The sequence below is a fragment of the Hypanus sabinus genome, chromosome 12 (assembly GCF_030144855.1).
Source record: "Hypanus sabinus isolate sHypSab1 chromosome 12, sHypSab1.hap1, whole genome shotgun sequence".
NCBI lineage: Eukaryota > Metazoa > Chordata > Chondrichthyes > Myliobatiformes > Dasyatidae > Hypanus > Hypanus sabinus.
In genome coordinates this window covers 19,107,429-19,179,517 of record NC_082717.1, presented here as the reverse complement: position 1 = coordinate 19,179,517, position 72,089 = coordinate 19,107,429, and positions in this window count along the sequence as shown.

Below are 72,089 nucleotides of genomic sequence, written 5' to 3'. Positions count from 1 at the left end.
GGTATGATCAAAAGATTAGGTTCTCAGGACTGATGCCTGGGGACAGTTTTAATAAGAAATCTGGAGTTACAAAGGAAGCATAAGTCTGCCGACCGCTGTGGTTCTATGCCATACGTAGTGGAGAGCCCAATGCCAAATTTTCCACCTTTTTGGTTGAAGTCAGGGGATGGAAATGGTCCTGTCAAAATTCTCCATCGGAAACACCTCCTACCCCTAGGGCAGGAAGCGCGTGTTGACCCAGAGCCCGACACGGAACCTACACCTCGCAGGAAAACCCTGCACGGAAGGAGGAGAACAGAAATGCAACAAGCTGACAATAGCATGATCTCAATGGAAAGACCTGAAGAGGAACCAACCACTGAATTCTGTACAGATACCGAGGGTGAGGAAATGGGAGTGTGGCTTTACCTAATCTCCCCAAGATTTGACGAAGAGATGTCTGAATCTCCCAGCCCTGACTCAGATTTAGGAGGGAGGACTACAGGGGGGCTCCAATATAGTTGGGGATGAAGCTGAGTTCAGTCGGGTGGCAGGGGGCCTGAGTTACTGGAAGGTACAAGAGACAGACAGGAATTGTCACAAGCGGTGGCTGAAGCTGAAGAATTTGAATATGGGGTGAGGAGGTCTCAGAGAATCAGGATACCCTCAGATAAGTTGGCATGTGATACACCAGGGGAGTAGATCTTGCATCCATCCCATAGTGGGATTTGTTACTGCCACTTACAAATGGATTTGGGCCTTGAAAATTCATTTGGATACTGTGTTATTGATAATGGTTTAATAACTTCCAAAGTCATGAGGACATGACAATTTTTGGTGGGGGACGGGGTGGGAGCAGATAATGTAATGCCCTCGGTAAAATTTCTACTGTTATGTTGTGAGGTATTTTTATTTTAGCAGATTTCTGTAAAAGCAGTGTGCCCTGCTAGTAAGAGTGCTTCGACTTCAGCTAAAGATAAGGAACCACACTGTGCAACTTAGCAATGTGGTGTCAGCCGCTCAGGGTTACCTTGGTATATGTCGTAACTTTCGGCCCACTGAGAGTGCTGGGCAGGACCAGATTTCTGAAGGACAGCAGACTGATTTGAAGTTTGTCCGGTGGGAGCTCTGGAGCGACCCACAAGAGAAGATTCTCACAGAATGCTGCCACAAGGAGAGACCCCGTTGTAAGAAACGCTTTGTGCAGCTGAATGGTTCCAGGAAGGAAGGGGCAGTACTCCTGAGTTATCCAGTTCATTCACAATGGTCTTCGACGGAAGTTCAAACTGTGGCTGTTATCTTTCACACAGAATGTGGGCTCTATGTGTGAGTACAGTGATACACACAACTACTTCAGAAGTAAGCACGTTGGACTGGTTTAACTGTGATGGGTTCTTTTCTTTTTCTGTTAGCTGTTTGATAAACTTGAAATTAACCTTCTGACCTTAGCTCTGTGATCCTATTTGGCAACCTCTCTTCTCCTTTACTGAACATCCTTTTCTTTATAATTTTATGTTGGTGTATGATCTGTCATTTCTTAATGATCAATAATTATGTATGGCGCAGTACTTACACAGCATTCGCTACAATCAATGTTCCTCCCCGGAACATCCCAACTTTCCTGTTTGGTTGAACCCCAAATCATACTGACCCTTGACAGATATTGCTTATGGAAAGGGGCCTTCTCACCGCTGAGTGAAGTGGTTGTTAGCAGAGTTAGCTGACGAGCCAAGTTTGTATAATAGCCCCAGTGAGAGGGCAAGTCCCACCAGATTCCATCAGTCACCCAATTTACAGTGGCTAATTAACCCACCTACAACCCTTACATTTTTGGTAGTGGAGCAAACTGGAACGCCTAGGGGAAATCCGCACATTTACAGGGAATATTGTGCAAACACCACATGGACAGCACCGGAGATCAGCGTTAAACCTAGCGCTATCTGTGCAGAGTTCATATATGCTCCCTGTGACCTTGTGAATTCCCAGATTCCTGCCCATCCCAACAAAGTGTGGATTAGGAGGTTAACTCACTCGAGTGTAAGTGGTAGAATATAGGGGAGAGCAGGCAGCCAGGTGGAGAGGAGGAGGAGTGGGGTATGTAGGGTAATGCAAATGTGTGTAAATAGAAGGTTGGCAAATAGCCTGAATAGCCTGCTTTTGTACTGTTAGCTCTGTGATCCTATACAGCAACCACTCTTCTTCTTTACTGAGCACCCGTTTCTAATTTTAAACTGTGACCATTGCAGGCATTCCCAACATCCTTGTCCATCCCTGATTGTCCTAAACCAAAGATGAGGTTAAAAGTGAATCGACTGGAAAAACTGCCAAACCTGGTTGAGTAAGGTGGGAATTCCTTCTGAAAGATGTTAATGAATCAGGTAAGTTTCTCTTTGAGGATTGTCATTATTGAGATTGGCTTTTATTTTATTCCAGACGTATTTAATTAGATTTAATGTAAATTACCCAGCTGCCATGTTGGAAATTAATCAGAATGCCTCGAACTTTGCCTGCTTGTTGAGTAATTAGAACTATACCACTGTCCCCTCAAATTATAGAAAACTGCTGCAAGTGTTTAGGAAATCTGTTGACAAGCGAAAAGGCAGAAAAAAAGCAGCTTTCAATTTGATGCATTTTGGATTTCCACCATGTGTTTACTTCGTCTGTTTGATTCTCCAATGCCATTCTCTATTCATCAACATGACACTGTTTTCATGAATGGTTATTTTTGGTTCCAGCTGTTCAGTAATTTGAACCAATGAATCCTTGAAAGCCCAGCTAAGTCTCAATCATTTCTGTTTCTATTTCACATTTAACAAAGGAAAAGTTTTCCTTTCTCAAGCACCTTCCACATTCTTCAGACATTCATAAACATTTGCCAATGAGGCTTGGTATAAGCCTTCAGCTCCCAAGCGAAGCACAGGCCATTGATGACCTTCCGTCTCTGTTGTCTTCAGAAGTCAATGGTCTGGTTGAAGTTCATCAATGTTTCTGTGATCTGTTGTATCCAGTGTACAGGGAATGGCCTATTCAGCTTCACCAGAGCCCTATTAGCTGGCCCTACGCATTTCCACCACTCACGATGGGGATATAGGGTTGAACTCTGAAAGGCGATTACCAATGAATAACTCTTTAAATCTAAGTCAGTTAACAGCCAATTTGTGCATGGTAGATTCCTTCCAAGAGCAAACTACTAATGAGCAGAAGTACTGTATGTTTTGGAACTATACTTACAACCAATTAAAAGTTCTCTAGAACATTTGGGATAACTTTCTTGCTCTTTGATATAGTATTGTGAAATCTGGAATATGGCAGCTCCAAAGGTATGCTGGACTATTAGGCTGGATTGTTGTGCTGTCATGAAGCTTATCTTGGGTGCATTTTTTCATACATTAGCCTAACTCTTGAACGGGCTATAATTATCAGTTATGTAAATAATAGAAACATAATCTTCAAGTTCACAAAATGCTTCGGGTACAACTGGCCCACAGGGAATGGAGACAGGAACAGTAGTATACTAGACTTCCATGTCAGCAGGACAAAATTTCACTTTAGTAAAATAATTGTGTCCCCCAGGTTCAATGTCCAGCTTTGAAAGCGAGCAAATTGATTCATACTTTTGTTCTGAGCATCGTGCAAAGTTATAGAATCCTCCTGAGAAAATCTGGTCCTAGTCTTTCCCTTGTAAATCTGCATTCTTTTGCACACATAAATATTAACTGTACTGACAAGCTCATAAGAGCTTGCTCTTCTGTCCAAAGGTCCAATGGCCTACTAAATTGATCTGGATATATTCTTCAGGATTGGATGTAAAATCAATGTTACACACATAATTACTAGAAGAGCCTGATGCAGCCAAGAACTATCCTTTCAAAGAAAGCACATTGGGAGATTACTACTTTGAGTAAAGGGGGAGAGTATAATGGTGGTAGGAGTGAGTAATCCTTATAGGCCGTGCCTACTGTGACAAATGTTCGTTGTAACATGTCAAGTGTGATAGTGCAGTGGGTAGTGTTTGTCGCTCTCATGTTCAGCGTCCAATGCAGTCTTGCGAAAAGGAGAGCTGAATGTCTAAGCCACTCCCTGTCAGTACGTAGCCTCTCCAGTAGCAAGCCTCATGTAGTGGCTCCTCGCTGGCGACACACAGAAACTGAACTCCTTTCGGACTCAGGCTGAACGACAGAGGACGGGGAGGAAGTCTGGCCCCTGCGCAAGTAGCATGCAGGCCACCAGTGTATGGACAACCCCTGGTTTGTGAACCAGATCCCCAGCGATGGGTAAATAACCCCACTGCCTGGTGGGCAGCCTCGGGATGGACAAAGGCTACGGGAGTAAACCCAGTCAGAAAATCCAGAGTGGAGCCCCTAAGGCGGCTGGACATCATTGAACATCCTCCCGGCAGCTCCTGCAGCCAAGCTGGTGTCAAACGTATTGCTTCACTTTCCTTTGGACGACACCAGTGAGGCCAAGAGGGGTCCTTGATGAATGAGCATCCCAGGATCTCCATAGATTCTGCCCAGCCTTGTGCCCTGGAGAGGTCATTCCAGTGCTGCTGTTCACAACAACAGAACTGACACGGGAGGCGGCAGTTATGGGTGATAAGCCCTCACTGATTGACGTAGATCATCGGCGCTATGGGCTGGCTTTGACGGCGGGAAGGATCTTTGTGTCCCGTTGGTCAGCAGCCACCCACCTTGGCAAATAGTTTGCTGACCCGGTACATCGACAACAACAGCAAGAACACCATCGCTGACCGCGAGCTCAGAAAGCTGAACAGTGACATTGCTGCCGCGTTGGAGACCAGGCCTTTCGCAGAGAATAGGACAACACTTTCTTTAGCAGGGGAAGAAACCAGAGGAACTGCTGCAGCGTGGCATTGGATTTATAGTGAGAATCTCCCTGCTTTCCTCTCTGGAACCGCCATCCAGAGGCACAGAGCATATTTCATCTCTCTGCCTTGCCATTTCCTCAGACACAGTGAACATTCTGAGCACCTACACACCAACCCTTTGTGCCTCTGCAGGAACAAAGGACCAGTTCTATGAGGTCCTTGATTTCACCAGCAAAAGGCTAACTGCCTCTGAACACCTGCACCTACTCAGAGACTTCAATGCCCAAGTGAGATCTGACCACGACTCCTGGCTTAGCTGCATCAGATGGTTTGGTAATGGCAAGCTCAATGATAATGGCCAGAAGCTACTAGAACTTTGATCCGACTAATGACCTGTGCATAACCGGGGCATTCTTCTCAACCAAACCACATCATAGTGTGTCCTGGATCTCATCACTAGCATCAGCATGAACAGAAAGGATGTCCACGCACCAACGCCACCAAATCCTCACTCCCCGACCTCTGAGCACGCTTTGCCGACAACATCGGGCGTGCTCTCCAGGACCATACTGCAGGGAGTGTCAAAGAGAGATGGATATTGCCATGACTACCTTTGGCATGAGAGAGGGGCAAAACCCAGACTAGCTCGAAGCTGGAATCACAGTGTTGGAGCCTGCCATAGAAGCGAACAAGCAGCCCTCATACAACACAAGAAGGACTCCCTCCAAGAAGTCCCTCGCTGCTCTCAGGATAGCCAGGGGTGATGCCCAGTGTATTAGTTGACACTGTGTCAACAATGACTGGCTGAACCTCTGTCTAAGCATCCAGTGCTCTTCTGACTCCAGCAACATCCATGGCATGTATAATGGCATAAGAAGGCCCTCGGACCAACCTTCTCAAAGACCACTTCACTCAAGTCTTCCACTGGCGATGTCATCACTGATGGGACAAATGCTACCAGGAGGTGTACTCAGGAGAGAACATCATCACTGTTGCCACACTCGAAAGCATCATGAGTCTGCCTGTCCTGGAAGAACTTGACCTCCGTTGATGAACTCAGCAAGGCAATTGATTGTCTAGCAAGCGGCAGTGTTCCTGGTAAAGATGGCAGCCCACCTGAGGTCATAAAGGCTGGTAAGAAGTCAGCTCTGTTACACCAGCATCAGGAACTTCTTTGCCAGTGTTGGGAGGAAGGGTGTTCAACCTTGCAGGTCTAAGAGCGAAAACCAAGGTGCAACTGGTACTAATCTGCAGACGATGCTGTCCTGACATCATACTCAGAGGAAGCTCTCCAGAGACTGATCTACTGCTTCACACTCACCTGCAGAGGCTTTGATTTGACTATCAGTCCCAAGAAGACAAACATCATGGGCCAAGATGTCAACAACAATCCAAACATCTGCATAAGCAGCTACACCCTCGTCATGTAGGATGTGTTGACCGACCTTGGCTCCCTCAAGCAACCTCACCCTCGACATTGAACTTAACAAGCTGATTGGCAGAACAGCAACAATGAGGCCTGGTAACAAGAGTCTGGGAGAACTCCATGATGACCAAGAGCATCAAGATGAAGGTCTGTGTACTCAGTACACTCCTGCCCCGCAGCGAATCATGGACAACCTACTCTCGCCAAGAACGCAGCCTTAACATGCTCCACCTTCACTGTCTCAGAAGTATCCTGGGACGATCCCAAACAAGGACGTTCTCAAACAAGAAGGCATTGGAAGCATGTCTACCCCCTTCACTCAGCATTGCCTTCAATGGCTTGGTTACATCAGCCGCATGGAAGACGGCCAGATGCCCAAAGACATACCTGCATCGGACCTACTGGAAGACCAGCTCTGCGTTATAGAGATGTCTGTAAGCAGGCGGCATTGACCAAACAACCTGGGAAGTGGTGGTAGCCGATCACAGCGGCTAGAAACAGACCATCAAGGCAGGAGTAAAGAGGAACGAGCAGAAGAGAGAAGTGATGTAGGAAGCGAGAGAAGAGAGTGCAGGTGGCTAAGGGAAGCATTAACATCAGCACCTCCACAGCCTGGTACACTTGCATTCCCCCCACTGATTCTTCCAGCAAGTACAGGCCCAGAGCCATCAAACACTTCTCATATGTGAATCCTTTCATTCCCAGGATCATTCTTAATGGAGCAGATGACAAACATGATTCCTTACTGTGAACAGTTGTTAGAGCAGGGATGATGGGTATGGTGTGACAGGCAGCCAGTTAGCCAAAGACATCACACCGTAGGGTAGTCAGTCGATAGAGTAGAGCTTATTTTATCATGCAGCATATAGAGATTGAGCTTTCCAGGAACAAATCAACCTGGTGAACATTTCTGGGTATTATTGTGATTTGCATAATTTTGTGATCCATACAGATGCACCTGACCTTCTTATGACCTGAGACCCAGTTGTGGTGATGGCACAAGTCCAGGAATGCACCTTTCGCCAAAGTTCAACTCCTGCACTAAGTGAACAACTGCTCCCTGAATCCTGCAAAAAAACAAGCAGCAAGATCTGCTGAAGATATCCAGTGGGGTATGATGTAAAGTGTCTCCCTTCTGATGCTCAGGTGTTTGTAAATTTATGACTGCTTTGTTTGATTACAGCCCTTTTAATAATGCCTTTCATTGTTACCAGGGTGCCACTTCTGCCTTACTGGTTATTCCACAGCTCTTGCAGCACCTAGCCTTCTTTTAAGCAGGAGATTGGATGGGGAGCAACAATATTCAGGGGTCACTATGTCCCATCATCATGCATTCCTGGGGTGTTTTGGGGCCAGTTGAGTGAGTTGCCGTTTTTCTGTCTCCAAGAAGATTCCAGGAGGCAAGTGACCTGGAGGCCAAGAAGTTTAGAGATTGTGTGCGAGTCCTTTTCTTGGTGTCAGGGAAGATTTAAACGTGGAGGCGAGTGTGAAAGCTGAGTGAGTGTTCAGCACCATCTACCAGCCTCTCACTCGTTGCTGCTGGAGGAGGGTATCTGCGTGTGATGTGTCTCTCTCCCTCGCACTCTCTACTCCTGAGGGAAGGTCCCTGCATTCAAACGGTCTTTCTCTTCCTCGATGCTATCAGAGAATGGCACCAAAGTTCTGGGTTTGCGGTTTCTGGACTAATAAACTCCGAGCTGAACTGAATATGGGCTCTTTTCTCTTTTGATTTTGTGTTTAATTTTCTGTGATTTTGTTCATTCTTTCTTGTTCTGTTTGTACGACTTGTTTTTTTTTTGCAAGGTGGGGGCTGATGTTATGCAATTTGTTGTTTTTGCATTGAGGGATCGATGTTTTTCTTTTAATGGGTACCATGGTTTTCTTTGTTTCATCACTATCTGTGGAGAAGCTAAATCTCAGGGTTGTATACTGCACACGTATTTCAATAATAAATGTACCTTCAATCTTTTGAATCCTCCACATTGCCATGGCAACCATTCGTGAAGCTTGTTCACAGTTGCAATGGACAGAGGCCATTTAAGTTCTGTCAGTCGTCATGCAACCTTCTTGGTAGCTTAACTCAACAGCAAGTGTCTTGTGCAGTTCCTGTCAGGAATCAGCAACTTGAGATGTACAGCATGTCTTCCTTCAAGGATGGAAATACAAAGAACTTCTGAACCATTCAGTCTAAACTCTTTAAGTTAATTCTGAAATTCACGCTTGTGGAACAATGCTTTAGCACACCAAAATGGCATCAGCCCAGTTTTGAGGAAACATCCACCACTCTCATTCTCAATAACCCTATAGCTTGAGGACAGTAACTTAATAACTCACATCCCTTCTTCCCAGACTGCCCACTCTGATGCCCTGTGCCATCTGGAAAAATGGCCAGTGAAAAGTACTCATTTTACTGCTTTTACAGACTCGAGCTGAAAGAGACAGCTATGGAAAGTACCGAGCAATCTGCTGGAAGAACGCAGAAGGTCGAGCAGCATCTGCAGGACGAGAGGAAATGTCAACATTTCTGGTTGACACCCGGCAACAGGAACAGGACTGATACAGAGCAACACACACAAACTGCTGGAGGAACTTAACCCATTAGGCAGCAACCATGAACAGGAATAAAGAGTTGACGTTTCATGCAGAGACCCTTAACAGGAGTAATGCTGGTACCAGTATCGGGTCCCTTTCATCTAATGCAAGGTCTGGCATCGCAGTCTCTGTTTCTCAACAATGTTTAAAAGTTTGAGGCAATAGATAAGTTGGACATACAGACTTTTCCATAGAGTAGGGGAGACAAAAACTAGAAGAACATAGAGTTAGTGTATGAGGGGAAAGAACTAAAAAGGACCTAAAGGGCAAGTTTCCACATAACAGGTGATGAATATATGGAACAAACTGCCAGAAAAAGTATTTGTGGCAGTTACATTTAAGAAACACATGAAGGGTAGGGGCCTGGAGGCGTATGGGCTGAACACAGGAAATTGGGACTGTGATTGCCAGGACTCGTTCAGCTGAAAGGTCTGTATTTGTGCTGTCTTGCTCTATAACTACAAAAAGCATGCTGGCCGAAGCTGATGCAAATGCACAGGCTACTGGTTTGCATACTAAGCAGTGGAAAGTATTTTCTTTACACTTCTCAGAACACAAGGCAGTGCTGTCTGATGGCAGGCTGAGTTTGCCTGGGTTATTGACAGCAGTTCGGTGCCCTAGACACAGTTTCTCACTCCTCAGCTGACAAGGCAAGCTATAGGCAATCATTCAGTTTCCAAGTCGTGTTTAGGAGAGATGTGTGGGAGGGCAGCAAGTGAAGGAGCCTGAAATTTACTGCTGCAACGGCATTGATGTGTGGAGATTAGTGTGTTTCAGAATCATGAGACTATTCATCCCATCATATCTGTACTACCCCATTCAATTATTTTCCCTGACTTGCTCTTAGCTCCATCTTCCTCTCTTCTTTATTTACCTTGTATGATCTGCACAGCTGTGAAAAGGACCACAGTGACTGTCCAACCATATCTGCCCTGTGGGGTTAGTGATGAGCCCCCCCCCCCCTTCTGAACCACCCTAGACACTCCTGTGAAGATAATCCTACTATGTTGCAAGGGGTGGGTGACCAAGATGTGACATTATATCTCCAGGCTGGGATGATGTGTGGCTTGGGGAGGAAGCTGAAGCTGAAGTGGCTCCATTCCTGGAGCTTTCAGCGCTTGCCCTTCCAGGTGGCAGGAGTCAGCGTGGTCAAGCTTATTGTCACTCTGCTATAGACGTGGATATCACGAAATGGAACAAGGTGAAAAACGCACACACCAGCACCTAAAGTAATATTACCACAAATAAATCTTAAAATAATAACATGTATTCCAGAAGATTAACAATTAACATAAGGTGTATTTATGACACCAAGTTAAAAAGCACTACTGGTACTTTGTAAGTGATGAAATCTGACTGGCAGTAGGGAGTTCAGTGGTCTTGCGATCTGGGAGATCAGGCTGCTTCCCATTCTCATAGTCCTTGGCCTGATGCTAAGGGGGTCAAAGAGATTATGGAATGGATGGGAGAGGGCTTTAGCAATGATAAGGGCCCTGTGTACACAGTGCTCATAATAAAATCTGGGGTGGGTGGAAGAAGAGATCAATATTCCTTTCAGCAGTCCTTGCTTCCTTTGTCAGGCCTTGTGTTCAGATGGCTTACAATTCCTGTACCAGATGGTAACGTAGCTGGTCAGGACACTCTGAATGATGCTCCAGTAAAATTTGGTTGGAATTGAGAGGGAGTAAGGGAGCCTTCTTGCCTCAATTTCCTCAGTAAGTGCAGACGCTGCTGTACTTTCTTGACTATAGAGCTGGAATTGAGGATCCAGGTGAGATTGTCCATTACGCACACTCCCAGAAACCTGGTGTCCTTAATTCATTCCACGGACGAGCTGTACATGTGCAGTGAGGAGTGGCAGCTGTTGTCAGTTAGGTGAGACAAATAAGTACAGAACATTTTGTTCAATTCCCCCTTGAAAGGGACAATTCAGCCATGATTTTAGTCTCCACAGAAAGATTACTTGCCTAATCTATCCTCGGTGTTTTAATTTACCAGATGAATGCATTTATACACAATAAATGAGTTCTAACAATTTTCAAATGTTAAAACAAATCTCCATCAACACATGCAAAATGCTGGAAGAACACAGCGGGTCAGGCAGCATCTATGGAAATGAATAAAGAGTGGCTGTTTCAGGCCAAGAGCCTACTTCAGGACTGTAAAGGAAGGGGGATGCATACAGAATAAGAAATATGGAAGGAGGATAGCTAGAAGTTGATAGGTGAAGCCAAGAAGATGAGAAAGGCTTGAGAAGAAGGAATCTGATAGGAGAGGAGAGTGGAGCATAGGAGAAAGGGAAGGAGGAAGGGCACCAGAGGGAGGTGATAAACAGGTGAGATGAGATAAGGACCCAGAGTGGGTAATAGAAGAAGAGGGGAAGAGGAGAGATTTATTTTACTGGAAGGGGAAATCGATATTCATGCCATCAGGTAGCCTGGATTAGAGGCTACCCAGACAGAATATAAGCCGCTCCTCCAACCTAAGGAGTCCATGGACCGACATGTCGCTGACTCAATCTTCAATGTTGACATTGTGGTTCAGGCAATCATTTTACGCTCATAGCCAGCGACTAGCTTCTGGAGGCAGTGGATGCGGGACTAGGGTCACATAGAGGCCCGACAGGAAAGTGAGGCAGGTTTAATTGCACATAATAACACGAGTGGATGCCCTGGATTCAAAACGTTATGCCCATTTCAGTTTCTCTGATACCGGCTTTCAACAGCCTGAGTAGGGTTGGAACTGACGTACAGTACTCTGGAAGTTATATTCAGTGAAAGAGCTGAAGTCCTTTGAAGTGAAGACAAAAACAGGAGTGTGTCATTTGTTCATTGGACGGTACGATAAGGTAAAGGCTAGTGTAATGCTTTAGAGAGTGCCTGCTGAAATATCGGGGTTCAATTCCCGCTGTTGTCTGTAGGAAGTTTGTATGTGACCGCATGCGTTTCCTCTGGGTGCTCCCACACTCCAAGATGATTTATGAGTAAAGTTTAGTAAGTTGTGGGTAAGGACCATTGGTGCCGGACGCATAGCAACACTTGCGGGCTGCAACCAAGTTTATCCCTGATGCAAGCGATGCATTCCACTGCGTTTCAATGTTTCGAGGTACATCTGCTAAATAGAACTCACCTTTCTTTAACTGCTCACACAGTTAACTGCAGCCCGTAGATTCATGAGATCAAATGCAGGTTCAGTAGCAATAGGTGTATGTGGAAAAGAGGGTCTGATATTTCATTAGGGTGGAGCCCCTAGTTGAGAACGGTCAGTTGCAGGATTTTCCTAACCTGGGATCATCGATGTGCTGCTTTGGTGGAGCGCAATAGTCTTGATGTAGTGTTGATACATGATGAAATCTCACATTTCCAAAAATGAGTTTAACAGGCTGAATATGTTTCCATGCAAACCAAATTGCCATTTCCATGCAAACTCTTAAAATGCCATTCCTGCCTTGTGTCCATATTTTCCTTTTTTTTGGCCTACAGAAGATTTCTTTTCTCGGGGCACGTTCCAACTATGATTTATGCTGGAACAGGGAAAAGGCAGATTGATTAAAAGACCCTGTTTCACTGTTTGCTTTAATCAGCTTTCCACCTCTCTAGCAGCAGAAAAAATATGCTAAAATGTTCAATTCAACCACAATATTGCTCCTCTTTAAAAAAAAATGACAAAGGACCAGCTCGTCAAAAATAAAGGAAAGCTGTGATTGAGAATTGTCCCATTGATGTATGGTGACAGCAGTTTGATTCTGTAGGCCTGAAGAGCTGGTCTGGCTGTGCTTACATCCAACCTGGCCCTTCACCAAACAAGCAAAACATGGACGCAGTCAACCAGAGGCAAAATGCCACAGAAGCTGCAACTCCAAAATCAAACTGATCACACCCTTTCATCGTAATGTCATCAAGCTGAAACAGTAACTTTCTCTCACTGCACGTTCCGCCTGAACTGCTTCTAGAGTTTCTGTCTTTTTACTAAAGCTTTAAAGTAGGCAACCCTTCACTATTTAACTTATTTTTTAGAATGCTGCAGGCATTATTTACATTCTGTGCATTTTTATTTATCCTTAATCACCTTCTAAGAGGATGTTTGTGTACCAGCTTCACTGATTAACCCTTACTGACTGCATTTTTCAATTGCTTGAATTTAAACTTTCAACTTTCTGAACAGAGCTTTGAACTTATAACTCTAGATCAGGGGTTCCCAACCTTATTTTAATGCCATGGACCTCATTAGCTGAGGGGGTCTATGGAACCCAGACTAGGATAAATAGTCAAGGCTTCTGGAGACTAGTCCAATAGCTTAACCACCATGCCATCTTCCCTGGCTAGAGTGAGCTATTCCTCTTCTCCAGAGCATCCAAACCTTTGCCATTCTGCTCTTGTGGGCCACCCAGCCAGACAGTACCCTTGTGGCATGAAAACACTAGTGCCCATGGACATAAAACCCTACAAAAAGTGATGGATACACTCCAATCTATTACAGGAAAATCTCTGCCTTCCATTCAGCACATCTACAAGGAATTCTGCCATGGGAAAGCAGCATCCAATATCAAGGACCCCAATCATCCAGGCTATGCTCTGTTCTTGTTGCTGCAATTTCGTGAGATGTATAGGAGCCTTAGGTCCCCAGCACTGACTTCTGGAAGGGTTATTGCTGTACAACAGTTAGGCTTTTGAACCAGTGTGGATAACTTCACTTACCTCAACACCCAACTGATCCCACAACCAGCAGAATCATCGTAAGGAATCTACAACTCACGTCTCCATAAAAGTGCAACACGCAGAAAATGTTGGAAAAACTCAGTAGATCAGGCAGCACCTATGGAAATGAATAAACATCAACATTTCAGACCGAGACGCTTCATCAGGACTGGAAAGGAAAGGGGAAGATGCCGGAATCAAAAGGTGGGGGAGGGGAGGGAGGACAGGCTAGAAGGTGATAGGTGAAGCCACGTAAGACCATAAGATTAGACCATTCAGTCCATTGAGTCTGCTTTGCCACTCCATCATGGCCAATCCCAGATCCAATCAAACCCATACACCTGCCTTCTCACCATTTCCATTGATGCCCTGCCCAATCAGGAAACTACCAACTTCCACCTTAACTATATCCAAGGACTTGGCCTCCGCCGCAGTCTGTGGCAAAACATTCCACAGATACACTTCTCTTTGGTTAAAAGAAATCCCTCCTTTTGTCTGTTCGAAGAGGCCACCTCTCAATTTTGAGGCTGTGCCCTCCAGTTCTGGATTCCCCCCACCATAGGAAACATCCTCTCCACATCCACCGTATCTAGTCCTTTCAACATCCGGTAGGTTTCAATGAGATCCCCCCACATTCTTCTAAATTCCAGTGAATACAGGCCCTAAGCTGCCAAGTGCTCCTCATATGTTAACCCTTTCATTCCCAGAATCAGCATCGTGAACATGTGTCGGAAAGGTGGAGGGTTGCAGAAGAAAGAATCTAATTGGAGAGGAGAATGGACCATGGGAGAAAGGTGGGGCACTGGGGGTTTGGGGGAGGGCATGACAGGCAGATGAAGAGAAGACATAAGAGGCCAAAATGGGAAATAGAAGAATAGGATATGGGAGGGGCAAAGAAAAATTTCCAGAAAGAATATCGATGTTCATGGCATCAGATTGGATGCAATATGAGGTGTTACTTCTCCAACCTGAGAGTGGTCTCATCATGGCAGAAGGGGAGGCCATGGGCTGACATGTTGGAACGCTAATGGGGACAGGAAATACAAAAGTTGGACACTGGGAATTTCCACTTTCTGTGGTTGGAGCAGAGGTGTTCATCAAAGTATTCCCCCAATTTACATTGGGTCTCACCTGTGCAGAGGAGGCTGCATTGGGAGCACTTCATACTGTAGACAACCCCAACATAAGAAATAGGAGCAAGAGTAGGCCATCTGGCCCATCGAGCCTGCTCCACCATTCAATAAGATCATGGCTGATCTGTCCATAAACTCAGCTCCATCTACCTGCCTTTCCCCATAACTCTTAATTCCCTTACTATGTAAAAACCTATTTAACTGTTTCTTAAATATATTTAGTGAAGAAGCCTCAACTGCTTCCCTGCACAGAGAATTCCACAGATTCACCACTCACTGGGAAAAACTGTTTCTCCTCATCTCCGTCCTAAATCTCCCCTAAATCTTCTAGTCTCACCTACCAGTGGAAACAACTTTCCTACTTCTATCTTATCTATCCCTTTCAAATTTTTGTATGCTTCTATAAGATCCCCTCTCTTTCTTCTGAATTCCAGAGAGTATAGTCCCTGGCGACTCAATCTCTCAGCATAGGTTAACCCCTTCATCTCTGGAATCAACCTGGTGAACTTCCTCTGCACTGCCTCCAAAGCCAGTATATCCTTCCTCAAGAATGGAGACCAGAACTGCACACAGTACTCCAGGTGCGGCCTCACCAGTACCCTGTATAGTTGCAGCATGACCTCCCTGTTCCTGAATTCAATCCCTCTAACAATGAAGACCAGCATTCCGTTTGCCTTCTTAATAACCTGTTGTACCTGCAAGCCAACTTTTTGCCACTCATGCACAACAGCATGCTGCAATCTTTCACCATTTAAATAATAATCTGCTCTTCTATTATTCCTTCCAAAGTGGATGACCCCACATTTACCAACATTGCATTCTATCTGCCAGACCTTGGCCCACTCACTAAACCTGTCTATATCCCTCTGTAGGCTCTCCACATCCTCTGTACAATTTGCTTTTCTACTCAGTTTAGTGCCATCAGCAAATTTTGTTACACTACACTCAGTCCCCTCTTCCAAATCATCAATGTAAATAGCTGCAGGCCCACCACTGACAGTCAACCGAAGAGACACCCACTTATACCAACTCTCTGCCTTCTATTGGTTAACCAATCTACTATCTACGCCAATACAATTCCTCCAACTTCATGCAGCCATATCTTATTTGTAAGTCTCTTGTGCAGCACCTTATCGAACGCCTTCTGGAAATCCAAGTATATGACATCCACTCGTTCCCCTCTATCCACTGCACTCATTATGTCCTCAAAGAACTCCAGTAAGTTTGTCAAACTGGACCTGCCCTTTCTGAATCCATGCTGCATCTGTCTAATGGAACCACTCCTTTCTAAATGTTTCACTATTTCTTCCTTAATGACAGCTTCAAGCATTTTCCTGACTACAGATGTTAAGCTAACTGGCCTATAGATGCCCAAGATGTTGGTGGACAGCTTATCTCCTATGATGGAGACAGATCAAGAAAAGGGTGGGAAGTGTATGAATTTAAGGACAGGGTGGAAATTGGAGGGAAAAGTTGATGAAATTGATGAGCTCAGCATTGGTGCATGAGGCAGCACCAACACAGCCATCAATGTAACACTGAAAGAGTTGGGAAGGCTTAGAACATGGACTGTTCAAGTAGTCAACAAAAAGGCAGCCATAGCTGGTGCCCATGCGGGTGCCAATGGCTACCCCTTTGGAGAAAGTGGGAGGAGCCAAGGGAGAAATTATTGCAAGTGAGGACTTGATCTGCGAGATGGGGGAGGGTGGTGGTAGTACAGGGGAACTGGTTGGGTCTTTTGTCGAGAAAGAAGCGGAGAGCTTTATGGTCTTTTTGATGGGGGATTAAAGGGTATAAGGAGTGGATATCCATGGTGAAAATGAGACAGTCAAGTCCAGGGATTTGAAAGTTGTTGAGGAGACTGGGAGCACATGAAGTGTCGTGGATGTAGCTGAGAAGGGAGTGAGCCAAAGGGGGAACAGTAAAGTGTTCAGGTCTACAGACATGAGTTCAGTGGGACAGGCATAGGCAGACGCAATGGGCTGATCCAGTCAGGTTTGCGGATCTCAGGTAGGAGGTAAAATATGCCTCAAAATTACTTATGACTTATCTCTTTATTATTTTTATTTATTTTTATATTTGCACAGTTGGACTTCTTTTGCACATTGGCTGTTCATCTTTGTGTTAGTTTTCATCGATTCTATTGTATTTTTTCTATCTACTGATGAATGCCCACAAGAAAATAAATTTCAGGATTGTATATGGTTACATATACATACTTTGAAAAAAATTTACTTTGCACGTTGAACTTGGAGTGCTATATGCGATTGAGGACTGTTTCTTAATGTCATGACAACAATGAGGCTACTTAGGATGAATACAGGTGAGATTGTAAGTATTCAATGCAGTGGTTTAAAAATAACCAATTAAGCTTTTAAGTGAAAAAAAAATACAACATAAATTATGTTACACTTTCCAAGGGTATTGTAACGTTAAAGGGAAAAAAAAACAGGATTTGATCCAATTGGAATGAACAGTAATGGCACTTACAGTGTGAAACAAGCCTAAAGCCATTACACAAAGGGGGTCTGTTGGTGTATCAGTTACTTTACTAGATTAGCAGCCAGAATTTTAGATTAGTGACCCAGTCATGTGGGCTCAAATCTCACCAGTGCAGCTGGAATTTAAATTCAAGTGCAGTAAATAGAATTGTTAGTCTTTAACCAACAACTCACAATGATCATTCAGGCCTGTGCAAGACCAGGGAATGTGAGGCCAGCATCAAACTAATCCAATCTGAAGCCTGCCAGAGAACAAGCTTTCGAATCTCACTGAATAAATCCATAATATAAAGTTAGAGCTAGTCTCAGTTATAATGACCACTAAACTACTGGACTACTACAAAACCCAATGGGGTTTGTGCATTTCCTTTGAGGAAGGAGATTTGCTGTTCTTCTCCAGTCTGGTCTATATCTAATTCTAGACCCACCATCGTAGTTGACAGCTAAAGGCCAACACTATTATTCAAGAGAAATTGAGAATAGACGAAACATGCGGGACGTCCAAACACTGGAGAAAAGTACAAGTCCACGTGTACAGAAAGCAGAGTGCAAGACGGCTGACTATTCTCCATCTCTGGAGCAACTAGGGCTAGATCCAATTCCAGCAAAAGGTTAATGGAATTTAGAAGATTAAAGAGCATGAAGCAATTATACTAAAGGTATGCACTCAGTGGCCGCTTTATTAGGTATACTTGTATACCTGCTTGTTAATGGAAATGTCTAATCGGCCAATCATGTGGCAGCAACTCAATGCATAAGCGCATACAGACATAGTCAAGAGGTTCAGATGTTGTTCAGATCAGACATCATAATGGGAAAGAAATGTAATCTTAGTGATGTTGACTGTGGAATGATTGTTGGTGCCAGACAGGGTGGCTTGTACTTCTCAGAAACTGCTGATCTCCTAGGGTTTTCATGCACTACAGTCTCCAGAGATGACAAAGAATGGTGCAAAAAATCCAATGAGCTCCAGTTCCATGTGAGAAAATACCTTGTTAATGAGAGAGATCAGAGAAGAATGGCCAGACTGGTTCTGGTGGAATGCATCCCAGGTCACTGAAAGAAATGGCAGAGGTTATAGTTGAGGTGACAATTCACCAAAATTCTCTGGCCTTGAGCAGGTCCCGATATAGTGGAAGGCGGTGAATGTCATGCCACTGTTCAAGAAAGGATGTAGGTAAAAGGCAGGTAGGTATAGGCCAGTTAGTTTAAGATCTGTAGTTGGGAAAATACTTGAAGATACCATTAAAGAAGAAATAGCGAGGCATCTGGAAAGAAATTGATCCATCAGGCAGATGTAGCATGGATTCAGCAAAGGCAGGTCCTGTTGGATTTCTTTGAGGATATAACACGCGCAGTGGATAGAAGGAAACAGATGGACGTTATATACTTAGTTTCCAGAAGGCCACATAAAAGTTTGAGAAAGTGCCAAATAAAAGATTTATCCATAGGAAAAGGATGCATAGAGCTGGGGGTGATGTATTAGTATGGATAGAGGATTGCTTAGCCAATAGAAAGCAACGAGTTCCGATACATGGGTGTTTCTCTGGTTGGCAATCACTGGTGAGCAGTGTGCTGCAGGGGTTGGTGCTGGGCCCACAACTGCCCAAGATATACATTGATGATCTGGAAGAGGGAACCAAGTTTGCTGATGATACTAAATTGAGTGGAAAAGAAAATTGTGCAGAAGATATGGAGAGTCAGTAGAGAGATATAGATAGGTTAAGTGAATGGGTAAGGGTCTGGCAGATGGAGTACAACGTTGGTAAATGCGAGGTCATCCACTTTGGAAGGGAAAAATGGAAGATCAGATTATTATTTAAATGGTAAAAGATTGCAGCATGCTGCTATGTAGAAGGACTTGGGAGTGCTCGTGCATGAATCACAAAAGGTTGATTTGAAGGTACAGTAGTTTATCAAGAAGGCAAACGGAATGTTGGCCTTCATTGTTAGAGGGACTGAATTCAAGAGCAGGGAGGTTATGCTGCAACTGTACAGGGTACTGGTGAAGCTGCATCTGGAGTACTGTGAGCAGTTCTGATCTCCTTATTTGAGGAAGGATATACTGGTTTTGGAAGCAGTGCAGAGGGTTTCACCAGGTTGATTCCAGAGATGAGGGGTTTAGACAAAGGAGAGATTGAGTCACCTGGGTCTGTACTCGCTGGATTTCAGAAGAATGAGAGGAAATCTTATAGGAACATATAAAATTATGAAAGGGATAGATAAGATAGAGTCAGGAAAGTTGTTTTCACTGATAGATGAGTTTAGAACTAGGAGACATAGTCTCAAGATTTGGGTGAGAAAATTTAGAATGGAGATGAGAAGGAACTCCTTTTGTCAGAGTGTGGTGATTCTGTGGAACTCTCTGCCAAGTGAAGCAGTGGAGGCTACCTCAGTAAATATATTTAAGACAAGGTTAGACACAGTTTTGTTTAGTAGGGTTATGGTTTCGCATTAAGGATTATGGGGAAAAGGCAGGTAGGTGGAGATGAGCCCATGGTCAGATCAGCCATGATCTCATTGAATGACAGAACAGGCTTGACGGGCCAAATGGCCTGCTCCTGCTCCTATTCCTTATGTTCTTATCTCCTGACAGGAAGGCGACAGTAACTCAAATAACCACACTTTACAGTAGTGTACAGAACAAAATCTCCGAATACGCAACGCATTGGCCCTATGGCAGAAGAAGATCACTTGTATGCGCTCAGCGGCTTCTTCACTAGGTACAGGAGGTAGCTAATGAGGAGGCACTGAGCGTAGATCAGTTGGAAATTTGAGTGGTGAAGTTTCAGATGAAGTTTAATTCAGACAAGGATAAAGTGTTGCAGCTTGGGAGATCACTGAGTGTAGTTGTTCAATGGTTACCTTACTGGATTGGTAGCCTGAACTCTCAATGAGTGGCCGAGGCACGAGTTCAAATCTCCCTATGATTGCTGTGCCATGCAGTTGCTGAAAGTTCACTGCATTCTCCCTGTGGGAATCCAGGCAGAGCAAGTTGAAAAGCTGTGTCAGTGGGAGGGATTTGTGGCACTGCATTCAAAGAGCAGCCAGTCGCTACCAGAACAACTGCAATAATTTAACATCTTGAACAAAGTGTAGCAAAAAGCATCACAGAAATGTCAGCAGCACAAGAAATTCTGGAGATACTGGAAATTTAAAGCAACACACACACCATGCTGGAGGAATTCAGCACATCAGGTAGCGTCTGGTGCGGTGTGGGTCTCTGTCAGTCCCTGTCAACCATGAATGTTGCATCCTAGTTGGCTAGGTATTCATAGAAACATAGAAAACCTACAGCACAATACAGGCCCTTTGGCCCACAAATCTGTGTTGAAAATGTCCTTACCTTAGAACTACCCAGATTTACCCATAGCCCTCTACTTTTCTAAGCTTCATGTACCTATCCAGGAGTTTATTAAAATACTCTATTGTATCCGCCTCCACCACTGTTGCTGGCAGCCTATTCCACGCACTCACCACTCTGAGTAAAAAACTTACCCCTGACATCTCCTCTGTACCTACTACCCAGCACCTTAAACCTGTGTTCTCTTGTGGCAACCATTTCAGCCCTCTGAAAAAGCCTGTGACTATCCACACAATCAATGCCTCTCATCATCTTGTATACCTCTATCAGGTCACCTCTCGTCCTCCGTTGCTCCAAGGAGAAAAGGCTGAGTTCACTCAACATATTCTCATAAGGCATGCTCCCCAAATCAGGCAACATCCTTGTAAATCTCCTCTGCCCCGTTTCTATGGTTTCCACATCCATCCTGTAGTGAGGTGACCAGAACTGAGCACAGTACTCCAAGTGGGGTCTGACCAGGGTCTTATATGGCTGCAACATTACCTCACGGCTCTTAAAACTCAATCCCACGATTGATGAAGGCCAATGCACTGTATGCCTTCTTCACCAGAGAGTCAATCTGTGTGGCACCTTTGAGTGTCCTATGGACTTGGACCTCAAGATCCCTCTGATCCTCCACACTGCCAAGACTCTTACCATTAATGCTATCCAAGCCAGGGCAGTACAATACGGAGAGCAAATTGTTGACCATGTAGCAAACTTCCCCTCTCCATACATTCAATGGACCCAAAGGAACAGCAGAGATCAATTCAATTTGGCACCAGCAGCCTTGTAGGGGTTGCCAGTCAAAGTTGAACTCAACGTAGGACTGCCTTCGGGACCCCAGCTCTTGGGGTTTAGTCTGGAAGCCTTCGCCATGAGTGGGTAAAGCCGCAAAGCAGTGGAGGTTTGAGATCAGAGTTTGAGGCGGTATCTACGGAGAGGAATAAAGAGTCGACATTTTGGGCTGAGAGCCTTCATCAGGACTGACCTGTATTATGCACAGAGGTGTCCTACAGAATCTGACCAGAAGCCACATAAGGAGATACATAGGCAGCCGAACTGGAACTTGGCCAAAGGGGAAATCTTAACAGGGAAAAAGAGATTAAATTAGAGATTCATGGAGAGATTTCCAAGTGTTTTGCACCAATGCAGCTGAAATTACTGCTAGTGGCAAAAATGATTAAAGGGTTAGGATTTGCAGTTCCAGTAGAGGTCACTGGATATTAATAATGAGCTATGGACAAGTTTCCTTCTCAAACAAGAAATAGTGAGAATAATATTTATCCTTGAGTAAATTTCAAAGTGTGTGTATTTCAACTAGCATTCAAACATAAGCCCTGTACTGAATTCCAGCTTAAATCAATTGAATAAATCAAGCAACTTCAGGAAATGAATGACAATTTGAATAGGACAATACAGCCCACATTTTCCCCCTTCTCTATAGTGACTCCATAACTTAATCTCTGAACAATGCCTGTTGGCTCATTTCATATTGATGCCTTTTCCTTTTAAGTAGTCTTTAGGGTGGCTTTCCATAGTGATTGTCTCAAGAGTTGTTCTGGGCAGCTGTCAAGGAGTGCTTTGTTTTAAAAGCAGAGCACGTTGGCAATACCCAGAATTCAGGATTTCCTCCAGGTGCTCCAGTTTCTTCACACATGCCTGAGGTGTATGGGTTAAAGTTAGTAACTTGTGAGCATGCTGTGATGGTGCCAGAACTGTGGTAACACTTGCAAGCTGCCCCCAGCACCTCCTTGGACTGTGCTAGTCATCGGCACTGTATGGTTCAACGTACAGATGACAAATAAAGCAAATCTTAACACTTTCCAGAGATGGTACCTGACCTGCCTAGTATGCCCATCATTTACACAGGAGGTTCTACAGAGGCTGAAATTGTCGATGAATGCACACAGAATTCTGGAGGAACTCAGCAGGTCAGACAGCATCAATGGGGAGGAATAAGTAGTTGACATTTGGGCCATGAAACTTTTATCAGAACTGGAAAGGAAGGGGAAGAAGCACAAGCCAGGTGGGTGGTGGAGGGGTGGATATCCTAGCAGGTAGGCTTAATACCCTTCCTGATGAAGGGTCTCAGCCCGAAACGTTGGTTACTCTTTTCTCACGGATGCTGCCTGACCTGCTGAGTTCTTCCAGCGTTATGTTCATAGGCTTAATAGAGTTGTTAGGGAGGGTTTAAACTAATTTGGCAGGGAGATGGGAACCGGAGTGATAGGGCTGAGGAAGGGGAAAACAGCAATAAATCAAAGACAGCGTGCAACAGAGATGATAGAAAGGACACGCCGGCGATGAGGCATAATCACAGCCAGTGGGATGAGTTACAGGGCAATAGAGGCATGGTGCAGTTAGAAAGCAACAAATACTGGACTGAAAGTGTTGTATTTGAATGCATGCAACATAAGAAACAAAATGGACGATCTTGAAATTCAGCTACAGGTTGGCAAGTATGACACTAATGCCATCTCAGAAACTTGGCTAAAGGATGGATACCATTGGGAGTTGAATGTCCAAGGGTATACGGTGTATGGCTTAGTAGGCAGAGGGGGTCGTGTGGCCCTGTGTATAAAAAATGATATTAAATCATTAGAAAGGGATGACATAGGATCGGAAGGTATAGAGTCTCTATGGGTTGATTTAAGAAATGGCAAGGGTAACAGGACCCTAATAACAGTTGTATACAGGCCTCCAAACAGCAGCCAGGATGTGGATTACAAATTACAGAAGGAGATAGAAAAGGTGTGTCAGAATGGCAATGTCATGATAATCGTTGAGGATTTTCACATGAAAGTGGATTGGGAAAACCAGGCCAGTACTGGACCTCAAGAGAGGGAATTTGTAAAATGTCTAAGGGATGGCTTTTTAGAACAGCTTGTTGTTGAGCCCACTAGGGGATCGGTTGTGCTGGACTGGGTGTTATGCAATAATCTGGAGATGATAAGAGAATTTAAGGTTAAAGAAACCTTAGGGAACAATGATCACAATATGATCAAGTTCACTTTGGAATCTGAGAAGGAGAAAATAAATTCTAATGTGTCAGTATTTCAGTGGAATAAAGGAAATTACAATGGCATGAGAGGGGAACTGGCCAAGGTTGATTGGAAAGGGAGACTAGCAGGAAGGACAGCAGAGCAGCAATTGCTGCAGTTTCTGCCAAAAATGAGGTAAGTGCAAGACAGATATAATCCAAATAAGAAGAAATTTTCGAATGGAAGAAGGACACTACCGTGGCTGACAAGTGAAGTCAGAACCAAAGTAAAAGCAAAAGAGAGGGCATACAAGGAAGCCAAAGCTAGTGGGAAGATAGAGGATTGGGAAGCTTTTGACATTTGCAGAAGGAAACTAAGAAGGCCATTAAGAAGGAAAAGAAGAATTATGAAAGGAAGCTGGTGACTAATATCAAAGATATTAAAAGCTTTTTTTAGGCATAAAAAGGGTAAAAGAGGGTTAAGGGTAGATATAGGACCCTTTAATGATGCTGGAGATATTGTGATGAGACACACCAAACTGGCAGAGGAACTGAATGCATATTTTGCATCATCAGTCTTCACAGTGGAAGACATCTGCAGTATACTGACATTCAAGAGTCTCAGGGAAGTGAAGTATGGCCTGAGGGTGGATAAATCTCCTGAACCTGATGGAATGCACCCTCAGGTTCTGAAGGAAGTAGCTGGAGAGATTGCAGAGGCATTAACAATGATCTTGTCAAGAATCAATAGATTCCGGCATTGTACTGGATGACTTAAAAATTGCAAATGTTACTCTGCTATTTAAGAAGGGTGGGAGGCAGCAGAAAGGAAACTATAGACCTGTTAGCCTGACATCAATGGTTGGAAAGTTGTTGGAATCGATTGTTAGGGATAAGATTATGGAATATCTAGAGACACATGACAAGATAGGCCAAAGCCAGCATGGTTTCCTGAAAGGAAAATCCTGCCTGACTAACCTACTACAATTTTTTGAGGAAATTACAAGTAGAGTAGACAAAGGAGATGCATTAGATGTTGTACACTTGGATTTTCAGAAGGCCTTTGACAGGGTGCCACACATGAGGCTGCTTAACAAGATTGCAGCCCGTGGAATTACAGGGAAGTTACGAACATGGATGGAGCATTGGCTGATCAGCAGACAACAGAGTGGGAATAAAGGAATCCTATTCTGGCTGGCTGCTGGTTACCAGCGGAGTTCCACAGGGGTCGGTGTTGGGACCGCTGCTTTTTACAATGTACGTCAGTAATTTGGACTGTGGGTTTGACGGATTTGTGGCTAAATTTGCTGATGATACAAAGATAGATAGAGGAGCGGGTAGTGTTGAGGAAACAGAGAGCCTGCAGAGAGACTTAGATAGTTTAGATGAACGGGCAAAGAAGTGGCAAATGAAATACAATGTTGGAAAGTGCATTTTGGTGGAAGAAATAAATGGGCAATCTATTACTTAGATGGGGAGAGAATTCAAAATGCAGAGAAGGCAAATACAATGTTGGCATTCGTTTCTAGAGGTATAGAATATAAGAACAGGGATGTGATATTTGAGGCTCTATAAGGCACTCATGAGACCACACTTGGAGTATTGTGTGCAGTTTTGGGCTCCTTATTTTAGAAAGGATATACTGACATTGGAGAGGGTTTAGAGGAGATTCATGAGAATGATTCCTTGAATGAAAGGGTTACCATATGAGGAATGCCTGGTAGCTCTTGGGCTGTATTCTCCAGAGTTCAGGAGAATGAGGGGGGGGAATCTCATCAAAACATTCTGTATGTTAAAAGGCCTGAACAGATTAGATATAGCAAAGTTAATTCTCATGGTAGGGAACTCTAGGACAAGAGGACATGACTTCAGGATTGAAAGACCTCCATTTAAAACAGAGATGCAGAGAAATTACTTTAGTCAGAGGGTGGTAGATCTGTGGAATTTGCTGCCAAGAGTGACTGAGGCCAATTCATTGGATGCATTTAAGGCAGAGATAGATAGGTTCTTGATTAGCCAGGGCATCAAAGGCTATGCGGAGAAGGCAGGGGAGTGGGGATGAATGGAAGAATTGGATCAGCCCTGATTGAATGGCGGGGCAGACTCGATGGGCCAAATGGCCTACTTCTGTTCCTATAATTTATGGTCATAAAGAGAGTAGCTGGAAGTTGAAAAGTGGATAAGTTAAAGGGCTGAAGAAGGCAGAATCTGATAGACAGTGGACAACAGGAGAAAGTGAAGAACGATGACCAGGGGAGGAGAAGAGAAGAGGTATGAGGGGAGCCAGAATGGAAGAAGAGGAAGGGGAGGGGGAAAATACTGGAAATTAAAGAAATTGATGTTTCAGCTTGACCTCTATCCATTATGTATCAGTCCGGTCTCATCGTCTTGACTGCGGCATTCTGAAGCCAATACTGCCTCATTACTAGCTAGCACTTCGTGATGTCTTGTGTCGGTTGAGTTTATGATACTGCTCCTTTATACCTGAGTATTACTTCTTTACCAGAGCTGAAATGAGTTATGCATTCAGTGCTTCACACCAATCAGTGCATTGGAAGCCCCCAGTGTGTCATCATCCTCTATTTCCTGTCGCTAAACCAGTTCAGTATCCATGATGTAATGTTTACTTAAATCCATTGCCTCTGACCTTCCATCTTCTCAACAAGCCTATTACGTGTTGCTTTGTTGAACATCTTCCAAAATCTTATGTGATATTAAATGGTCCAATTTAATATCAGAGAATGTATACAGTACACAACCTGAAACTCTTACTCTTTGCAGACATCCTCGAGACAGAAAAAGAAACCCAAATAATGAATGACAGAAAAACATTAGAACCCCAAAGCCACCTCCCCCTCTGACTCACAGGCTGCAGAAAAGGATCAACCATTCTTCTCCCTCTTCCCCCACTTGAAGCAATAGTGCCCACCATCAGCCAAACAAGCAACAGCAAAGCCCCAAATAAAGACCATGATCTGCAGTCCAACAAAAACTTTTGTTCACCTGACAATTTGGCACTCCGTGGGCTTTCTCTCTCTCACTAGCGAGGCAGAGAGGTGTTGCCCCGTTCCACAGCGAGAGAGGAGACCAGCAAACAGCTCACTGTTATAAAGTTACTGTATGCAGCATTGCCTTTATTCTGAGTTTCTCCAGCCTGAAGATCGGCAACAAGCCCTCTACCACCGTTGAGAGAGACAGAGAAAGAGCATGATCAGCTGAATACGGGGCCCTCTGACAGTCATTCCCACTGTCACGATGTCCTGTTCTCTCGCGAAGCCTCAGTCAGCAACACTGGCATGGAATCGAATCATCCACAGGCCTGCAGAGCTGCATCCTGAAGGCACATATCATTCAGGCTGTTCCTGGAGATGTTGAAAATGGCCAGTCAGTGAGCTCTGGGAGCAGCTCTCACCACTGTAAAGAACTACATTTTGAGTGCAGCTGTAGATCACAGATTGACAGAACCCAAACGACCTTGAAAAGGGCAAAAGAGACATTGAAGAGAGGAAGTTAAGCTTTCTTCCGGATGAGCTTAAAGACGTCGCCTTCTGGCACCATCTTAGCTTCACCACAACATCCTTGACTGACTATTCATAATTGTAGGTTAATAGATTCAGATTAGATTAGATTCATTTTATTTATCACATGTATATTGAAACATCTTCTGGTCAAGATAGCGCAGGCAAACAACAATTCCTCAGATGACATCTTCCAGATAGTCAATCATTTTAGTTGTTCTAAGTCCTCTACTTATTCTTTTTATCTTAATTTTGTTTTTGAAACTGTTGGAGCCCATGACTTATAGTCTGCAGTTCGATCGAGTGAGCTAGCACTCTGCTGTCCTTGAGAAAACTCCAGGACAGAAATGCGAGCACAAGGAGAAGCTCAGAGTTGAGACGAGGGGCCATGATCTACTACATTTCTTGTTGATTAAAGCGTCAAAGGAGATTGAAATTTTGAGGGAAATGTGGAGGACAACAGATGGTTCTTGGAGAGGCAGCTAGTTTCGAGTCATTTCCCTTGCCAGGGCTACTGGCTCGAATTGCTGCACTCGGAGGGGCTGCTGGGAGCTGATGCTCTCAGAGGTGCTATCGGAATTCTGAGATTAACAGACTGGACTATAATTTCAAACTAACTGTAGTTCATATTGGCCTCTTTCAGTTCCAGGTTTTATTTTATGTTTTCACCCATTCTTTCTTGCTGGGGGTTTGGGGTTTGATGTTCTTGCTGTTGCTCCATGTGAGCGATCTGTTAGCTTTTGTGTGAGGGAGGGGTTGGATGGTTTGCCATTTGCAAGTTTTTGTTTCTTTTCTTCTTTTGCGGAGAGAGGGATTGATACTTTTCTTTCAACTGCTTCTATGGTTGTCTGTATCTTATGGCTACCTGGAGAAGACAGATAGAGTTGTTTTCTGCATACATTGATAATAAAATGAACCTTCGACCCTTTGAAACATTAAGTAAATATGTTATTTACACCATTGTTGACAAGGTTCTGGGGATAGCCCGTAAGTGTCACCATCCTTCCAGCACCCACATAGCATGCCCAAACTCACCTGTAGATTTTCGGAATGGGGAAGGAATCTGGAGGATACACAAGCAGTCACAGGGAAAAGGTACAGACTTCTTACAGAGAGCGGCAGGAATCGAACCCCGATTAGCGATAGTTAGCACTGTAAAGTGTTTGTGCTGGCCTTGCCATTCAAATATCATAGAGTCATAGAATCATGGAATCATACAGCATGGAAGCAGTCCCATTGTCTCAACTGGTATAAAGCAAACAAAGTTCAAAGTAAATTTAATATGGAAGTACATAAATGTTACCATATACAACATTCAGATTCATTTTCTTGCAGGTGTACTCAATAACTCCATCATCGAATAATAACTGTAACAGAATCAATGAAAGACTGCCTAACTAGGGCATTCAACCAGAGTGCAGGAGACAACAAACTGGGCAAGTACAAAAGGGAGAGAGAGGACGAGGAGGAGGAGGAGGAGGAGGAGAAGAAGTAAATAAACAATAAATATTGAGAACATTAAATGAAGAATCCTTGCAAGTGAGTCCATAGGTTGCAGGAACATTTCAGTAATGGTGCAAGTGAATCTGAGTGAAGACATTCAAGAGCCTGATGGTCGAAGGGTAATATCTGCTCCTGAACCCAGTGATGTGAGTCCTGAAGCTCTTGGATCATCTTCTTGATGGCAGCAGCAAGAAGAGAGCATGATCTGGGTGATCAGAGTCTCTGATGATTGATGTTGCTTTCCTGTGACAATGCTTTGTTTAGATGTGCCCAGTGTTTGGAAGGGCTTTACCTGTAATGGACCAGAATCCCATCTAAGAAAGTCCCACTTAGCCTGAGTCAGGTTAGTCTTCTTTTTTGATTTTTCTCATAACTAACTTTCTCATAACTTCTGAACAAGGTAATAATTTTGCATTAAAAATACCAACCGGTTCTTAAAGTATTTCTTTTAAAACGCTGAATCTTTCCTTTCTTGTGCTGGAATCTCATCCATTTTCCACTAAGTTGATGTTTGGAGGTTTTTTTTTTCTGCTTATTCAAACAATTTTCAGGAACATTTATTCCTTTCTTAAACTGCAGATCTACTAGGTCTGACAATTCCCATTGCCAGTTAGTGAAATATTCCCCTGGCCCCTCTTCATCATGAAAGCCCAAGTCCATTGCTGTCAGAAGTGTCTCCCTGAGTTGCTTTATGCTGGTGTAGCATATTTATCTTGCAGTATAGTCTGCCTGAAATAACTGCCAGGCCAAAAACTAGGACATTGGTCGTTTGTGAGTGTTCAGGTTTTAAGTATGTTTGAAAATCCTCACATCAGAAGTCAGACGATAATTGATAACCTGTGGAAAGGTATTCCCATAATTGTGGGATGTTATAAAAGCACTTAAAGCTCTTTACCTGCAGATTATTCTTCTTAATTCTCCAATCCTTCACCAGGGAGATAGTCTTATCATCCACCTGCAGTGCTGAATGGATGGTTGGTGATAGGTTTGCGAAGTCAGTACCCACAGAAATAGGTTATGGCCGCAGGATGCTAACACATTGAGGAGTGTTTCAAAGTGCCAATGGTGCTAGTGATAGCACTTTCTCCTCTGCTTCTACCCACCTCATAATTTCCATTGGCAGGGTCATAGAAGAGCAGCAATTTGTCAATTGGAGCCACTGAATGGCCATTAGAGCAGGGGTAAAACACATTGCTATGCTGGATGATAAGGTATAGAAGGCATAAAGTAAAGGACTTTGACAATGAGATAACGAGCACTGATGATCATCACACTGATGATCAGAGTCAGAGAGCACTGTAGTGCAGAAACAGGTTCTTCGGCCCATTTAGTCCATGCCAAACCATTGCTCTGCTCAGTCCCAATGACCTGCACCTCAGCCATAGCCCTCCATACCCCTCCCATCCACGTACCTACCAAATTTCTCTTAAATGTTGAGATCGATCACTTGCACTGGCAGCTCATTCCATACTCTCACGACTCTCTGAGTGAAGAAGATCCCCATCATGTTCCCCTTAAATATTTCACCTTTGTTCATTAACCTATGACCTCTAGTCTTAGTCTCACACAAACACAGTGAAGAAACCCAGCTTGAATTTATCGTATCTGTACACCTCATAATTCTTCATACAGTACCTCTATCAAATCTCCCCTCATTCTCCTAAGCCTTCACAGTTTGTTGTCTTTGCACACTTGTTGAATGCCCAAGTTGGTGTGTTTTCCATTGATTCTGTTATTCTATAATCATTCTATGGATTTATTGAGTATGTCTGTAAGAAGATCAATTTCACGGTTGTATTTGGTGACATATGCACAAGTATGTTGATAACAAATTTACTTTGAGCTTTGATATCAGATGGAAGGTTTTGGTGGAGCGATCAAAAATGAAACTTAATCCTGACATAGGAGATGATGATAGCTTTTGGGAAAGCAAGTAGGGGTAGTGCATACAGAATAACTGGTAGTATCCTAGGAAGTATTGATGAACAGGAGGTCATTGGGCAACACGTCCACAGATCCTTAAAAGGGGCAGCATAGGTGGAAGATGTGAAGAAGACAAATGGGCTACTTGCATAAAATTATGTTTTGGGAAATCATTGTATAGAATTGTGCTGGAAAATCATTGTATAGGATTGCGTGTTGGGAAATCATGGTATAGGATTGCGTGTTGGGAAATCGTGGTATAGGATTGTGTGTTGGGAAATCGTGGTATAGGATTGCGTGTTGGGAAATCGTGGTATAGGATTGCGTGTTGGGAAATCGTGGTATAGGATTGCGTGTTGGGAAATCGTGGTATAGGATTGCGTGTTGGGAAATCGTGGTATAGGATTGCGTGTTGGGAAATCGTGGTATAGGATTGCGTGTTGGGAAATCATGGTACAGGACAGGCTATTAATGTCCACTCTGGAGAACTTGAAGGTCTCAACCCTCTCAAACTCAACAGCACTGAAGGAGATGAGAGCATGTGCAACACACCCAACCCCTACACATACAGGAGTAAATGTCCAGCTATCTTGTTTTGCTGACATTTAATGGAAGTATGTCTTCATCATATCATGTTCCTAAGCTCTCTATCTCCTTCCAGATGGACTGACTTTGGTCTCGCCAGAGTGGCTGAGCTTAATAACGTGACATGGGAATAAAACATCAGGGTGGGGATACGTAGTTAAAAATATCCCCTTGTAGGGTATCAAAGAGGACACAGGTTCAAGGTGAGAGCTAGGAAGTTTAGAAGGGACCTGTGGGAGAACATTTACACACAGAAGGTAGTTGGAGTCTGGGATGAGATGTGGTGGGGATTGATCCTCTCATAACAATTAAGAAGCATCTTGGCAAGTACCTGTAATGCCAAGGCTTAGGTGGCTATGGATATAATGGGTGGGGGGGGAATGGATTACTGTAGGCAGGTACAATTTACACCATAGAATGGTGGGCCAATAGGCTTGTTTTTGTGCATTACAACTCTATGTTGAGAAAGTTGTAGAGGCAGGTGCAAATGCAATGTTTAGAACATAAGACATAGAAGCGGGATTAGGCATTTGCTCTGCAATTCCATCATGGGTGATTTATTATCCCTCTCAACCCCATTCTTGCCTTTTCTCCATAACTTTTAATGCTCTGACCCATCAACATCGGCCTTAAGTGTACCCAGTGACTTGGCCTGCACAGCTGTCTGTGGCAATGAATTCCACAGATTCTCCACTTTCTGGCTAAAGAAATTCCTCCTCATCTCTGTTTTAAATGGATGTCCTTCTATTCTGAAGCTGTGCCTTCTGGTCCCAACTTTCTCCACTATAGGAAACATCCTCTTCATATCCTCTCTACCTAGGCCTTACAATTTTAAAACATTTGGATAGTTTCGTGGATAGGAAAGGTTTGGAAGTACATAGCCAAATGCAGGCAAATGGGATTTGCTGAAGAAGGCACCTTGGTCAGCATGTACAAGTCAGCTCGAAGAGCCAAGTTGGATAACATTATGACTATGACTACTTTGTATAATCTGACAGTTTTTCCACAATATCTGTTAAGAAGGATTTTTGTTTAGGTTTTGTTTATCCTTAAGCCTATTATTCTTCAAGTAGCTGTTGCTGTTCCCTCCAGCACCCAGGGCATGCCCTTTTCTCACCGTTACCATCAGGAAGGAGGTACAGAAGCCTGAAGGCACACACTCAGCGATTCAGGAACAGCTTCTTCCCCTCTGCCATCCGATTCCTAAATGGACTTTGAAGCTTTGGACACTACCACACTTTTTTAATATACAGTATTTCTGTTTTTGCACATTTTTAATAACTTATTCAATATATGTAGTTGATTTACTTGTTTATTTATTATGTTTTATTTTATTTATTTTTCTCCTTCTCTGCTAGATTATGTATTGCATTGAACTGCTGCTGCTAAGTTATCAAATTTCACGTTACATGCCGGTGATAATAAACCTGGTTCTGATTCTTAGACTTTAGAACAAAGAATCCATGAGAAACAACAAAAGTTTTCTAAACACTGCAGTAGACAAAAGTAACAGGTTAAACCTTGAGTATTTCTGTTGACACCTAATCCATTGTTGTCAATTCCTCATACTTGTTTGCAACATATTTGAAGCTTTTCCTGCACTTTTATAACCCAGAGAGATCAATTCAAATTGCTCCACAGTACTGGACTTGTTACTGGAGGCAATGATTTTTGGAAAATATATTTCAAATGGTTTTCTCTCAGAACCTCCCATTTTCATCATCCTTCCCAGTCACACAAAAGAAAAAAAAGAACATAGAACATCCAAAATCAGAATCAGGATCATATTTATTATCAGACATCCTACTTGAGATATGTTGTTTTGCAGCAGAAATGCAGTTCAAAGACATAAAAATCTATAAATTATAAAAATAAATGAATTGTGCAAAAAATTAATAATGAAGTATTGTTCATGGGTTTGTGCCCATTCAGAAATCTGATAGGGAACCAAAACCCACTACCACCCCTAGCAGTATGTTCCCAGGAAACCACCAGTCTATGGAAAGAAAATTGCCCCACAAATCTTTGAATTCTGAATGCATGCTCTGAGAGAAAGATACCAGCCTATCTTTGCCTCTCATGATCAGCCGCTGCCAATTCAATGAAAACCATCCAAGTTTGTCCAATCTCTCCTGTTAGCAAATGCCCACTTATCCAGTGCCTCTCTAGCGCCCTCTCTGAAGCAGCCATATCTCTCCTATAATGGGCAACTAGAACTGGTTACAATACTCCAAGCCTGGTCTAACTAGAGTTATATAAACATTTTTACTTTCCAAAATCTCCAATAATTATGCAATAGTTAAATGAAGATATTTATATTCTTGTGGACTTATCTAAATAGGGAGAAAGTTCAAACATCAGAGGTGCAGAGGGACTTAGGAGTCCTCATGCAAGATGCCCAGAAGGTTAATTTACAGGTTGAGTCTGTGGTAAAGAAGGCAAATGCAATGCTGGCATTTATTTTAAGAGCAATAGAAGATAACGCTCAGCTTTTATAAGCCACTAGTCAGGCCACACTTAAGAGTGTTGGCAACAGTTTTAGGCCCCATATCTCAGAAAGGATGTGTTGTTATTGGAAGAGCATCCAGAGGAGGTTCACGAAGATGATTCTGGGAATTAAGGGGTTAACATGTGGTGAGCTTTGGGCCTGTACTCACTGGAATTTAGAAGAATGCAGAGGGATCTCATTGAAACCTACCAAAAGTTGAAAGGACTGAATAGGGTGGATGTGGAGAGAATGTTTCCTATCATGGGGGTATCCAGAACTAGATGGCACATCTGGGATAAGACATAATAGAATGGTGGAAAACACTTGATACACCATAAGACATAGAGCAGAAATAGGCCATTCAGCCATTGAATCTGCTCTGCCATTCCATCATGGCTAATTTATTATCCCTCTCAATCCTAATGCCTTCGCTCTGTAATCTATGACACCCTGACTAATCAAGAACTTATCAACCACTGCTTTAAGTATACTCAATGATTTAGCCACCATAGCCATCTGTGGCAATGAATTTCACAGACTGAATACCCTCTGGCTAAAGGAATTCCTTCTAATCGCTGTTCCAAATGGACATCCCTCTATTCTGAGGTTGAACCCTCTGGTCCTTACTCACCTCTCATCATCCACTCTATCGAGGCCTTTCACAATTTAATGTTCAAAGTTCAAATTTATTATCAAGGTATGTATATCATATCCAACCTTCAAATTCACCTTCTCTCAAGCAATCACAAAATAAAGAAACACAATACAATTCACTAAAAATCACTCCCACAAGACCGCCACATATCCAAGTTGCAAAAGATGATAAATTGCACAAATAGTGACAAAAAGTAAACAAAACACATGGAACGTGAACTGCAGATTCCCCGAAAGTGTGGAAAGCTGTGGAGCCCGATCGGTGCTGGGGCAAATGAAGCCTGTCCAGGAGCCCAGTGGCTGGGGGGGGGGGGGGTAACAACTACAGCGGTGTGGGACCCAATTCTTCTGAACTTCCCGGCTGATGGTGGTAGCAAGGGAAGGAGACCAGAGAAATATAAGCAGAGGATGCAGAACATCTGTTTGTTGTCCACTCTGGTCCTTGATGATTGTAATTCTGCTCAACAGATTAATCGGCATGGAGTAATGGAGCTGACTAAGGGTTTGTCTTCTGCTATCAGGCATCGATGCAACATCCAGCCCCAGCAACGGCGGCCCTGACTGTAGCTGCACTCTCAAGAGCCTAGTTCATCAAATCCCCGAGGAAATCGCAAAAGTGACAGATTGCTTACTCAGCTCAAAAGTACATCCATAAAAGGGAAATTACAGGCTGCAGGCAGTGGTGTTCACAGTTCAAAAAAAGTATGTAAGACAAGAAGATCATAAGATATAGGAACACAATTAGGCCATTTGGCCCGTCGAGTCTGCTCTACCATTTTATCATGGCTGATCCATTTTCCCCTTCAGCCCCAATCTCCTGCCTTCTCCCCTTAATAAGTAGATACTCTACTAGAGTAACTTGTTGTTTTAAGAGCTGTCTGCAAAACAGCACTGGAGCCTTCTTGCATATACAATATTCGACAGGTTTTTAATGAGATCACATTCATACTTCTAACCTCCAGCAAGTACAGGCCCAGAACCATTAAAGGCTCATCATAACTTAATCCCTTCATTCCTGTAATCATTCTCCCGAAGCTCCTCTGGATCCTCTCTCATGCCAGTGCATCTTTTCTGAGATAAGGGACCCAATACTGCTCAGAATACTACATGTGCAGTCTGACAAATAACTTACAAATCTTCAGCATTACATCCTTGCTCTTATATTCTAATCCCTACAATTTGAATGCTAACATTGCATTTACCTTCCTTACCACTGACTCAACCCCCAAGTTAACCAGTAAGGAATCCTGCACAAGGACTCCTTTGCATCTCTGATTTTTGAATTTTCTTCCCATTTCAGAAATAGTCTATGCCTTTACTCCTTCTGCCAAAGTGCATGACCCGATACTCTCTACTACCTATTTGCTCATTCACCCAATATGTCTAAATCCTTCTGCAGACTCCCTGCTTCCTCAACACTACCTACCCCTCCAGCTATCTTTGTATCATCTGCAATCTTAGCCATAAAGCCATCAATTCCATTACACCCACTGCACCAGGGATAGGGTTCCTCTTGTCCTCACCTACCACCCCACCAGCCTCCAGGTCCAGCACATGATTCTTCATAACCTCCACCATCTCCAACAGGATCCCCGGATCCCACCACCAAGCTCATCTTTCCCTCCCCCCTTCTGCTTCCCACAGGGATCACTCCCTAAACAACTCCCTTGTACATTCATCGCTCCCCACTGATCTCACTCCTGGTACTCATCCTTGCAAGCGAAAGAAGTGATACACTTGCCCCTACACCTCCTCCGTCACCACCACTCAGGGCTCCAAACAGTCCTTCCAGGTGATGCAACACTTCACCCGAGAGTCAGTTGGGGTCATCTATATAACCACACAACAATTACAGCATGGAAACAGGCCATCTCGGCCCTTCTAGTCCGTGCTGAATGCTTACTCTCACAATACAATCTAATGTATCTGGTGCTACTGGTGTGACCTCCTGTACATTGGTGAGAACCTACATAGATTGGGAGACCGCTTCACCAAGCACCTAAGCTCTGCACACCAGAAAAAGCAGGATTTCCCAGTGGCCACACATTTTAATTCCACTTCCCATTCCTATTCCAACATGTCAGCCCTTGGCCTTCTCTACTGTCGCAATGAGGCCACACTCAGGTTGGTCGAGCACACCTCATATTTTGGCTTGGTAACCTCCAAACAATTGGCATGAACATTAGTTTCTCGAACTCTTCCGGTAACCCCCCACCCCCACCCCACTCACCATTCCCAGTCCCCTTTTCCCTCTCTCACCTTACTTCCTTGCCAACCCATCACCTCCCTCTGGTGCTCCTCTCCCCTTTTCTTTCTTCCATGACCTTCTGTCTTCTCCTATCAGATTTCCCCTTCTCCAGCCCTGTATCTCTTTCACCAATCAGCTTCCCAGCTCTTTGCTTACCCACCAACCCCGCAGTTTCACCTGTCACCTTGTCTTTCTTCCTCCCCTCCCCTATTACTCTTACTCTGACACCTCATCTTTTTTTCCTCCAGTCCCGACAAATGGTCTTGGCTCAAATTATCAACTGTACTCTTTTCCATAGATGCTGCCTGACCTGCTGGGTTCCTCCAGCATGTTGTGTGTGTTGCTTGTAATTGCAAATCATTGACATATAATGTGAAAAAAGCAGTCCCAATACTGCTCCCTGCAGAACACCACTAGTCACTGGCAGCCAACCAGAAAAGGCTGCCTTTCTTCCCATTCTTTGCCTCCTGCCAGTCAATCAATCTTCCGTCCGTGTATCTTTCCTATATTATCATGGGCTCTTATCTTGCTCAGCAGCCTCATGTGCGGCATCTTGTCAGAAGCCTTCTAAAAATCCAAGTACACACATCCAATAACTCTCCTTTGTCTCCCCTGCCTGTTATTTCTTCCCTCTCGAGGAGGGGAACCTGCTACACGGGCAACATCTCCATATTGACCCACCCTGGCTTGTGTACTGGCTTAGGCAGTTGGCACCCAACATCCATGGTTACCTGTGACCTGCGGAGGGCCTCTGACATAGTTCTTGTGCTTTGCTGAGGGCACAGTAAAGATTCATTGCTGAGGTGTTCTGGTATGATCCTTGGAACCCTGGTGTGTTGAAACAGGAGGGAGCAATTGACCCTCTTGAAACTACTCTGCTATTCACCAAATCACACCTGAGTGTGATCATGTCCACACTTAATCCCCACCGCTCATTTTATCAACAAAACCTTTCAGTCTCATGAGGAAAATTCACTATTTGCAGGAGGCATTTTATGCAGAAATTATTCCTGAAGGGTCTTGTCCCGAAACATTGACTGCTTGTTCATTTCCATAGACACTTCCTAACCTGCTGAGTTTCTCCAGTATGCTGCAGAAATAATTGTTAGACTTTGTTTTTTGGACTCAACTTTGCAAACAGAAACAGGTTTTAACCAACTAACCAAATGATTCTGCTTACAATCCACAAAAATTCAATGAAATCACTCTTTCACCTTGAAAGTCCCAATGAGAAGAAGTTGAGTCCTGAGATTACTTCTCTCTGACATCCGATATCTGTGGAGATATGAACTCACCGTCACCTCCCACACGCTCAAAGTTCATACATTGATTACCCTACCCACACACATCCCACCAACTCCCATGTTCCAGCCATTCACCTCATCAATACTCATACCCAACACCTCAACCACATTCCTCCCACCCACACACACCCTACCTACATACAACGCATACCTTCCCATACCAAGCCCACATACCTCATATTCTCACCCCCCACATACTCCCACACACTCCCACAAACCTTGTCCACTCTCACACCCCTCCTACTCACTCCACTCACTTTCACAGGGTATGCACTCTCACACATTCCCCACAGACACACTACCTACACACACCCTACCCACATTCACACCTTACCCCCACACACACCCTACTTACATTCACACCTTACCCCCACACACACCCTACCCACATTCACACCTTACCCCCACGCACACCCTACCTGTATTTGTCATGGTCCCTTCTGGCAATCCCCCACCTTGCTACTTAACTCAGAAATTGGGCCTCAATCCCCTTGTTTAGTTTCCAATCATTCCCAGGTTGCACTAACTACACACACCTGCTTTCCATCAGAAAATGCAGGACAAAGACCCTGTGACCACTACAAGGAGCTGCCAGTTCGTTTGTCGACCCTGGTGTGTGTAACCTTGTTTCATGGTTTTTAGGACTGTCTGTACTAAGTCTAGCATCACTCCTGGATTTTCTCCCAACCCAGGTCTCTGGGTAAAAGCTCTCCTGGATACTGATTCCATGCTTGCTATATCAATAAACACCTCCTGACTCTGCCTCTGTGCCCATGTTCTGCACTTGGGATTGTCCACTGCCATGCTTGTGTAACCACGTTCATTCCCTGCCACATTCACATCTCACCCACACTGATCCCATCCACAATGCCCCACCCATTCTTATCCTCCACTTGTACTCTCTTCTACCCACGCTCACTTCCCAGCCTTTTTTACTCCACGCTCCCCCCACCCACTTCCTTCAAACCTTCACATGCTGCATTCATAGCCTCCACCCTCACCTCTTGCTTCCCCATTCGCACTTACACCTCAGCAACAGTCACATCCCACCCATTCTCCCACCCCGTCTACTGCTCACACACCCCCACACTGCGTTCTCACCCTACTTGAACAAGAAATCTAGAGTATAACAGCAAGGATGTAATGTGGAGGTTTTATGTGGCATTGGTTAGACCATATTTTGAGTATTGTAAGCAGTTTTGGGCCCAAATCTAAGGAAGGATGTTCTGACATTGGAGAGGGTCCAGAGGAAATTCATGAGAATGATTCTGTGAATGAAAGGATTAATGATTGAGGAGTGCTTGATGGCTCTGGGTCTATGCTTGCTTGAGGAGAGAAGAATGAGGAGGGATTTCCATTGAAACCTATCAAGTAGATACAATGGACATGGAGAGGATGTTTTACTGTGGTGGAGGAGTCCAGAACCAGAGGACATAGCTTCAGAATAATATGTCCTGTTAGAACAGAGATGAGGAGGAATTCCTTTAACTAGAATGTGGTGAATTTGTGTAGTTCATTGCCATGGAGGGCAAGTCATTGAATATATTTAAAGCAGAGTTAGTAGGTTTTTGGTTAGCAATGATGTCAAAGTTTATGGGGAGAAGGCAGCAGAATCGGGTTGAGAGGGAATAATAAATCAGCAATGCTGGGATGTTGAAGTAATCTTGATAGGCTGAATGTCCTTGTTCTGCTCCTGTGTCTTACAGTCTTAAGTACCATGAGCGTCCTCCAGCTATTCTTCTCACATGCACCTTCCATCCAAGCCCTTAATACACTGAACCCGCTTTCCTCATGCCCTCCCTGCAACAAATAAGCTCACATCCCCCTCCTGGTCCGCTTGGAATTGCCCCTACCTTCCTTCCCTACCCACAGCCCAAGCCCAACTTTAGGAGTACATTCACAAGATGAAGGGATGTATGATTATCACCGACTCCCCACCTCCACCCTGAGAGAGTGACTGTAATTTCTGGCATAGGCTCATTACAGAGGGTCCAGACGTGAAGTCATAACAGACATTGCCAAGAAGGAAAAGGAAACACTGTTGTTATCATAGCTGGGCCTCTCTCCCTCAGATTACAGGGAACGTTTAGATAAAAGGCTCCAGGAGAATTTCAATAATTTGCATGAGGGCTTTGAAATCTAAGTCCGATCTCTCGTCGAACTGTAATTAATGTACTTAGCTTTTGCAACTGCCAATGAGCATCTGGTAAAACTAAAGCCAGAACAGTGTGACGGCTGGTGATAAATTTAGTAGGGAGTGAATTGGTCAAAGCAATAGGAGCCCACTCACTTTGGTCAATTACTTGTGAAAGCAAAGACAAAATTAATTAAGATTGAATTAAAATAACGTTGTCACATTTTTTGATACAGAGGATTGATTAATGTTACCACTTCATTCCTGACGCTTCCATTTCCATTATGTTGTTTTTGTTTTTTTTTTGCAGGCTGGTTAATCATTTGAGGGCCTCGGAAACTGCACTGCAGTAATGAAGGCCTCATAAAAATGAAAGATGATGCTCACTTCAGTGAATTCAAAGGCTGAACCAGTGGGCTGACACTGGGCCACCCTGGGGAGAATTTATCTTGAAAGGAGCCTTGGTCCTCTGAACATACAGACTGGGACAGCAAAAGCCAGGGTTTGTGATCAGATCTGCTCAAGGGAGGTGAGTCCTTTTATTCCTTTATGAATCAGGGGAGTCACCTGCAAGGCTAAGCTTTATTGGCCATCTCTAAACAGAGCACCATTCAGATCTCAACCACATCAGTTCAGCTGGAGTCACCCGCAAGTCAGAGAGTCAGTAGATCTTATTTCCTCAATGAATTAATTAGCTTTTTATGCTATCTCATTAAGAGCCATAGATAGAGTGGATAGCCAGTTTCTTTTCTCCAAGGATGGAAATGGCTAATACTAGTGGGCATAATTTTAAGGTCATTGGAAGAAGATATTGAAGGGATATCAGAGGTGGGTGCATGGAATGACCTGTTGGGAGAGGGGTTCGAGTCAGATACATTAAGAATTACTTAAGAGACTTTTAGGCACATGGTTAATAGAAAAATTGAAGGTTAAGTAAGAGGGAAGGGTTAGTTTGATCTTAGAGTAGGTTAAAAGGTTGGCACAATGTCATTGGCCAAATGCCCTATACCGCGCTGTTGTCACGATGTGCACTGCCAGTATCAGAACGCAAGAGCAAATGAAAGGCAGACTCTAATGTAGAGGCAGTGACCTAAGTTTATTCATAAGATTTCCAGCAGAACATTGGTGCTCAGCCGAGCGACACTGCGAGGTGTATCAGTCTCAAAACCAGGACCCCGCGCTCAGCAGTAATTGGGCATCTGCTTAAAGAATATAAGTAACACGGAATCCTGAACCAATCAAAGCTTAAAAAGAACGCACAAGGAGACCGCAATATGAAGATAGAGTCACTCAAGAAAAACATAAGGATTATCTAAATGGTCAATGACTCTCTTTAAACAACAACTAACCAATCCAGGTGCTGTAAAATATTGTAGTCCAACACCCTCTGGCTCCCTGCATAGGCCTGAAGAACTTGTTTAAAGTTATATTTTCTATTTAGGTTCAGTATCATGATCATTATTAAAGCAGACATTTTATTCTGTGTTTATGTAGCCTCTACAGTCTTGGGATTTGAAGTCTTGTCTCTCCCAACCCCTCATCAGAAATCCAGAACAATTGACAGAAACCACACTGACCAAACGATACTGCCACTATACCTGCAGAGAGACTGAGTGGAATTTGGGGATGCCAAAGAATATACCAATTTAACTTAAAAATGAAAAATTATGCAGTTGCTGGAAATCCCAGGTAACACACACACAGAATGCAGGAGGAACTCAGCAGGTCAGACAGCATCTGTGGAACTGAACAAACAGTCGATGTTTTGGACTGAGACCCTTTCTCAGGGCCAGTCTGACTTGCACATAAAATTAAATTTTTATCAGGAGAGTCAGTGACAAGGCTAATGTATCACCTTTCATGTGATTGTATAGAGAAGAACAGAAGAGCATAAAGTCAGGAGCTGGAATAGGTCATATGGCCCCTCAGGGTTGCTCTTCTAATCAATAAGATAATGGCTGATTTAGTCTTGGTCTCAACTCCACTTTCCTGTTCTCTCCATATCTCTTTATTCCCTTGAAATGTAAATGTCAGTTTTTAGGCATTTGATGACTTCACCTTCACAACTATCTGCAGCAGAGAGTTCCAAAGATATTCCTTCTCATATTAATCTGAAATTGAGCAACCTCTTTATTCTGAATCAATGCCCCTTTCTTCTTGATGCCCCAAGTAAGGGAAACATCTCATCATCTTCACTGCCAATCCCCCACGCACCTTACATGCTACAACACGATCACCTCAATTTCTTTTATTTCCATCCATGTAGGTCCAAACTGCTCAATCTCGCTAAGTATCAATCAACCCCTTCATCTCAGAATTCAGTTGGTGAAACTCTTCTGCACTGCATCCAATTCAAGCACACCCTTCATTAAACATGGACACCCAATCAATCTCTGTGCACTACTCCAGCTGTGCTCTGAAGAGTGCCCTGATGTTGCATCAAAACTTTTCTCATTTTACACTTGATGCACCATCAATAACTTTTTTCTGAGACGTGAAGGCGAGATATCGGCTTTAATTGACTAGAAGAAAGAACAAGCAGTAGTTGACCACCATACTACATCCTGGAGACTGAGAGGCCGGGCTCAGGCCTCAATTGCCATTATACCGGGGTCTGTGGGAGGAGCCACAGGAGCAGTCAGCAGGGGGCGTGTCCAGACAGGTATATGCAGTTCACCACAACACTGCATATCCGAGTCTGAATATGAGTCTAAATCCGAGTCCACTGGAGGGTGAAGAAGATGGATTGTCTCAGGGTTAGATGATTGTGTACGTGCGTGGGTGGGAGAGAGAAGCAGGGCTTGCTTTTCTGTTGTAGTTTCATTGCTTTTTGTGTTCTGTGTTGTTCTGCTGAGCATTGTGACTCTGGAATGTGTGGTGATACTTGATCCCAGCACATCCTCTCGTGCATTGGTTGTTAGCAGCAAACTCAGCATCAGCCACCCTCACTATCCAGGCCATGCTCACTTCTCACTACTGCTGTCAGGTAGAAGGACCTTGAGATTCGCACCACCACGTTCAGGAACAGTTACTACCCCTCAGCCATCAGGCTCTTGAATAAAAGGGGATAACTACACTCACTTGCCCATAATTTGACATGTTCCCACTAATGATCTCACATTAAGGTCTCCTTATCTTGTTAACTCATGTTCTCCGTACTTATTGCTATTTATTTATATTTACATTTTCACAGTTTGTCATCTTCTGCAGTCTGATTGATCTTTCATTGATCCTGTTATAGTTATTATTCTGTAGATTTACTGAGTATGCTTGTAGGAAATGAATCTCGGGGTTGTATGTGGTGACGTAAATGTACTCTGATAATAAAAATTACTTTGAACTTTGAACATTTCTCTATATGTTTCAATGTACACATAATAAATAAACTTGAATCTTAAATCTAATCTGTGAAATAGCTTTTCGACTTCCCTGCGCTTTATCGCATTAGTAAGATACTAATATTCCTTTGGAGTACAACGTTATGTAGTCTCTTCTACTTAACAGAATTTGCTTTATCATTCTTCCTTCCAAGGGTGACAATTTCACATGTTCTCACTTTACATTCCACTGTTATAATTGGCTGGGATCCAGTGATTGTTGTAGAGACACAGGGATACAAGGACATACACTGTAGTTCTAGAGTCATGTAGCAATAAAAAAGAACACAGGCCCTTTATCCCATCCAGCCAGTCCCAATTTCCTGAGTTTGCCCAATAGCCTATATCCCTTTAAGCCTGTGCTGATCCATCTGCCTATCCAAATGCTTCTTAAATGATGCTGTTATACCAGATTCAGCGACTTCCTCTGGAACCTCATTCCATTTGCTCACCACTCTGCATGAAGAGATTGCTGCACAGGTCCCTTTTAAATCTGTCTTCTCTCACCCAAAATCTATGCCCCTGGTTTTGTACTCAAAGTTCAAAGTAAATCTATTATCAATCCTAAGATTCATTTTCTTGCGGGGCATACTCAATAAATCCATAATAGAATAATAACTGTTATAAAATCAATGAATGACCACACTGACAGGTGTTCAACCAATGTGCAAAAGACAACAAACGGTGCAAATACAAAAAAGAGACAATAATAATAAATAAATGAATAATAAATATTGAGAACATGAGATGAAGAGTCTTTGAAAGTATCTACAGGTTATGGGAATATTTCAATGTTGGGGCAAGTGAAATTGATTGAAGTTATCTCCTCTGGTTTAAGAGCTCGTTGGTAGAAGAGTAATGACTGTTCCTGAACTTGGTAATGTGCATCCTAAGGATCCTCTACCTTCCTCCTGCTGGCAGCAGTGAGAAGAAGGTATGCCCTGGGTGGTGGGGTCCCTGATGAGGGATGTTGCTTTCCTGTAACAATGTTTTGTGGAGATGTGCTCAATGGTGAGGAGGGCTTTACCCATGATGGAATGAGTGATATCCATGAATTTATTTATTTATTTGCAGGATTTTTCAGTCAGGGGCATTGGTGTTTCCATTCCAGGCTTTGGATGCAACTAGCCAATATACTGTCCGTCACATATCTATAGAAGTTGTCACTCTCTCCCTATAACATAGGACTTCTAGCCCTGGCACCATCCTCATTAATCTTTTCTGCATTCTTTCCAGTTTCCATAACAGGGTGACCAGAACTGTAGGGAGGCCCCTCAGCAATGACATACAATAACAGCATCATGTCCTAGGTCCTGTCCTCAATGCCCTGACTGATGAGTGCTAAACACCATTCTCACCACCCTGTTTACCATAAGAACATATGACATGGGAGCAGAATTAGGCCATTCAGCCCATCCAGTCTGCACTGCCATTCAATCATGACGGATGCCAAATCCCACTCAACTCCATAAACCTGCCTTCTCGCCATATCCTTTGATCCCCTGACCAATCAGGAAACTATCAATTTCAGCCTTAAATATACCCATGCACTTGGCCTACACCACAGTTTGTGGCAGAACATTCCATACATTTACTGCTCTCTGGCTAAAAAAAATCCTCTTTACCTCTGTTCTAAAGGGTCGCCCCTCAACTTTGAGGCTGTGCCCTCTAGTTCTGGGTACCCCCACCATAGGAAACATTTTCTCCACCTCCAACCTATCTTGTCATTTCAGCAGTCAGTAGGTTTCAATGAGACTTGCACATTCTTCTAAATTTAGTACAGGCCTAAAGCTGCCAGACACGCTCACATGTTAACCCCTTCACTCCCAGAGACATCCTTGTGAACCTCTTCTGGACTCTCTCCAATAACAACAATAGCTTTCTGGAGGTATGGAGCCCAAAACTGTTGATGATATTCCAACTAGTGTCTTATAAAGCTTCAGCATTATCTCCTTGTTTTTATATTCTATTCCCTTTAAAATAAATGCCAAAATTGTATTTGGCTTCTTTACAACAGACTCAACCTGTAAATTAATCATCTGAGAGTCTTGTACTAGGATTCCTAAGTTCCTCTGCACCTCTGATGTTTGAACCTTCTCCCTATTTAGATAATAATCCGCATGACTGTTCCTTTTACCAAAATGCATCATCATATATTTCCCAGCACTGTATTCCATCTGCCGATATTTTTTTTGCTCATTCTCCAGTTTGTCCAAGTCCTGTTGCATTCACATCGCTTCCTCAGCACTACCCACCACTCCATCTATCTTTGTATTATCCACAAAGCCATCAATTCCATTATCTAAATCATTGGCAAACAATGTGAAAAGTAGTGGTCCCAGTACTGACCCCTGAGGAACACCGCTAGTCACTGACAGCCAACCAGAAAAGGCCCCTTTTATTCCCACTCACTGCCTCCTGCCTGTCAGCCATTCTGCTATCCATGCCAGTATATTTCCTGTAACACCATAGGATTTTATCTTTTTAGGCAATCTCATGTGTGGCACCTTATCAAACGCCTTCTGAAACTCCAAGTGAATGACATCCACTACCTTTCCTTTGTCCACCCTGCTTGCTACTTCCTCGATGAACTCTAATAGATTTGTTAGGCAAGATTTCCCTTCACAGAAACCATGATAAGACCATACGAGATATCTTTGACTTATTTTATCATTAGTCTCCAAGTAACTTGGAACCTCATCCTTAGTAGTAGACTCCATCACTTTCCCAACCACTGAGGTTAGGTGCCCATGCCAGATTCAAGTGGTTCTTGAAAGATCATGACCAATGCTCCCGTTATCTCTTCAGCAACCTCTCTCAGGACTCGGGATGTAGTCCATCTAGTCCAGATGACTTTACTACCATAAGACCTTTCAGTTTCCCTAGCACTTACTCCTTTGTAATAGCAATGGCACTCGTTCCCATTCCCTGACACTCACAGACCTCTGACACACTGCTAGTGTTTTCCACAGTGAAGACAGACGCAAAGTACCCATTAAGTTCATCTTCCATTTCTTTGTCAGCCTCAGTTGCTTAAGGAAGTTAAGGACTGCATAAAAGGCAAGGAAAGGGCATAGAAGGTAGCAAAAATGAATGGGAAGTTGGATGATTGGCAAGTTTTTAAAGTCCAACAAAAGGCAACTAAAAAGCTATAAAAAGGGAAAAGGTGTACCTGTGATACTGCTTTTAAGGAACTATGCACTTATCCTTCTAGATCGTTCTGTTCTTAAAAAAAAACTCTCTGGTGACCTACCAATCACTTAAAAGTCCTACACTCTTTTGGCTTTCTAAAATGCATCACTTCACTCTTATTTGTGTGAAATCCATTTGCCATTCCTCTGTTCACTTCCCTATCTGTTCAAGTTTCCCTGGTGATATACAATAACCTACTTCACTGTCAACAATAGATTCTGACTTTATGCCATTTGTAACCTTTCTGATTAAGCCTCGTGCAGTTGCATCCAAATCACTTATAAAAAATAATGAGAAAACAAGATCCCAAAACTGACCCCTAGAGTCGCCGAAAGATACGAGATTCTAAAAGCACGTACCATCAGGCTCAAGGACGATTTCAATCCTGTGGTTATATGGCTATTAAATGGTTCCTTAGTACCATTGGATAAGAAGCTGTGCCACGGAGTGGCCGTGAACCTCAGGATGGGAAACTCTGTATCTGATGGACTATTGACCTCCCAATCCACCTTGTTATGATCTTGCACCTTTTTATTTGCTTGCACAGCACTTTCTCTGTAGCTGTTCCATTTTGTTCCATGTTCTATGATTGTTTTACCTTGTACTACCTCAGTGCACTGTGTTATTGATCTGTGTGACCTGTCTCCAAGTCAGGGTCTTCGGTCACATTTTTTTGGTGTAACTGATCGACACGGCTTCATTGGGCCAGTATGATCTGTTACCTTGCTTTACCTCTAAATAAAAACAAATATCGCTAAATCTAAATAAAAATAAATAAAATGGAATTACTTTTAAGCTATGTTAGTTTTCATCTGAGTGTTTAGCCTCCAGGGGATCTCACTTTACACCTTTAGTTAGAATGGGATGAAAGAGGGAGCGAAGTCTCCTTATGGCATCTTATACCAACTGGTGGCAAGCCCCAAGCGCAGTTTAAATGCCAGGCTTCCATGTAATTGCAGGCTAGTTTATTTGGATGCAAGTCCTCTGCACAGTGCTAGAGTTACTGTCACTGCAATTAGGCAGCAGACTTGGTGGAACAGGCAGGAGCTAAGAGAAGCCATAAATGCCCTATTGAGCATGAAATCCATTGACAGCTGTGTGAGCCTTGTTTGCAGTTGTTTGTCTGGCTTCATTAGTTTAACGACAAATACGACCGTAGAGTCAGAGAACTTCAAAATTCAAACAAACGACTAACAAAGAGTGTGTGGCATCCTATTTATCGGTGAGACCCGACCAATATTGGGAGACCGCTTTGCCAAGCACCTACGTTCCATCTGCCAGAAAAAGTGGGATCTCCCAGTGGATACCTATTTGAGTTCCACTTCCCATCCCATTCCAGCATGTCAGTCCACAGCCTCCTCTACTGTTGCAATGAGGCCACTCTCGGAGGAGTAACACCCTATATTTTGACTGGGTAGCCTCCGACTTGATGGCACGAAAATCAATTTTTTGAACTTCCTGTAGTTCACTTCTCTCCTTTCAGCATTCCCTATTCTCTTTTCCCTCTCTCACCTTATCTCCTTACCTGCCCATCACCTCCCACTGGTGACCTTCCCTCTTTTCGTCTTCCATGGCCTTCTGTCCTCTCCTTTCAGATTCTCCTTTCTCCAGCCCTGTATCTCTTTCACCCATCAAATTCCTAGCTCTTTATTTCACCCCTCCCCCTCCCAGTTTCACCAAATACCTTGCGCTTCTCCTTCCCTCCCTGTCCGCACCCCCCCCCCACCCCCTCCTAACTCTGACCTCATTTTTCTTCCTCCGGTCTGGATGAAGGGCCTCAGCCTGAAATGTCCACTGCACTCTTTTCCATTGATGCTGCCTGGCCTGCTGAGTTCCTCCAGAATTTTGTGTGTATTCCTCCCACATACCCCTCCATTTTCCTTTCATCGTTGCGTCTACCTTTATTCTAGATTCCTTCATGAGGAGAGACATTATCTCAGCATCTGCCTGTGAAGCACCCCCGGAATTTTACATGTTGCAGTAAGATGCCTTCCCTAGCCCCCTCTGCGGAGGGCTTCCCTTGCATTTGCCTGCTGCCACTATTTCCATCTGCGCCGTGTAATTAATTTTTATTTGAGTTTACTCTTCTCACAAAGCAGGGAGACCAGCCTAGTCTGAGAACAAAGATTTAGGGAAGAGGTGCGACATTTATCGCGTCGGGGGTCACGCTGTAATGGGGTCAGCTTAAAATCTATCTGTCTCGAACCATTCCTCCACAAGATAAATGGGAGTGCAATTTCAATGCTGCCCTTGAGCCAACAGCATCCGCTGGCACGAAATGTAATTAATCTTGTAGACATATTGTCAGCTAAACATTACAGTGTCCTAAAAGACATTAAGAAAGGTCTGAAATACACAGCTGTGTGCTTCTGGTACAAAGAGAGGTTTAACAATCAGCTCCCAGCCTTGCACTGCCGATCTAACACAGTGGAAAATTATTAGAATGGAATGCACACACATACTGAGTCAGATCACCTTCTCAAAGGCCAGTGCATTTCCTTCTCTGCACCGGCACTGTCTCTTACTAACTTGCCTATTAGCTTCACTCTTTTCCTTCTGTCCGTAAATTTGACAGAGCAGGTGGTACAGGCAGATTCCTGACTCGGGCCATTGCTCAATGAGTGAGCGAAGATGATTCGGGTCACACTGAGCCGCTCAGTGAAGTCAACAGACCGTCATGGTGTACGGGTTGAACCGGAGACGTGCGGTCTCTGTAGCCTCCTGTATTTGAACCTTCAATGGGGACTCAATCTTAAATGATATGAGCAGCAGAGTGACTTTGCTGTTGGGAAAGGAAGCGTTGGCTCAAGTGAAAGGCTACAGGTTGGTTGAATGGAAGCTCCAAGTGCTTCAGTTAGACAGTGCAACAGAGGCAAACTTTAATTGAGAGACAAACACAAAGACAACCAGAAGCTGTTAAAGAAGAGAGTAACATGTAATTCTATTCTACTTACTTCCTCCTTCCTATTTTTCATGATTATTCTTTTCTCTCTCACTCCTTCACTGCCATAGAATACAGGTGTTCCATTGAGCGGTATATATTGGTTTGGCACGATGCTGTGACATTATTACTGAGCCAGTTGTGTCTCTGTCTACAAGGAGTCTTTGCATTCTCCCTGTGACCCTGTGGGATTGCTCTGGGTGCTCCCACCTTGCAAAGACATGCGGTTTAATAGGCTAATTGATCACATGTTGGGTGGCTTGGGTTCACTGGGCCAGCAGGACCTGTAAATGCACTGCATCTTTAAATAAAAATAACATACAGCACAGGAATAGGCTTTGTGTCTGTGTTGAGCTGATGCCCAAGTAAGCTAAACTTATCTATCTGCACTTGATCCATATCCCTCCATTCCTAACCTGTTCACGTGTCCGTCTAACTGCACTATCATATCTGCTACCACCACCACCCCTGGCAGCACATTCCAGACGTCCACCACTCTCTGCAAAAAAAACTTGTCTATACATCTCCTTTAAACATTCTCTGCCTCACTTTAAAACAGTCCCCTCCGTTGGACATGTCTTCCTTTGCAGAAGGATTGAGCGTCTACTCTATCTAAGCCTCTCATGCTTATATAAACCTCTAACGGGTCTCCCTCGTCTGCTGATATTTGGCAGGACACAATCCATGTTTGTCCAACTTTTCCTGATAGCAAATGCTCTCTAATTCAGGCACTATCTTGAAACTTCTCCAAATCATAGTTATTCTGTAATAGTGTGATCAGGGAGACAAATTCTCTTCCTCAGTATTTCTTAGCCTTTTTCTATTTCCTCTCTTTTTTTTCCTTTTTCATTCTGTCTCTCGTGTTTTTACTACCCTTTCTTGTGTTGAGAGTGAGCTATGGCGAGCAGGCAGCAACAAAGTCAGTGAATGACATTAGGGAACTTGAAGCGAGAAGGCAATAACATTTATCTGCCTTACAAAAACAGCTGTTCAAACCAATAGCGCCTATATACAGTACAGTCATCCCTGTTCATTATTCGCACCACGCTTTAACACATTTATTTTAAATAGGTTTTCATCTTTGCTGAGATACCGAAGAGTGTAATGTTCCTTAGATTCATTAAGCTTTCAACTGCAAATATTGCCAAGAGTCACTCTCTGCAATGGTGTGGGCCGGAGAGGTGGGTGAGGTTAAACTCTGGGTGTGCATTGAGTTGAGATTTTATTTCTGCGTGGCCCATATTTTAAACATTATATGGAGGCTCTTTTCCACCTTGTCAGCAAGCCCACCTCCTCTTTCAGGCCCTGATACACACAAAATCTTAATGCACTGAACACCTGCTTTCATAAGAAACCCTACAGCAAGAACACAAACTGTCTGAAGGCTATTAAATGCAATATTTATATTTGTAAAGAGACAGAATTTTGCTATGTTCAACTACAAAGTGCTCATACCTACCAAGAACAAGGATGAATAACGCACGGTGCTGCTCCTTACCTCGGGGAGAAATGGTTGGGTGCTAGACTGTGTTAGGTTTTCTCTGGAGAAAGGCTGGGTGTCTCGAAGTCATAGACAACACAGTGAGAACCACCAAGCAACAGGGATTAGTTTGACAATGATTGCCACCGACACTTAGAAAGCTCCTCCCTCAAGAGGGCAAGAGTGCCAACAGTTTTTACCTGGAGAGGAAATAGGTACCAATAGGAATTTGGAGTTATGAGGAGGGAGGATGCTTTACCCAAAGACGGGAGAATGGATGCCACCAAGTATAAAACTATACCTGTGAAGGGCTTAGTAGTCACCGAGCAATAGATTTTACCTGACAGCCATTAGGTAGAAGGTTTTATGTGGATAGTGCATGTGTGCTCCACAGCACCTGGAGAGGTCTTAGGTAAAAATATATTCAGGTACTTAATAATTAAGTATTGATTTAGCCTTTTTTCAAGTTGAGTAACACAACCAAGATAGCATTGTGCCTGAAAACAGCATTTTATGGGGAAAAAATGACTCATTTCTGAAATTTGTGGCATTGTAAGACTGTCAGTTTTTATTGTATAAACATTCAAAAGCAGGCTCTGATTTCAGCACTGTAATTCAACTCAGAGCTTCAGCTCATGTCTGCAAACTTCCCTGAGAATTGCAGGCTGTTGATTACACTGCGGCTTCCTAATTATTATTTCTGGAATCATTCTTCCCGCCATATCTGTCATGTTAAAGCAGGAAGGACAACGACAAAGGAACAAACATATTTAGTCTGCTAATGCCGAACTTGACAGTGCAAAGCAATTCACAGCCAATACATTACCTTGTATAGGCAAACAATTAACAAAAATGCTGGAAGAGTAACATCTCCTTAGTAACTCTTATGAGAGATGCCAAATCCAGCTGTATAGCTTTTCCTTAGTGGGATTCCATTTCCTGAGAATTTTATTTACTGTTTCCGTGACTTGATGCTCCCCAATAAGGAACTGCGTCATACCACAAACGGATCAGCTTGATAGAGATAGAGAAGACTATAACAAGGTGACACAGCACTTAATGATGGATAGGGTAAGTGGAAGCTGGCTTTTTCCACTGAGGTTGGGTGAGACTACAACTAGAGGTCATGGGTTAAGGGTGAAAGGTGAAATGTCTGAGGGAAAAATGAGTGGGAACTTATTCACTCTGAAAGTGGTGAGAGTACGGAGAGTGCTGCCAGTGGAAGTGGAGGGTGCAGGTCCAATTTCACGAGAAGTTTGGATAGGTACATGGATGGGGGGGCCATGGAGGGCTATGGTCCAGGGGCAGGTCGATGGGAGTAGGCAGATTAATGGTTTGCCATTGGCTATATGGACTGAAGAGCCTGTTTCTGTTGTGAAGTGTTCTAGGCTTCTATAACCCCTAAGAGTCCCTAGATGGCAATTGCAGGTTTCAGTAATATTAACATTAATGCCGCTTGTGTGAGATTCTAGATGTACACAGCGAATCCAGAATGTGTATGGAGGTCAATATACAGAACAAAGAGACAAACTAGGAAATTATAGGGCAGTTATCCTTACATCAACAGAAGGGAAATTACTAGATTAGGTTCTTAGGGATAGGATCTACTCACATCTGGAAAAACATAGACTTATTAATGAGAGTTGTGAGGAGGAGGTATTGTCTTACAAACTTGACTGTTGTTTTGAGAAGATAGCAAAAATGATTGATGAAGGTGGTGCAGTGGATGTTGACTAAATGGACTTTAGCAAAGCATTCGACAAGGACACTCATGGTAGGCTGATTCAGAAGATTTTAAGGCATGAGGGATCCGTGGTAACTTGGTAGTTTAGAGTCAAAATTGGGAAGGTTTTATTCTGATTGGACACATGTGACCAGTGGTGTTCTGTAAAAATCAGTGCTGAGATCTCTGTTTTTATATACAGTATATCACAAACAGCAATTTGGATGAAAATGTAGTGGGCTGATCCATAAATATTCAGGAACTTAATGCCCATTACACCGCTAGTGTTTAGAACAGCAGAAGTCCACTATCTCTGCCTGTCCTTGGTCGCATACAGATGCAGAAGGGTTCTTCATTCCGGTTTCCATGACACATTTTTTTGACCAGCCAGGGCTGCTAGCCCTGAGCTGAAGCTCCAAACCTGGAGGACTGGTGAACCACTCTTAGCCTGGCCTCAACCCTTTGACCTGTTTGGCATAGGTGACCCTACCAGGAGTCAAAGCACAAGGCCCTGACTCCAGCCAACATACCTCTCCGGTTCATTGAGGCATGCAAGCCTCGAAAACCCTCAAAAAGACTGTGGTCCTCTTGTAGGAAATTTGCATGCAAGGCAGAGAAATGGCAGATGGAGTTTAATCCAAGCAAATGTGGGGTAATGCAATTTGGGAAGTCAAATGTAAAAGGAAGTATATAATGAATGACAGTATCCTGAGTAATATTGATGTAGAGGACTCTTGGGATGCAGGTCCATTGGGTGGTAAAGGAAGCAAATGGCATGCTGGCCTTCATTGAGTTTAAGAGCCAGGAAGAAATGTTGTAGCTGTATATATCTTTGGTTAGGCCAAATCTGGAGCACTGTGTGCAGTTCTGGTCACCCTATTACAGGAAAGATGTGGAGTCTTTGGACAAAGGACAGAAAAGGTTCACCCAGTTGTTGACTGGATGAGGAAGTATTAACTATAAAGAGAAATTCGACAAACTGGCGTTGTTTTTGCTGAAGCATCTGAGGCTTAGAGGTGACCAAGTAGACGATATAAAATAGACATAGGTAGGGTAGATAGCATGATTTTTCCAGGATGTAAATGTCAGATATTAGAGGACACAACTTTAAAGTAACGTGAAGAATGGTTAAAGTACAAAGTAAATTTATTATTGAAGTACATATCTGAGATTCATTTTCTTGTGGACCTACTCAATAAATCTATTAGAATAATAACCATAACAGAATCGATGTAAGACCGCACAAATGGGGTGTTCAGCTGAAGTGCAGAGACAGCAAACACTGTAATACCAAAATAAATAAATAAATAAATAAATAATCCATAAATATTGAGAACATAAGATGAAATGTTCTTGGAAGCGATTCGATAGGTTGTGGGTAAATTTCAATGATGGGGTGAGTGAAGTTCAATGAAGTTATCCTCTTTGGTTCAGGAGCCTGATGGTTGACGGGTAATAAGTGTTTTTGAACCTAGTGGCATAAGTCCTGAGTCTCCTGTACCTTCTTCCTGACGGCAGAAGTGAGAAGAGAGCATGTCCTACGTGGTGGGGTCCCTGATGATGGATGCTGCTTTTCTGCTTTCCAGTGTTTAAAGGAGATACACAAAACAAGTTTTTTTTTTTAACAAAGACTAGTAGTACCTTGATCATATTGCCAGGGGAACTGACAGAAGCAGATACGACAGCAAATTTTAAGAGGCACTTAGACATGCAATGAATAGGTAGAGAATGGAGGAACATAGAGTGTGTGGAAGCAGATGGGATTCATTAAAATTGACAAGGTCAGCATGGAGATGCGGGACCTAAGGCCTGTTATGCTGATGCACGTTGTGTGTTCTAGATTCCTAGTGGTTGGAGGCCAGAGTCTGACAGCATGAGGAGGGTCTGTGACAGTGTGACAGTGACAACCTGTACCACAAAAGCCAGTTATTGTTTGGGATTCAGAGTCAATAGTAGTGGGTACTATATAATCACAAACAAGAGAAAATCTGCAGATGCTGGAAATCAAATACACACAAAAAACTGACGGAACTCACCAGGCCAGGCAGCATCAAATGAAAAGAGTAAACAGTCGACATCTCGAACTGTGTTCCTTCAGTCCTGATGAAGTGGCTTGGTTTGGCACTTTGATTGCGTACTGTTTCTCATAGATGCCCCTGACCTGCTGAGTTCCTCCAGCATTTTGTGGCTACTATGTATAGTTGGGTGATGAGGTGGAGATATATCTCCACCAAAGCAGGTGTAAGGAGTCACTTTCCTCTGCCAGCCTGCCGGTCACCCTTGGGCAAGGTGTAGCACCTGCTTAGCTCCTCCCCCCCACCAATCAGGTTCAAGTGAAGCAATGGGAGTGGGTGGTGGATGGTTGTACGAGCAGCTGGTGCATATCACAAGTCTTGGTTATGCAACTATTAATGCCAGGTAGATAACCTCTGTAGAGTATTGATAATGGCTGGGGTCACCCGTCTTGTAAAGACGCTGCCCAGAAGAAGGCAAATGCAAACCACTTCTCTGGAAGAATTTGCCAAGAACAATCATGGTGGTGTGACCATGATCATCCACGTCATACAACGTGGCACATAATGATGATAATGACTAGAGAATGATCTTGCTCCAACTCTCATCTGGAGAAGGCATGTACGCTGATGGTACAATTGTTTGTGGTGACCTGTTATAAAAGAATAGGTTTTAAAAATTCTAGTTTCCCTTAACTTGTGTGATTGACAGCCTTTATTTATCATCTTGAAGCAAGCTTCACAAATCACACTGCTGTAGTTTCCTGGGAGACATCCTTCCAATAGTCATAAGATTCAAAAGCAGGGAAAGAAAGCCTCTAAGAAATGTGAGCAATCTGTAAGGCTTGACAGATATATCAGCTTTTGTTAGTGAGTTCAAAGTGGATGCCTTTGTTAGACGCCAGTCCTCTATTTAAAATGGCAGGTGTATTCCAGTGATATCACCTGGCTGTAACCTACCATTGAAATTACATCCTGTATCTTCAGGGTGGGTGACCTTTTTGTGCCTGAACTGAGGCAGGTTGAAATGGTAGATGGATGTGAAATGAGTGCTAATTCCTCTCTCACAGCCTGCACCTTATCCCAATTCACTAGATCTCGTCGGTTCCCTTATTCCGCCATCCCACCAGGCATGGCCCTATCCAAATCGATGAACATCACTGAACCTACGGCTCTTAAAATTTTAATTCCAAATATAGGATTCAAGCCCCCAGGAAATTTCAAGAGCTCTGTTTCCATGGGACCTATCTAGCTAATTTGATTGAATCTTTGGAGGGATTCTGCAGGTCAGGCGGTATCTATGGAATTGATGTTCCGGAGTGAGGACAAGACCTTTCATTAGGGCCATTCATTGTCGGTCACCATATAGATTTTTATACAATTTTGATGGGGCGGCTGACTCTGTGGCCTGCTGTCAATGAACAACACAGTGCCAGATTAAACTGAACTGACCTGAGCTGAACATTCTTGGCCTGCTTCGACCGGATGCTTTACATTATATGCTTTTTGCTTGTTTTTTTTTGCTGGTTACATGATTTGCTCCTTTTATTAGCGCACTGGGTGTTGGATTTTTTTTTCTTTGACCGGGTTCAATGGTTTTTTTGTTTCATGGCAGTCTGGAGGAAGACAGATCTCAGGGTTGCATTCTGTATATATGCTTTGATAATAAGTATCAGTGTCAGTATCAGAAATCAGGTTTATTATCACTGGCACGTGATGTGAAATTTGTTAACTTAGCAGCAGCAGTTCAATGCAATACATAATATAGAAAAGAAGAAATAAATAAAATAAAAATAATAATAATAACCAATTAATCAATTACAGTAGATGTATACTGAATAGATTTTTAAAACGTGCAAAAACCAGAAATACTATATATTTAGAAAAACGTGAGGTAGTGTCCATGGGTTCAATGTCCATTTAGGAATCGGATGGCAGAGGGGAAGAAGCTGTTCCTGAATCACTGAGTGTGTGCCTTCAGGCTTCTGTACCTCCTACCTGATGGTAACAGTGAGAAAAGGGCATGCCTTGGGTGCTGGAGGTCCTTAATAATGGTCTCTGCCTTTCTGAGAGACTGCTCCCTGAAGATGAAATACTCTTTGAATCTTTGATTCATTCTATCATTAAAAGGAGAAGTCAGTGACCCTAAATGTATTAGTCATTTTTTTGTGCCGTGGCATGAATTAATGGCATAGCTTTGTGAAGGCCAGTCAATGGTGCCAGCAGCATCTGCTATTGGCAGGCTCCCCAGCTCATATTTAAGTAGAAGGTCCAAATGGCTATAATGTTGACTCACAACTGCAGTAAGGCAGTTTCGAAAATCCGACAGAGGTACGGTATGAGGTCATGACAAGTCTAGCCACACAGGCAGTGTTGTTGAACCATGGATACTGTTGTAACCACGATGATTTCAAAGTTGATGATGACTCTGCTGTCTGAGAATATCTGAATTAATTGACAGGAGAAGAATCTCAGAAGGGTAAAGATGGGCATACATACCAAACACTGGAGGAGCTCACCAAGTCAGTCAGCATCAAAGGAAGGGAATAAACAGTCGACATCCCAGGTCGAGCCCCTTCATCAGTCTATTTATTCCTCTCCATAGATGCAGCCTGACTTGCTGAGTTCCTCCAGCATTTTGAGTATGTTGCTCAAGATTTCCAGCCTCTGCAGAATCTCTTGCGTTAAAAGTGGGTACATCTGCTTGAAACACTATTTCACAACTACCCTCTCCTGTTTGTTTCGCTGAATCTCTGTGGCGGGTTGAAGTGCCCAATTGGCCACGCTGTGAGAAGTGGCTGCAGTTTCAGATGAAATCACAAGGCCACTGGTGTATTTCTTGATTAAGAGAAGCAATGACCATCTGCAGCGGATGCCTGAGTATTGCATTGATTCAAAAGGAGATTACTGAGTACTCTTCTGATATCACTGAAAAGCTCTGTAAATGATACTAAATATCTCTTGGTGTGCTTAACTGTTAATGTTCTTAAGGTTTATGAACGGGGAGAGCTGCTTGCAATGGTGAGATCCAGCCTCTGAGATTAACTTGAGCTTCAGCAGATATCAAGCTTGTCATGTGAAGGATTGTGTAGACATTGAAAAACAACGTTCACATTTTTCCCACCACCTCCTTATTCTGCCTTCTTCCCCCTTCCTTTCTATTCCTGATGAAGGGTCTCGGCCTGAAAAGTCACTCTTTATTCCTCTCCATAGATGCTGCCCGGCCTGCAGAGTTCCTCCAGCATTTCGTGTGTGTGTGTGTGTGTGTGTGTGCGTGTGTTGCTCAAGTTTTCCAGCATCTGCAGAATCTCCTACCTTTGTGTGCATTGCCCACACTTTTCCAAGGATTCACCCTGAAGAGAACAGGGCATTTAGTTGGATTTGCTTCTGAGCACCATTACATTGCAATGTTTAGCTGAGAATGATAACTGTCTTGGTATTAGTTTATTAATTTATTGAGATACAGTGCTGAATAGGCCTTTTCAGCCCTTTAAGCCATCCCGCCCAGCCATCCCCTGATTTAATCTGAGTTTAGTCATGGGACAATTTACAATGGCCAGTTAACCTACCAACCAGTACGTCTTTGGACTGCAGGAAGAAACCGGAGTACTGGGAGAAGACACAAGCAGTCCCACGAGAATGTATGAACTCCTTACAGACAGAGTCGGGAATCAAACCCAGCTCTACTATAAAGCTACCATGTCACATAGCTTTATTGGTTTATTATTGTTGCATGTACTGAGTACAGTGAGAAGCTCTCCTTGTCTACTGTCCATTACCAGTATATTGAGGTAGAATACGGTAAAAAAACAATATAGGATAAAGTGTAAAGCTGACAAAATAGTGCAGTGCAGGTAAATAATAAGCAACATTATAATGAAGTAGATTGTGAGATCAAGAGTCCATCTTATCGTACAAGAGGCTTCTTCAAGAGTCTGATAACAGTGGGGTAGAAGCTCTCCTTGAGTCTGGTAGTACATGCTTCCAGTTTTTTTAAAAATCTTCTGCCTAAGGGAATATGTGCGGGGTTGGTTATGCTGGTTGCTTCACTGAGGTAGTGAGGCAGAGTCCATGGAGGGGAAGGGTGTTTCCTGTGGTGTGCTGAGCTCTGTCCAGAACTCTCTGCTGTTTCTTGCACTCACAACCCAGAGCAGGAGCCATATGACCTGCAATGCGTCCAAACAAAATCCTCTCCACGGTGCATCAGTTAAAAATTGCTAAGAGTTGACGGGGACATGACAGATTTCTTTAGCTTCTTGACAAAGTAGAGGTATTTTTGCCTGCTGTTTATGAATGGAAAAAATAGCATCCAATTTAAGCCACGTATCATCCTGAAAAAGTATTGTGCAGTATTGCTGTACGTAAAAGTGGAAATAACCACTTGTATTATATTAATGAGAATAGTATTAAGATACAGTAGTATCAGAGCTATAATCCAGCAAGTGATTTCAGATTGTATGTGCAGGGAAGAGTTGGCTGAAGGGGATTATGAAAACCCTTGCAGGATCGAATGTTGCCTCAAGACATGTAGCAGGGTGGTATTATTGGAAGCTCTGACAAGTAGTTTCTTTGCTCAGGGTATGGACTGACTGATTTTGGAAAAGTACAGCAAAGGGACAGGTCTTTTGGCCCATCTAGTTCATGCCAAGCTACTTAAACTGCACCAACACCATGGACCTCCATTCTGCTACCATCCACATACCTGTCCAAACTTCTCTTAAACATTGAAATTGAACTCGCATGCGCCAATTGTGCTGGCAGTTCTTTCCACACACTCACCACCCTCTGAGCAAAGAAGTTTTGCCTTGTGCTCCCCTTAAACTTTTAACCTTTCACCCTTAACCCATGACTTCTGGTTGCAGCTCCTCCCAACCCTCCCTCAGCTCCCTTATCTTCCTGTTCCTCCACAGTTCACGGTTGGCCTGATGTGCTTCTTCAGCCTGCTAGTCCTGCTCTCTTACCCACTGATCCTCCTTCCATGTCTCATACGTAATCATGGAGACCACTCAGCCCATCAAGTTTATACCAGCTCACAGATAAATCCTATCAGCCCCATTCCCCACTTATTTTAGGTGTAACCTGGTCTCAGGCACAGATTGTGTCCTGATTCTGCCACCACCCACTGCACTACAGTGGCCAGTGAACTTACTGACCGTCTCAGCTTTGGGGATGTGGGTTACGTGTAATCACGAAGACAGGGTGCAAACTCCACACAGGATCAGGATCCATCCTGAGTTGTGGGGCAGCAACAGAGACAAAGTGCCTCCTTGCACTTGATCTCAGCAGGCAATATCTGAGCCCATTTGATGGTCAAATCATGCAATGGCTGGCAGACCGGGACAGAATAAGGGGCCCTGGTTGCTGCAAAGGCTGATTTTAGCTAGGACCTTCCCACCAATCAGTTCCACCAAGCTGCTGGCAGTACATGGTTGTGAGTGCAGAACTGATCACCTGCCATGCTAGGAGCTCTATGTGGAGTGACCAGGGAATAGCCCACGTTCCCACAAAGCCTATCTCTCGGGGCAGTGACCGGCCCTGAAAACAATCGGTGGCTAGGAACGAATCAGCCATAGTTGTCACTGGGAAGGTCGTCAGGTGGCCTACCACTGAGAGCATGCTGCCAATAGAAAATCCGATGAAAATAAAGAACAATAGTAGTAGGTGGTTGTAGAGGTCACGTGGGTCTGTTTCTCATGTGGGAAAGGCTGGGATGTGTGTATAGTGACTATGGCCTATCAGCCCGGAAGCTGCAGGCTGATGTTAGAGGAGGAGAGAGCTCCTCTTATTGATTAGAGTATCACAGCTATTAACTCTGATGCGGGGTCTACGTGCCCCCACAGACAGGCCGCGCAACAGATTCAGCTGCTGCGCCGATGATTGTGCACGTTCCAGCTAATTACTGTTTCATTATGGTGGCATTTAACTTCCATCTTTTTGCTCTCGTCTTGCTGAGACATGACCAAAAGCACAATAATGTTTACGGTCCCTGCTTAGCCTTATCCTTGTCTGAGAAAGACGGCTACCATTTTGACTGATGCTGGAAAGTAGCGCTATTCGTTTAGTACTCGGGTATTGCTTTCAGCAGCAATGTTGGCATTTAGCTTTCAGGTTGAGAGTCTTAGTTAATGGCCCTGTTGACCTAGCATTTATTGTATTCCTTTTCCTTTAAATTCTGCAACAGTTCTCATTAAAGTCAGTGAACTGTTGGCCCACTTCAGCGTCTTGCTCTCTCTCTCTCTCGGCACTTGGGCCATAACCGGACATTCTGACATGATATATGAATGACCTCCCTAATGTAGCAGCAGTTGGCAAACCTTGAAGCCAATGTGATTGTCCCTCCTTGGGCATTCTCTCTCCTCTCCCTTTCCTTCAGGCAGAAGAAAACAAAAGCCTGAACACATTCACCAGCAGGCTCAAGGACAGCTTCTACCTCATTGTTATGACACTCTTGAATGGAACTCTTACACAGTAAGATCCTCCTTCCATGTCTCATTCCTCTTTGTCCTTGCACCGTTCATCGAGCTGTTCTGCACTTTCTGTGTAACTGAAGGAAGAATCTGAAAATGCCTATTGTGATAAATTCTACTTTACAAAAGGACCACTCGACAATTTTATGGCCAAAAGATCATCTTTATTGGGGTCGGCAAATGATATTTACAATACAGAGGCTTTCAGGTACCTTGTGCAACATGGGTGGTGGAACTACATACAATGTGTACTGGAAGTAAAAAAGCCTTGCTGACCCCAGAACCAGCCTCGTGTTACCAACAGCTTCTGGATTAGTATTAACTTACGTTTAATAATATTCACATTGCAACACTTCTCCCCCTTTAAAATCCAACATTCCCCAAATATAGAAGAACTGGGAAATAAAAACAGTGGTATCATTAGCAACAGGTTACCAACAAAAAACACCTTTTTTTTAAAAAAAGTGGCAGATTCAACATTCAATCTAGCAACAAAAAAACTATCCAATCAAAGATTCAGTCTGTCAGGGGGTTTGCGAGGGCGCTGCGATCTACCCAGCAGGCCCCGCTGGTGAGGATGTTTTGGGTGGATCTGGTGTTGGGGACATGAGAGGGGTCTGTGTGTCCACGTGAGAACGTTCATCCTCCTCAGGGGACCCTGACCCCTCTGCCAGTATGTCTCCCTCTAGCAGAGTCACTGTTGGACATGCTTCCTTAGTAGTCTGTCTCACCATTGGAACATCCATGGGACTGTCTACCTCTGAGCCAGAATCATGATGCAGGCCCACATGGTCCTGATGTCTACATAAAGCACGCCCATCAGTCAGCTTAACAACACAGGAGACTGGACCACTCTGCTTAAGAATAACCCCAGGTAGCCATTGCTGAAGTTTCTCACATAGACATTGTCATCCCGTTTTTTTTGGTAATTTATTTTTTTATTGAAATTCATCCAACAAACATTTCCATAAGATGTATTTCAGACATTGTACATATACATCATATAATCATATATATCACAAAATCTCCACAAAGTATTTATCTGGGGTGTACACTTATAGAAAAGTGTGGAAAGAAAAAACAAGCAAAAGGAAAGATTGTCATCCCGTTTTAACTGTGTCACGAGCATGTTGATCATGTCCCTCCTTCTGCTTTTCCTGCTTTCTCTCCACTTTTGCGTTCATGTCCAGGCGCAGCAGGTCCAATCTTGACTTGGGCCTACGCCCCATCAGCATCTCTGCTGGAGTGCATGCAGTCGTAGTCTGTGGAGTGAGGTGGTATTTAAATTGGAAACGCAAAAGCCAGGTACTAAGAGAGTCCCCTGTCATCTGCTTCAGGCCTTCCTTCACTGTCTGAACAACCTGCTCAGGCAAGCCATTTGAGGCTGGGTGGAAAAGGGCCGGCCGAATGTGACGAATGCCATTCTGCTACATGAACTCACCGAACAGCGCACTGGTGAACGTCGGGCCATTATCAGTGACCAGAGTGTCAGGCAACCCGTGGACTGCAAACACTTGCCTGAGTTTGTCTATGGTTGAGATGTTGCTTGTGATATGAGCTTCTATCTGTTCGGAGTGTGCATTTACCATTACAAGAAACATCTGCCCCATAAAGGGGCCAGCAAAGCCCAAATGTAGCTGAGACCAGCCTAGACTAGCCACTCCCATGGGTGCAAAGGAGCTGGTGGCGGCACGTTCTGATTGGTCTGACATTGCGTGCATGATTTTACCTTGTTCTCCAGATCCTGATCCATTCCTGGCCACCAGACATAGGATCTTGCAAGGCTTTTCATTCGAGACACCCCTGGGTGTGTCTCATGAATTTCCTCCACAATCTGTGAAAGGCCAGGAGGAGGCACGATGACCCTCAACCACGCCCCCCCCCCCCCCCCAGAAAATGCAGCCATCCTGCAGACACAGTTCTGTCTTGCGTTTGGCTTAAGGTCTCAGTTCCTCTCCTTCCACAACTCTGGGCCGACCTTGTAAAGGAAAAGTCTTGCCTTGAGACAGGACTGGCTCCCTCTCTGTCAACAGCTTGATCTGGGTCGCCTTACAGGTGTCTCGGACAGCCTCTCTAATGAAAACAGTCTCTGGAGGCACATATTTAGTAACATGCATCTCAGGTAAAGGGAGTCGACTCAGCTCATTGGTATTTGCATTGTCCCCACCCGCTCTGTACATGATTGTATACTGGTAGGTTGACAATGTGAGAGCCCAACGCTGTATCCTGGCTGAGGCTAGCCGTGGGATGCATGTGGTCTCACTGAAAAGGCTCATCAGTGGTTTATGGTCTGTATAAATTGTGAATACATGCCCATGGAGGTACTGATGTTTGACCGCAAAAGACATAGAGCGTTTGCCCGCAAAAGCAATGGCCAGACCTTCTTTTTCTAGCTGTGAATATCCCGTCTCAGCAGCTGTCAAGGTAAATGAAACAAAACCAATAGGCTTCTCTGAACGGTCCTCCATTACGTGTGAGAGAACTGCCCCGAAAGTGTCACTATACCGCTGCAGAATGTCCTCCATCTTGTGTGCATACTTAATTTCTTGCCAATTGAGCCAGATTTTGCAAAGCCAATCGTGGCCCAAAAGACTGGGCCCACTGCCCTTAGCTGAAATATCCATATATAACACCCCAAAATGAGGTATGGGCTGCCCCGTATAGGCCATGAGTTTGAGCTTACATGGTCTGAGGGAAGGTTGGATTCCCATGTCCTCCTGTAGGTCTCCTCACCCTGAATCAATCTCAAACTTAATGTCCTTTCCCCTGGCAGTGACCGTGGCATAATATGGTTCAGGTGGTTCCTCATCCGTTCCCACCCCAAACATGTGGTAGGCACACGCTGCCTCCTCGTCTGTTTCTCCTAGGTGGTGTGTGTCTGCCTGGGCCTGCTGAGCTTTCCGCTGCCCAGGCTTAACCTTACCTTTTGAACTCCTGCACTTTCTAGCCAAATGTCCTTTTTTTGCTACAAGCACGGCAGACAGTATCTTTGAATTTGTGAACATTTGCATAGTGCGTCCCTCCACACTGAAAACATGCGACCTGCTTTGCCTGTTTACCAGTCTCCCTCCTGACTTGGTGCCCTGCCGCTGACTGCGACCCTCCCGTGTCCTTTCTGGATATCCTTGGCATTATTAGCAGCCATCTTCATGCGTTGGGCAGTCTCTAGGGCCTTCTTGAAAGTCAATGGTGGAGTTTCCCCCAACAAGTGGCATTGTAGGGCGTCATTATTAATGCCACATACCAATCTATCACGGATCATGTCATCCAACACGGCTCCGAAATCGCAATGCTCCGACAGCTGCTGAAGCTCAGCCACAAAATTAGACACTAACCTGGCTTCCGGACATGGCTGTGAAACTTGAACCGTTGGACTATCACGGAAGGTGTCAGATTGTGGTGGTTCCCCACGAGCTTGACCAGTTCGTCATATGGAATTTTTCCCAGTTTCCGCAGTGTGGCTATCAGCTTGTAAGTCTTTGTCCCACACACACTCAGGAGAATAGAGCGCTTCTCACCCTCCTCTGTAATTCCACTAGCACAGAAAAAGTGTCCCAATCTTTCCTCATACTCCAGCCAGTCCTCAATTCCCTCCATAAATGCACCGATAGTCCTGAATGTGGCGAGGCTCCTCGTCCGCTCACAGCTCCTGTTCGAAATGAGCCAACACGTCCACAAGACCAGTTCACCTTGTCACCAAAAAATATGTGGTAACTTCTACTTTACAAAAAGACCACTCACAATTTTATGGCCAAAAGAGCATCTTTATCAGGGACGGCAAATGATATTTACAATACAGAAGCTTTCAGATACCTCATGCAACATGGGTGGTGGAACTACATACACATTGCACACCAGAAAAAAACCCTGCTGACCCTGGAACCGGCCTCTTGTTACCAACAGCTTCCCGATTAGTATTAACTTACTTTTAATAATATTCACAATACAACACCTATAGTCGTGAATATTTGTATGACCATGACGCAGTTTTGATTTCTCTGATATTGCTTTTGAACTTTCTGTGAAAACTGGGTCTTCTGCAATTGATGCCACCTGTTGGTTTTTACACCACTGGTTTTTACACAACCATTGTTGAGGTCAAATGGGCAAAATGGTGATGGGGGAAGCTGCATTCAGGCACTGAAAAATATTACTAGGCTTGAGCAGATGACTTTAGTGACTGCAAATAAAACAGTATGTACATCCCTTTGCAAAGTTTGCACAGATTTATCTAAAACTTCTACAGGTGCACAGTGGAGAGTATCCTGAATGGTTACATCACAGCCACATGTGAAACAGCAATGCCAATGGTTGGAAAAGACTACAAAAAGTAATTGGTATTGCCCAGTCCATCACAGGAGAAACCTTTCCCACCACACAGCCATCTACAAGGGAGTGCTGCCGCAAGAAACAGCATCGATAATCAGGAACCCCCTCCATCTAGGCCATGCCTTTTTCTCTCTATTGCCATTGGGCAGGAGGTATGGGAACCTTAGGTCCCACACCGCCAGGTTCAGGAACAATTGTTACCCTTCAACCATCAGGCTCCTGAACCAGAGTGGATAACTTCACTCACCTCAACCCTGAACTGACTCACTTTCAAGAACTCTACAACTCATGTTCTCAATATTATTTATTTATTTATTTATTTTGGGGGGGGGGGGGGGCGGGATTCGCACCACTTGTCTTCTTTTGCACACCGGTTGTTTGTGTGTCTCTTTGTGTAGTTTTTGACTGGTTTTGTTGTATTTCTTTGTATCTGCTGTGATTGTCCGGAAGAAAATAAATTTCAGTGTAGTACGCTATATGGTAACCTACAAATACATTGAAAATAAATTGACTTTGAAATTTAAACTTTGCAATGTGCCTGATTTGTTTCAATCCACAGTGATATAGTTCCAACTGCACAAAGTACACATTCCTACCTTTAATTTAGAAGCTTGCCCCTCTGCAAAGAAGATCAGGTACTTGTCTATATATGGTAGATGAAATTCAAAAGGTGATCTTCAGTTAAATGAAAAACCAAAAAGTGTGAAAACCTGATGATCAGGACTGGCATGCAGTGATATGTTTCACTTTATTTAAGATATCTTTGCCTTTGTCAGCCAATGGAAAAGGTTGGGTTTAAACCCACCAGACTCAATGAAATAACTGAGAGCAGCATCTGAAAGAACCTGTACATAAATTCGATGACAAGATACCTACAACTTTCCATGTCGCTGACAAGAGGCCCCTGGTTGGGATGTTACATTTAAGGCTTAACCACCTGCAGATTTCCTCCTCCCCCCAGTCATTTTCCAGTTGAAATGATAAAAACTTCACTTAAATATTTTAATTTATTGCTGGCAGTGTTCAGTCATCTACTGATGTCTGAAGCGAAATATATTCTGCTGGAATAATGTCCATGGAGACACATCTGGCTTCCCGGTGAAGAGAAAAGCCCAGAAGCAATTTAAAAAACAAGATGAAAATTGGTAAGAATTTGGTCGCCAGTTGACATTATTTAAATGCTGACAAAATTTCAAACTGCTTTCAGGGATGGAGGAGGGAGGAGCTGGGTCATTTGCTCCTGCAGCTCTGTGATATTTATTTTAATTTAAAGAATCAGCACAATTACAGCAAATGACTGTATCATTTGGATTTCCTGCATCTGCAGACTTCCTCGAGCTCGATTACAGGCCCTTCTGGCCCAATGAGCCCATATTCCCCAAATACATCCACGTGACCAATCAACCTACTAACCTGTACATCTTTAAAATATGGGAGGACACCAGAGCATCCGAGGGAAACCCATGTAGTCACAGGGAGAACGTACAAATGTCTAGCAGACAGTAGTGGAATTGAACCCAGGTTGTTGGTGTCAATAATTGTTCTTGTAATTCCATCGAAGTTCAAAGTAAATTCTATAGAATAGTCGCTGTAAACTGGATCAATGAAAGATCAGCCAGAGTGAAGAAGACAACAAAATGTGTAAATGAAAATATAACTAATCAGTAATAAATAATAAGAACATGAGATAATGAGATAAAGAGTCCTTAAAGAGAGATCATTGGTTGTGGGAACATCGCACTAGATGGGCAAGTGAGTGTAATTATCTCCATTTTGTTTAAGAGCCTAATGGTTGAGGGGTAAAAACAGTTCTTAACCTGGTGGTGCGAGTCCTGAGGCTCCTGTACCTTCTACATGATGGCAGCAGTGAGAAGAGAAAATGATTTGGGTGGTGGGGACCTCTGATGATGGATGCTGCTTTCCCAGGACAGCGTTACATATAGAGGTGCTCGGTGATTGGGAGGACATACTGAGACAAATGCACTACCTTTTGTAGGGGTAAAGAGCTACCTAATCAGCCTTATTCTTTGGTCCTGTTTCACAGCTGCTTTGCAACCTTCACTCTAAAGACTATAATGACACTCTGTTGAAAGAATCATCGGCCCTTCAGTCCATGAGTTCATCGAGCACCTAGGTACTCTAATGCTACATTCCCATCAACTCCCCCCAAGATTCCTCCACACAGCTGACAGTTAAGCTACCAACCCTCATGCCTCCAGGATGGGGGAGGCAAATGGAGAACCTGGAAGAAGTCTGCTCCATCACAGAGAGAATGGAAAATCTAAACAGAAGCAGCACCTGGAACCCAATTATTGGGGTTGTGAGGCTGCAGCTCTCTACCAGTTGTATTAATGTGTTCCAGCAAGTTCCCTCCTATTTCCCACATGTTTCTTTTGCTGATTATCTTAAACCAGTTTTTGGTTATCATTGTCCATGGAAACAGTCCAACCAGTCCACTCTATCAAAGCCCTTCCCCTTTTGGAACTTCATTTATTCTCTAGAGCGCAGGAGAATAAGTCAAATCACTTTTTATTGTCACCTCAACCATAACTGCCTGGTACAGTACACAGTAAAAATGAGACAACGTGTTTAGGACCATTGTGCTAGATGAACAATACAAAAACGACACTGAACTACATAAACCAACACAAAAACTACACTAGACTACAGACCTACTCAGGACTGCATAAAATACACAAAACAGAGGGCAGTAGGTTGGTAGTCCATTGGCTTGGGGGAAAATCTGTTACATGAATAAACAGCAGAATGGCGGCATCTGGGATTCTGTCCATTTCTGTACTCCCACCAAGTATTTTGTTGCCACAGGTGAAGTCTAATTTAATGTCCATTGGAGAGCAGAATGGACGAGAGAGCTGGCCGGCTAGGGCTAGCTTTTTTCCTGGCACAGACTCCTGCCCGCTCGCCTCACTTCCGCTTCCTCGCACACCGCTTACGACGTCCCCATCTCCGGCCACCGGCATCAGGCGACTCCGAGGACTGCAGGCCCGATTCCCCCAGCAAGTCGAGGTCGTGCAATCTAACCAGCAGATTTTCATGAAGCAACCTCTGTATTGTAGCAGTATCTGGTGATGGTAGATAGTCACTCTGTTATCCATTGCCCTAAACCCTAATTGTGCCTTAAAATTAAATTTAAAAAAACTAAATTAAAGTATGAGGAGATATTTGATAGAGGTATACAAAATTATAAATGCAAGCAGGCTTTTTTTCCACTGAGGTTGGATGAGACTAGAATTAGAGGTCATGGATTAAGGTGAAAGATGAGGGGTAAAAGGGGAACATGAGGAGGAACGTCTTCACTCGGAGGATGGTGAGTATGTGGAAGGAGTTTCCAGCAGAAGTTATGGATGTGGGTTTGATTGCAAGAGTTAAGAGAAGTTTGAATAAGTCCATGGATGGGAAGGGTATGGAGGGCTATGGTCCAGGTGCGTGTTGATAGGACTAGACAGAATAATAGTTTGGCACAGATTAGGTGGACTGAAGGGCCTGTGCCTGTGGTGGAATGTTCTACTAGTTTCTGACTCTAACAGCCATTGAAATGCTCTAATTCATTTCAGCTCTTTGCAAGTTTTGCCATTGAGGCAGAGGCAATGTGATCACTGCTTGGACTGAGAAATAACCATCAAAGGTGGAATGTGAAGATATGCTGGAGAGCTGGACAGCTAAATGCACAACTGTTGGAGATGAAGAGAAGGAAGACAGGCAAGATGCTTGGTATGGAGGAACACTGATTTCTCGGAGGGCTGCAGGGAGGGTGGGGAAGACTGTGCAAGCATTTAAACCATAGATTTTTAACTGAGGCACCTGTAACACAAGGAATGATGTGCTTGAAGACGCAACAGCAGAGCTTCAGGTGTTGCGAGGGTAGCAAGGAGTTAATTCACCAGTGCATATTCCCTTCCCACAATTAGGAGGTACAGAAGCCTGAAGTCCCACAACTCCAACTTCATGAACAACTCTGTCCCTCCAACCATTCTGATCTTGAACTAACCCAAACCTAATCAGAAACTCAGTATAGCAATATACATTCACTTTATACTATAATGGACTTTAATGTGTTCAAATTGTCTGCTCTCTTATATCATTTGTATTTAACTTCAATTTTTCTTGTGAATATGTGCCTCTAATGCTATTATTATGCTATGATAATGTTACTTGGAAGTTTTTCTTGCACTTTAGTATATATGTACTTGTGCATGTGATAATGAACTTCACCTTGACTTTAATAGTTGAATATGGCAGTTGAATATGACAGCTTAAGGCAGAGGGCCGACTGTGGACCTCGACAAGGACAGGCAATGTTTGGGAGGTGCAAGTAAGTGAACCCGATTTAAGTCAAAGCCAAAGTCAAAGTACATTTATTATCAAAGTATGCATACAATATACAACCCTGAGATTCATCTTCCCACAGACAGCCACGAAACATAGAAACACCATTCAAAGAAAACATCAAAGACTCAACACACGAACAAGTTGATCAGATGGCAAAACAAACAAGCCAGTAACACACAATGGTGATGTGGAAATGCCAGTCATTATAAAAAGAAATGGCACTGTATCTCCATTAACTCTGTTTCAGCCTGAGACAGTACACTGCATGCACCTTCCCCGAACCAAGGGAAGGGATCAGAGCAGTGGCTGAACTGTCTGTAGGGATTGTTTGGCCTTTTGCTCTCGAGACAGACATTTAGACAGTTGCCTTTCTTTCAGTGGGTCACTACATTTCACACCCAGTTCCCAGTAAATGCCCCTAAAAACTTAGTGTAAAAAAAACATTGTTTCGTTATGTGGAACACATTGATTTGCAATTTCTCATTTGTATCTAATTTGGTACATGGGAAGAAGATAACTGAATAACTCCTTAATATCCTTGAAAAATCCTAGGAGTATCAGGGTATATAGTGTGGAAGAACGACTATTGGGCTTACAATTTATTCGGCATATCAGGATCAGCAGGGAAGTGAACTAGACCTAGAGCTTTCCGGCCTGTGATCTCACTCTAAATATACAGTGACAAATAATTTCTGTGCTTAGTGATCTGCACCAGCTCCAGGGATGAACTTGAAAAACATCTTCATTTTCACATCAAAGCTGATAGAGTTAAGAAGGCATATGGCGGTGTACACCTTCATTAGTTGGGGAACTGAGTTCAAGAGCAATGAGGTAATGTTGCAGCTTTAAAAAATTCCGGCAAGACGACACTTGCACTATCATCTTCTGCTCTGGTCGCCTCGTTGTAGGAAGGGTGCGGAAGCTCAGGGTGTCAGAGTTCCGAGTTCATTCGTGGGAAGGAGTCTTTGTACATCCTCCCCGTGGAATGAGTGGGTTTCTCTGGGTCCTTCGGTTTCCTCCCGCAGTCCAAAGATGATCATTGGTCATTGTAAACTGTCCTGTGATTAGACTAAGGATTAAATCAGGATTGTCCAGAGTTGTTGGGAGGTGCTGCTGGAAGGGTCAGACAGCCTATTCTCTGCTCAATTGCTAAATTAAATGAAATTTTATAAGAGCATAATTAGAACAGAGAACTAGCAGCTAATGACAGGCAAATTATTAGCCTTGTCAATAATGCCATCAGCGCACAAATGAAAAGCAAAAGAAGTTCATCTACATAAAAAATTAATTCATTATAATGTCAGTGCAGTCATAGAACCATCGGGGTTATGTCAAAACGAGACATTTCAGTCTCTTTCCTGAGGAAAGGACATGTGGTGTGATTGTGATGATTCCATCCACTGGGACTACATTTACAATCAGATTCTGAGACCTTTGCCTCATGTGATGCGGATGCAACATCTGCTAAATCCCTGGCAAGGAAGAAGATTAGAAGGTGTTTCTTTTCAAACAATAGAAAACAATGAGAGTGCGGTATCCTGCTCCCTCTCCCAAAACAAGGAATGCTATTTCTGATTCGGAAAGCTTTTGTAAATGCCAATAAATGAATAGATGTGATCCAAAATGGATCACCAGAAGATTAAGATGAAAGATAAGGATTAATCCAGAAGATTAAACTGCATGGGGTCCATGGTGAATGGGCCACATGCCCATAGAGGACAGAGGTAGTGGTTGGAAGGACTTATTCTAGCCGGAGATCCATGGGGATGTGTACAGGGAACTCAGCTGTTTGTGATGTTTATAACTGACCTGGATGAAAATGTAGATTGCTGGGTTTGTTAAATTATAGATGATTCAAAGATTGGTGGTGTTGTGGATAGCATAGAAGACAGGCAAAAAATACAATGGGACATAGATCAGTGGCAGATATAGGCGGAGAAACGTCAATGGAGTTTAGCCATATGTAAAGCATTGCTTCTTGGTGGGTTGAATGTGAAGAGACAGTACAAATGGCTCCCTGAAAGTGGCTACTATTGCAAGGACGAGGCTGAGGATGAACCCAAGTGCAGGACCCGGGCGCAGAGGCAGAGTCGGGAGGCGTTCTTGACGTGGCGAGCGTGGAATCAGTATCCAGGAGCAATGCTAGACTTAGAACTGGTAGTCCTAAGAACCATGAAACAAGGTTACTCACACCAGAGTCAACCAATGAACTAGCAGCTCCTTGTTGTGATGGCAGGGTTTTTATACTGCATTTGCCGATGGAAAGCAGGTGTGTGTAGTTAGTGGAACCTGGGAATGATTGGAAGTAAATGAGGTGATTGAGGCCCAATTCCTGAGGTAAATAGCCAGATGGGGGATTGCCAGAAGGGACCATGACAG